The sequence below is a fragment of the Cupressus sempervirens genome, chromosome 1 (assembly GCF_028749045.1).
Source record: "Cupressus sempervirens isolate cs-2001-9-10 chromosome 1, ASM2874904v1, whole genome shotgun sequence".
In the NCBI taxonomy this organism is placed as follows: domain Eukaryota; kingdom Viridiplantae; phylum Streptophyta; class Pinopsida; order Cupressales; family Cupressaceae; genus Cupressus; species Cupressus sempervirens.
In genome coordinates this window covers 872,526,732-872,598,820 of record NC_143118.1, presented here as the reverse complement: position 1 = coordinate 872,598,820, position 72,089 = coordinate 872,526,732, and the positions used below count along the sequence as shown (strand labels likewise).

The window sequence follows — 72,089 nt, the reverse complement described above, 5'->3', positions numbered from 1 at the left end:
TTTTTATTAAATATTTTATTATTAATTATTATTGAATATGAATATTATAATGGTTAATAATTATTATTATTTTATTAGTAGATAAGGAATTATTGTATTAATTAATTTATTAATTTAAAATTATTTTATTAATAATAAATAATTATTATCTCTAATAATTTAATTGATTATATTTTAATTTAAACAATATTTAAATTAAGGATTCCTAATTTATTAAAATATATTTGGAAAGTAAATCGATAAGTGAAATTGGGAAAAGATTATTTTAGTAAAGTTGATAGTTAAATATCATATTTAATTAACTTTTAATAAGATTTTTTTGAATCTATTACTCTTGTGAACTCAAAAACATTAGCAAATCAACACTTTGGAAGAATAAGAACTGAAACCCTATATTGTAATCAAAAACTCTTTAAACTATCATGGAAACAAAAATTGAAACCCTAATTGTATATCAAACTTATGTGTTTTGAAAACTAGATGAACTATGAAAATACTTGTTTAAACTCTGAATGAGATGAATGTTGTACTTTGTGTGGGTTTTGGGTTGACTTAGTACTTTGACCAAATCAGGTTATTTACTAGAGGCTTGGGATTTTTATTCTATGATGATGTTATGTATATGATCTTTTATACTTGACCATCGTAAAGTGTCACATGTTGTCTATGATGAGTTTTGATCATTGTTTGTTAATGTTTTCTAGTTGGTTGTATAGAACTAAGGTGTATTGTGTGTGTTATTCATATAACCTTTGAGTCTTCAATCAATTATATTTTGATGATTTCTAGTTTCTTGTATAGAATTGAGGTGAATGGTGTGAATTTTCTAGTGTAACCTTTGAGTCTTTGATTAACTCTTTTTAGATTATTATATTATTGAAATCTGTAAATTTTGATCAGTGATGTTTTAGTGCTTTCTAGTTGCTTGTTTAAGAACTAATGTGTATTTTATGGTCATATGAGAGCTTCTACTTTTACTAAGCGTAAGGTAGGTTAACTTTATGTCATGTTGGGAAGTGGCTTGCAATGGAGGTTGGAGCCCTAAAGAGGCTTCCTGGGTAACTGATTATAGGTTTTTTTAATAAGTGATAACATTTCATTTAATAGGTTTCAAAATGAATTAAAATGAGTTAGTGTTTGTTCCACACCCATGCCTCGTGTACTAGTATAGGCTAGGATGGGAGTAGAGAGGATGCTTGGTTGCGACCTTCCTTTGTTAGTATGCATTGTCAGTACAAAAGGATACTAGTGTCACATAGAGTCACTAAGGGGCTAGAGTCTAGTGAGGCTACTAGGGTAACCTTAGAGTTGGCTCATATGATGACACCTTCCCACTTACATAGTAGATTTCCTACATGTCATTGTTGCCTCTGGGATTAGTGGATACTTGTGTCTTGGTACCCTTTGAGTTAGTTTATTTCCAAGTGTTTCCTTGACCTAGATGTTGGTTATGACTTGTGGTTTGATATTTGTAAGGGACTTCAGTTTATCTCTTCAACATGGTGGGAGTGAGCCATTTAGATTTCATGAGGTCGGGTGGTAGTGCATTTTCTCATACCACTAAGATCTGATAACTGGATGTCATTGCTAGATGTGTTTGTGCAAATGCTCCTTTCTATTTGATCTTGTATTTTTGTTGGATGGTTATACCATGTTGTATTGTATCTTGATTTTCAGAGATCTTATGAGATGATGTATTATATTCATGATGTATATTCTTTGAGCTTTTCATACCTTGTGATGTATACAGTGGATGATTAAGCATTTTTATTATTGCCAAGTGGCATCTTATATAATTGTATATTGTTTAACTAGATTTACACTTATGATTATTCTTTGATGTAATTTTTTTTTTTTTGGATTTAGTATTAATTAAGCTTAAATGTGATTGAATAGCATGGGACCCTTAAGTGATGTAATTTTTTTATGATGGTTTTATGTATGTGAGTTAATGCTTTCACTATATTATATCTATTGTTGTTTATTATCTATCAAACAAAAAATGTTTGACAAACTTAGTAAAACTTTAGGTTAATTTCTTTTGGGTTCCCTAGTAGAGCATTACATCTAGAGTATATTTTTTTCATGGATGTTATAGGAATTCTTAGAGATGTATGCTCTATAAGAACCAATTTATTAATGTTGTATTATTTGGTTTCTTTTTTCATGTGATATGGGAAAGACAAACAATCTCTATATACACATCATGTAGTGCCTCTCCCATTTGTTTTCTATAAGTCATCCTAATGGATGAAACCTTGATGACCTTTCTTAGTGAGTGATTATGATTGTGTCCATGAGTGGTCTACACCCTTGAGGTGATTAGATTTATGTTACTATATCAGTTACTTTGACTATGTTTATGGCTAATTTATTAGATTATGATTGATGTGCTATATGGTTCATTAAGGTTTGTACTAGTGGTTACCAAGATTGATGTGGTATCATGTGTTGTTCCATGATTATCCAAATATGTGTGCAGAGATTTCACTATGTACTATTATCTTACTACACTGGACTAGGTTCCTATAGCAGTGGTTAGTCATGTATATGGTTATGTTCTCTTATGTGTTTTAAAACCCTTTTCTTGTTGTTTAAACAACCATTATTAGATGCTTAAATAATTATAAATGGATTGTCCATGTTGGATTTCTTGGTTATGGGTTGCAGATATTTACCTTGTTATATTGTGATCCAAGAGATACTTGTTACTCATATTATGTTTTACATTTGAGATGACTTGAGGGTCAAATATTATACTTTGATTTTAGTATCATAGATGTTAGACTACTATGTTGTTCAATTGATCATAATTGCATGATAATGGCATTTTGAGATGATAGTATACTTTATGATGATATCTAGTTATCCAGTATTTGGACATATCTCTGATTATGTTATGTGATGGATTTAATGCTATGGTTATTTACTTCATTCTTGCTTCATTATGCTATATGTGAACATGAGTGATGTAAATGGATTATTTTGATACAATTAAATAAATGGTTAAATTAGGCATTTAATAAATGTATTGCTTTGGTTATATTATTATATGCAATTGTACTTGATTGTATATTTTAGTGCACATGATTTATATCCCTAATAATGGCACATGGCATTAGTGATTCATTTGTTCATATTTACCAATTTTGTCCTTGTATGGTCGACGTATCTTATTTAAATGTTTAAATTAGACCTTCTGGTGATTTGATAAATCTAGACTCATTTGCATTATTTGATTAGACTAGTAAGCATGTCTATGCATTTAGAGTTTTGCATTGTCATGAAAGTTGTTAAGGAAATTCTATGATTTTGGGTTTTTGAGCTTTATTTTAATTTCTAGAAGCTTTTCCATAGATGAATTCCTATTACTATGAATAGCATGTTTTCACTTGGGTCAATTTGAGATTTAACTAGTTATGGTTATTTGCCCTACTCCATTATTCACTCAAAAAGTGAATAAGTATCCAAAGAGAAATTTAATTCCTCACTTCTCACATTTGAATTAGAAAGTTTGAGAGTAAAACCCAAAATCCTCTCCATGAGGATTTAATATTCTATTCATTCTAGAAGCTGTAGGTGTGGGACCATCATGAGATTGGTTTCATTGGATCCAGCTTGGGGAAACCTTGGATTGCCTCAATTTTTGGATACTTCTACAAGACTTTTATTTTATGGTTCAGATTCCCATTTTGCCCCTTTTGGCTATGAGGTAGGACTCTCCTTTTTTTTTTTTTGGCTTCTTTTCTACTTCTATTTTTGGTAGTCATTTGTTAGGAGGATGAGAACTAGTGTTCCCCTCCGTTTCTGTATGCTAGCTCTACCTAGTTGGATGGGTATGAGCATCTTCATGTTTTTCAAGATGAGGGTTTGGGATTTTGCATTATTATGTTGGTCATTTTTGCATACAGACTCCAAACTAGATTTTATTTGATATTGTGGCTTTTGTGCCCTAAGACCAAATGAGTTTTTAATTTCAAAGTTTCAAATTTTTTGGGGCTTTTACCTCATTTTGTGTGGCACCCTGTTTTCTTAGGATTTCTTGGCATGATGTTGTTTTCCAACTTGGATCATCTATAGGATGCCAGTCATACCATTGTTGCACTTTTATGTTTGCATTGGGATGTGTGCCACATCTGTACTCTCAATGTTATGTTCAGTTGAATGATTTTTATACCTAATGTTATTGTTTCTTTGGACCTTTATTATTATTTAATGGACACTAGGATTCATGTAGAATCCATAGTCCCAGATTGAAGCTGGTTGAATGAGTTTATGATGTTTGGTCTTGTTGCATCATTGGGATTCATGTAGAATCCATACTTCTAGATTGAGGCTAGTTGAGTGAGTTCATGATGTATGGTTTTATAGTTCATGGGATTTGTGTAGAATCTATCATCTCAAGTTTTTTTTTAGTTGAGTGATATTTTTCTTGTGTTCTCATCTATTCCTTGTGTTATGATCTTTGTGATGTTGGTGCACCACACACAAGCATGTGCACATGCATTTGTCGAGTGACTTGCAAGGCCTAATCTTCTATGGTACTTCCGAGAGTTATGATCATTGGGCTTGGGTTGGAAATATGCATGCCTATGAGCACTCATCATTGGATGAGCATGAGTAGGGCAGGATAGCATATGGAGGGGGCTTCTATCTTGTAGCTTGGTGATCATGGCACCATAAGTTGGTAGAGGGAGTTTCAATCAAGTGATAACTAAATAAACTGTGTGAGTGGTAATAAAACTTAAGATATTAAAAAGGTTTAGCATGTGCTCCTTCTATTGGGAAGTCTGAGCTACCAACACTAGCTTGGGCTTGTTGATGCCAAATGAATCTCCATGGTGCCAACCCCTACATAGTATCCCATTGAGTGTTTGGCTAGGACTAGTTGTACTTGCATTGTTTCATGATCTTGGTTTCAATAATCATTACTGTCTAGCGTAAGTGTTATCCATGGACATATGTTTTATGTGTGTGTGTGGTTGGATCATTATCTCCATCAGCACAGTGAGAGTGGACCTATAGGTTTCATGTGGTTGGAAGGCATAGCTACCTTCACCACTACTAGGTACTAGTGTACAGAGATGGTCTATTGTCCTAGTGCGACCATTGTTGGATGTTTTTACTTGGTACTTTGGGTTCTAGAGTATGCTTTCTTGTGATTTATACTTTCATTAGAATTCTTGGATATTATGTTTAGATGATGTTAGTTTATTTGATGCATTCATGTATTATGATGTTTAGCATATGATTAGATGATGAGTTGGATTAGTTGGAATATCTAATGCTTTACTTTTTGCATGTTAGATTTTCTTGTTCTTATGATGTAGTATGTTTTAGTAGTGAGGTCCTCATAAGATAGCTCCAACAATCTAGTCGTTAGTTTGGGATGTTATGCATGGGGGATGGCTAGGACCTTCGAGGTCTCATGATGTTGTTATGGTTGGAAGGAACCACACACGAGTTTTAGCTGTGTTGATTCTTATATGTTCATGTTTATTTCATATGATGTTTGGTTTATGAACCATGTATGTACATTGCTATGTTTCTTTCTAGACATGTTCTTTCATATGTTATTATGGTTTAGATGGATAGATATTCCTCTTTCTTTTTTCATGGCATCTTATTGTTTATATGCTCAAGTGTTCATTCTTCAATCTACATGGATTTGGTACTCCCCAATGTGGAGGTTCTAACTTCTATTTTTCTCCCATGTTTTTCTTGGTGCATTTCTTGCTTTTTCCTAAATTACCATGCATCAACATTAGGTGATCATTTAAAGTATCACACACCCAAAGAAGAAGAGTCATGCAATACTAGAATGTATCGTACTCCTATAGAAAATCTATTGTGTGATACTTTGATGTATCACATGCTCATTTCAATAAGTTCATATGATACTTGTAAAGTATCATACACCTTGAGGAGAAGTGTCACACAAACCCTAATTGTATCGCACTCCTTCATTAGAAAGGTCGTATGATACTAGAAAGTATCACATAGTTTTGAATTAAAGTATCACCTAGGTCTTCAAGAAACTTGTCCAGGCATACAATGGGCACTTTTTGGCTTTATCAAAAAAAATTTGGAGGTTTTTTGGATACCCTTTACAATGTTTTTGAATACCTTGGAATTGTATTTTGAATTTAGAATGTTTTCAAATTCGAAATCATTTACATCCTTTTATTGTTAGTCATTTTGGTCAGTAGTGGTGTTTGGAGATCCATTGGTGTTTAGATGTTTGTTTAGTCTTCTATTGTGATCTTTTTGATCCTCATATATTTTATGTGATGTGTATCCATACTTGTTTTTTTTTTTTAATTATCTTGGCTTGAATTGAATCCTTTTTCCAAGTATCTCCGAGCAGGGCATTACACATCATTTATTTTCATAACTTTAAAATAATTAAGTAGAGAAGTAGACTTGTCAAACATCAAAATATTCAAATATTGGAACAAAAATAAGAATGTGGTTATTGAAAAAGTAGTAGACTCATCAAACATCAAAACTAATGAACCCATCTTCAATCTCTCTAGTTGTATTTAGGATAGTAAGAAAAATGTCAATGTATCATCAAATTTATGGTCTCATCATGATGCAAGACCATTATACAAATTTTCAAATCTAGATTTCACATTACCACATATAATACATGTAAGATTTGGCTAAAAATCCGACCCAAGGTACCTATGAATGAAAGAAATCAAATAGAGAAATTGGATATGAGAAAGAATAAATTGTATTCCACTCTAGAGAATGCAATGCTTACAATAAGCTTGAGAAGTAAGATTGAAAAGATAAATCCTATTGGAAATATGGCTAGATAGATGTATTGATGGTTGTGATTTTTGGAAACATGTATTTAGCATTTCATTTATGCATTTAGAGACAAAAAATTTTCTAAGTGTCAAATAGTTCGCAACAACGTAGAGAAAAAAATGTGATGTGTATGGATGACTCATTGAGAGTTAGCTCATGTGTAGTTAAGGAAAGCTCTATGACATTGTCATCATGACATGTATGAGTGTGCAAGTGTGTACAAATAGTATGATGTATTATATGGTCAAAATACCAATATGGCTATTTAACAAAGAAGAATAGAGCATTGTAGAGAATTGGACTATATGACATGAGGAATTATTTTGGTGACAAAATAATTACTAAGTCATGATGAGCTAACTATGTGGATATTATTCCATAAGTTATTTTATATTATGTCAAGCGTGTCAAGACATATATTATGTCAAGCATGTGAAGACATGAAGGATGACTAAGAAAATAATCATGAAGATGTGAGTTAAAAGTAAAGATCTTATCTTGTGAAGATAAGTGTGAGACATAAGTAAAAGATATGTGTGATATATGATAATCTATATGACATATGTATGATCTATGATTGATGTGAAGTTGATGATATGTGAACTACATCTAATATTTGATCAAAGCAAGTGTGAAGTACAATAGATACAAAGTATTGTATGTATATCTTTTGTTGTGAAGAACTAAATTGTATAATTGCATGTTAGGGTAGTGGACTCTTCTTGCATACATTTTATTTGTTCTACCAACTCTTTACTAGGGTTGAGGCTTCTAACAAGGCGTAGTCCTCAAGCAAGGACTCCAGACACTATATGTACTTCATAGACTCCTAACAGGGTCAATATCCTTAAAAGGATCCTATTGTTTAGTGAATCATCTAGTGGGTATCATCCCCACCAGGGTATTCCCTCTGACAAGGTTTCCCTAGTTAAAAAATAATGGTGTTATGAGTTCTCTATCTACATGGTTATATTTATTGTTCAACATTATTGATTTACTTTCATATGAAAGTTATAAAGTAATTAACAATATTTAGTTGTGGGAAAAAGTTTGTAGAATATTGATTCACCCCCCACTCCCCTCTCAGTATTATCTATTTCTAACAATTGGTATCATAATGTAGTTACTTAGAAGAATTTTAATAGCTTGAGTGAGATCCCTGAAGACATGAAAGAGATAAAGAAAAACCTTGAAGAATCCCTTGAGAAGATTGACTTTCTTACTAAAAGATAGGTATAAAGATGCAAAAAAAATTATTGGAAAGTTCACTATAAGATTGATGATCTAAAATATGGCAAGGAATCATTTGTGCAGACTAGTGACACTGATGAAGTAGGAAATCTCTAGAAAGAAAATAAGATTTTGAAACATGAACTGAAAATTATTGAACTTAAGTTGAGTCTCAAGAAAAATAGTGGCAAGAATGAACCTAAACTAAAAACTGAGAATGCAGACCTTAGATCCCTATTAAGTCAAGTTACATCTAAACTAGATACTATCAAGATTGAGCATGTAGAATTAGAAAAGTACAATGTCATTATGAAAGGATAATTGACACAAGCTAAGCAAAAGTTAGAGAAACTTTATTCCAGTAGTGAGAAGATAGATCAACAAATATTTCACCAAAGACCTTATGATAAGATAGGACTTGGATATCTAATTGGAGAGAAATTAGCAAAGAAACTTGAAATTAGAAGAGAACCAAATCTAGTTATTAAATCCCTTAAGGAATCTAATTTGAGTAAGGTGGAATAAATAATGTCTACAAGTATCAAAGAACCTAGAACTAATTGATTTGTCAATGAAACATGATGAGCCTAAGAAAACAGAGAAAGTTGATAAACATAAACAAGATGAACCACCCAAGCAAGTAAGACATAAATTTAGAGGTAGATTCTTCATATGTAATAAAGTTGGACACATGAAAAGAGATTGCACAGGTAAGTCTTTTAAACCTATTACTAATTTTTATTGTTATAATTATCATGGTTATGGCATAATGTAGTAGAATTTTTAGAAATACTAACCTTGTAGGTAATGAAAAAGGGAGATCACATAATAGATCTAATGAAGGAGAGAAATCTAATGGAGAGAAGAACCAGTTTGTATGTTACAAGTTTTACAATCCTAGACACATTATAAGGAATTGTAGAGAACTTGAGAATCAAAATGGAACTAATCAGAGAAGAAATGAACCTAAATGTCAGTTATGCAATAACTTTGGACATAAAACAAGATATTGTAGAATGGATAGAAGGAACTTTAATAGGAATATGAATAATAGAAGGAATAACAACAAAAATAAAAGAAGGAATGATAATGGCAGTTACAAAAATTAGAAGAAAGCAATTAAGGAACATGTTGATGAATTAAAAGAAGTATTTGTGACACATAAAGATCTAGAAAGCTCTTATACAGTTTTGGAGGAATGGTTTTTCGATGCACCTGATAAGAAATTAAAGTCACAGATTGTTTGTGACTCATCTTACTTGAATTAAGTAGTTTCTATAGAGGCAGTGCATCAATTGGCTATAACTAATGTTAGAGAGAGTTGGAAGTTGCACAGTTAGTAGGAGGTTAAGGACATAGAGAGAATGCTATGGTCAAGTGCACAAGTCTTGATATGATTGCAGTGAGTAGGAATTGAGGAATCAAGCTTACTAGTAAAAGGAGATAGTATTTGAATGTATGGTAGATACGCATTTAATGTGTAGTGTGAAAGATTGTGTGTACCATTTGTTCATGCAAAGTGTCTTGAGTGAATTGAAGAGTGATTTGATAGTGAATTAAAGTGTTAAGTGAAGGTTGTGAAGCAAAAAGTTGCAGAAGCCCTAAATCATGATTTTAAGGTATTTTATGAAGCTTGAATCCAATTTTTTAGTATTTATAGTTACAATTCAATGGCTATTTAGAATGAGTATGATGTGAATGATACACGACAGTATGTTTTCAGGAAGCATCTATTCGTGTCTCTATTGGATGACCCAATGGGCACATTTTTGCAAGTCCCAAAAAATGTGTTACATGTTGAGGATGTTAGAAGCTATATTCATTGTAAGATAGAGAGTTTTGGTGATGAAGATATTAATCTAGATTTGGAAAAAATGTGTAACAATGACTTGTCCTTGAAGGTTGAATATGTGCAACTAGATGAATTAAATCTAGTAAAGTATATGTTTTATACATAATTTGATAATCATGACTAGACTTGAATTATTATGAGTAGAGTACATAATGATTTTTTGTGGTTGGGTGATGCACAGATTGTTATTGACAATGACCTAATTTGTAAGGTTATATGATTGGGTAATGAAGGCTACAATCTTGTTAATGAGAAGAATGTTAGGAAGATGGTTGAAATAAACTTGAACACAAGGTTTGATGAAATAAACATGAAGGTAGACTCCATTCAAGACAAAGGAGTAAAGCTACTAACAAAAATTTTAGGGTACATGTTGAACCATGGATCAAGGGTTAACTCAATACCAGTTGGATTTTTACATGCAACTTATATAATGGAAGTGCAAGGTAGAAAATTTGATCTTTGTGAGATTATTAGATTGCAATTGTTGGATAACGTTGCAAAGGTGAAGAAATAAAGGAGTCCAATTTTTAGATTTGAGTCCCTACTAACTCATTTATTCTTTTATGCTATAAAGAAGGTTCTTGGTATGACAAGTTGGGATAGCAATGAGTACACAATTAAGATGGTGACTCAATGTTATAGATCAAAGTTAGAAAATGCTTGAGATAATAACATTGACAGGATGATGAACTTTTAGACTGAAATGAAATAGAGGTATAGGATACCTCCCTCCATGGTGGAGAAATATAAGGATGAAATATGCTTCATGGTGGAAACTAATAACACCTATATGGAAGCTATAGTACCAAGGGTAAAATTCATAGAATCTATGGGATATGAGATAAGCATAGATCTCATAGAAGGGTATGCATAGATCTTACTCTAATCAAAAAAGGACATATAGTACTCTAGATGGGGAACTTATGAGGAGAAAATGAGAGTAATTCAATTAGAACTACATAGCAAGAAGAGCAAGAAGAAAGTAGAGAAAGTTATTGATTCTATCCTTAAGGAATTATGAATGTCAAGAGAAGAGTTCAATGAGGTAGAAGGCCTTGCAATGGAGATAAGAGAAAGTAGACAATTTGAAGTGATTGCAACAACTCCTATTACTATAGCAAGATCTTTAGAAGGTGTGACACTAGCACAACCATGTGTGTAGGCCCCCATTGCACCTTATGTAGCAATTGAAAAAGTGAAACAAATAAAGACAAGAAGTGAGAAAAAAAGGAAGTAGCCAGAGGTGGAAGCACCTACAACGTAGAGAAAATCTGAGAGACTGGTCAAGGTGAAGCAAGAACCTGCACCTTCACCGAAGAAAAGGGTCAAGTAGACCACTAGTGGACTAGGAAAGAGGAGGAAAATGATGCAAGTAAGTGATTCAAAGAGTTTTGAGGATGAGGATAGAGATAGGCCAGTAGTATAAGATGCTTAGGAAAATAGAACTACAGCTAGAAAAAGAGCATGGAAACTAAAGGTAGACAGCTTTATAATGCAAATAATAAATGATGATAATTTTGTTCAATTGAATAAGTATTATAAGTTATATAGTAATATGGATAGAAGACGGTTAGAAAATGTCATAGTGAGAAATATGAAGTATGAGAAATTTGATAACATCTAGAATTAGATACCATAAAATTTGTATGATAGGATTATAAATAGGAAAAAGAGAGTATTGGAAGAAGATCTAAATATGAGGTTCTCTATGATAAATACTCTAAGGAGGACACAGACAAAATTTTGAAGGGTATTAAGCCCTTGCTAAGGAACAAAAAAAGAGCAATTCTTTTGATGGGAGGCAATTATGAGGATGTAAGGAAAGAAATAGAGGAAGCAATTGTAAAGTACATGACCACAATGCCAAAGGTGAATGTGTAGTCAAAGCCTAACAACTCAATCTATGTACAAGAAAGTACGCCTTCCAGTGAAAAGTAATAAGTAGAGGACATACAACATGCACTTTCATGACCACATGTTGTTATGGGTACTGAATCCATTCAAGTGGATAGTACATACATTTAGTTAATTTGAAGATGCTACTAAGATAATAAGTTTTCTCATAAGTTGAAATCAACTTGAAAGAAGAGGGAAACCAAGATTATGGATTCCAATAGGAGAGTTGCCTTAGTCTTAGTAGTCGAGATTTAGGAGCCTACAGATGGTCTAGATTCTAGTGAGAGGCATTTTAATGAGCTTGGCTACAAGTAAGAGATTCGAAGAGAAATAAAATTGTTCAAGACCTTTGCAATTTCATTTTCAATCATGATACTCTTCACAAGGATAAAACCACTCTTTGGGATGATTTTTTCATAAGCTTGACATGCAACTCTTGTTGGTACTGAATCCACCAAATTACTAGGAATTAAAGATTGAAAAAGTAAATCTTAACAAATAATAGTGAAAATTGATCCATTTCATAACAATAACTAATCGTGGGGGGGGGGGGGGGGGGGGGGAGGGGTTGGTTGAATTAGTTATCCATTTAAAACATTTATCAAGCTTAATTAATCTTAACCATTCAATCAAAGTAAACAAAAACCATAACAAGATGCACATACACAATTACACTAGATTTGTTAACTAGGGAAACCCTTGATCAAAGGGAAAACCTTGGTGGGAATGATACCGACAAAGATATATATATATATATATATATATTCCTTGTTAGAGGATCGACCCTGTTAGGAATCTATAAACACATTTAGTACATAAGAGTTCCTATTAGGAGACTTTGAATCCATGTTAGAAAATTTCAACCCTATTAGGAGTTGTGCCAACCTTGATAGGAGTTGTAGAAGGTAGAAGGACCCACTGTCCAAATAGCTTCTAGGGCAAGACCACTGAACTTCACTGTCCAACTAATCTCTCAACTATTCCTTACAAAATAATTATTCATATTATGCTTTAACCTCTTTCCTCTGTCTTATCAACCAAACCAATCATTGTCAAGCCTTTTAGACTAGGTCACAAACCTCAAATCTAGATATTAGACCTTGGATCTTAAAATAAAACATCACCAATGAAGTTTTCTCCAACTTTTATTTGCTCTACTTATCCTCACATATCAATTTGTTTCTCTTCTATTTTACTCTTTGCGCTTCATATAGTCATTCATACATAACAAAGGAAAATGTCCTTCCTTTATACCAAATCCATAAAACAATTCCCTAAGTTGGGTATTACACCTTCTCAATTAATTATTATAGTACCTCATTAAGAACATGTTATACTTAGTGATAGCATCAATATGTCACCTTGTAACTTGAAAAAAATTTCACACAAGTAATATTATGACAAGAAATATTAGCCATGTGATCTCCAACATGTCTTCTACATGCCTTTAGCCTTGCTTCTTAGAATAAAAAAAATCTGCTAGGAGATATAACAAGTTTACTAGAATATGCTTATGTAAACTCTATCTTAAAATAGTCTTCACCAAAACTTTCATAACTTCTTCTAGAATTCATATATTTTTCTCCCAAGGTTAGTTAAATATACTAGACACTTAGTAGTATTTCCCTTTAACCTCACTAGTGAAAATACTCAATGATCTTTCTATACCAACTTGATCTTTACCATTTTTTTTCTGTTAGATACCACAGAAAACTACTATGTTGACATCAATGACAAACATAGTCATGAATGTAACATATCATCATGATAATGATCTAATCATGTTTCTACAACACTCCCCATAGGAAGAACATCAACATTCATGCTTCCAACAATCTCCCCCTTTGGCATTAATGGCAACATAGATGAAAAACATTTAGTTCCAAGAATACCAACTGTTAAAGACTATTATCCTTTCTTTTCAAATCCACTTCATCAATCATTTTCCCCCATTGGTGTAACTTCTCTATGTATCAAAGTGTTTTTCACGATGTAATCTCTCCCCCATTGACATCAATATCAAAGGTTTCAACAACCATCTATCATTGCATCTTGTCAAACAATTATCTCTGACTTTCTCAAGTGTCAAAAACACTATTCAAAACAACATCTATCAAGAGTCATAGATGAATCTATCCATCATAGATACTCCCCCATACAGCAAGTATTAGTGTTCAATCTAGACAAACAATAGTGCATTGTATCACTAGACTAATGCACTCTTGCATCATCTACTTTAATGTAGGTAGGGGCATAACCACTAACATACCTCACATATACTCAAAAGTCTCTTTGGGAAGAGGCTTGGACAAAATATTTGTAATCTTCTCTTTGGTGCTTACATACTCCAATCTGATTTCCTTTTCTACAAATTTCTCTCTCAACATGTGATATTTGATAGAAATGTGCTTAGTCTTAGAATGCAACACTGGATTATTAGACATATTCATTGTGCTTATGTTATCACAATGTATGACAAAAGGTTCATTGAATTCTATCCTTATATCCTTCAGCATCTGCTTCATCCAAATAACTTGATTACAATTTTTTATTGTTGCAACATATTCAACCTCTACTATACTTTGTGAGATACAATCCTACTTGCTTAACCAAGAGACCAATCTTTCTTGAAGAAAAAATTCTCCGCCATTGGTGCTCTTACTATCATACATATTGCCTACCCAATCAACATCAGTATAAACATATAAAGTGAAATCATTAGATGTTTCATACCATAGTCTGAACTCTAGTGTTTCCTTCAGATATCTAAATATTATTTTAACTACTACATAATGTTCTTCTTTGGGATTAGCTTGAAATCTTGCAATAATTCCAACTACATTCACTATATCTGGCTTTGTGTGAGTCAGACATTGCAATCCTCCAATCATAGATATGTACTTCTTCTGCTCAATAGAAGGTGTCTCACCTTTTATAGATAACTTAAGTCCAATTATCATAGGTGTTCCAAATGGTTTGCATGCTTCCAAATCAAACCTTTTCAATAGAACTTTCAAATACTTAGTCTGAGAAATAAAGATTCCTTCTTTATCTTGGACAATCTATAATCCTCGAAGGTATTTCATTTTCCCTATCATGCTCATTTCAAATTCTTTCTTCATTTCTTCTAAAATCTTGTCACTTTAACTATCATCTCCTTAAAAATATGGTATCATCAAAAAATATTACCAAAATCATCAATCCATCATCTGTTTCTTTCCAATATAGATTACTATCTATCATACCTTTGCTAAATCCAAGTTTTGTCAAATTCTTGTCCAACATTGCATACCAAGTTTTGGGTGCTTATTTTAAGCCATACAATGCTTTCTTTAATTTGAATACCATGTCCTTGTCATATTAAAAGAAATCCTTTAAGCTATTCTATGTATACCTCTTCTTCAAGTTCTCCATTTAGAAATGCTAACTTGACATCTATTTGATACACTTTGAATTTATTATGTACTACATAGGCTAAGAATAACCTTACTACTTCAATTCTTGCCAAAAGAGCATAGGTTTTTTCATAGTCTATTCCTTCTTGTTGTGAGTAACCTTTACATACCAATCTTGCTTTATTCCTTACAACTTCACCTTATTCATTCATCTTGTTTTTGAATACCCATTTTGTTTCTATCACATTCTTGTCTTCTAGTCTAGGGACTGATTCCCATGTCTCATTCTACACTATTTGACCCTATTCTTCTTTCATAGCTTGTTGCCAATAGTCATCTTTGCATGCCTCATCTACATTATTTGGTTCTTGAGATATCAGACATATTTTTTTATTGATTCCACTTCTTATCATCACACCTTTATCTCTATTGTTGATGTTCTACTCTTGTGGATGATTCTTTGTCATATTCTTACTAGAAGTAGGAGTTGTTATCTCAACTCTTAGCTCAGTTCTAGGTTCCAAAATTTGCTCCTACCTTTGCTCAGCTTCAATCTACAAATCATTGTTAGTCTCAAAGAATACTTCATCATTCTATCTAATAATTTTAGAATTATCCTCTTCTTCACACTCATCAAAAATAGTTACCAAGGTTATCTCTTCTAATACTTCCTATTTCTGAGCCAATTTAAGCTTATTATCCTTATCATCATAATCATTCAAGAATATTTCCCTAGTTGCTTTAAATTATTCATCTTCATTAGAAAGTGAACTCTTTCTAATTTTCCTTACTCTCTTAGGGCATGTAGATGAAAAATGGTAAAACTCGTTACATGTCCAACAAGAAAAAAATTGCATATCTTCTTGTTCTCTTTTCATAAGTAGATGGATACCTTCCTTGATCTTCATGTATTCTTTGGATCTTGATCTCTCTATACTTGTGCCTCTACTCTTCTATATACAACAAAAGGATTCTAGATCTAAAGACTCACTGTTCTGATCACTGCACAAATTTGATAACTTTTGTGTCAAAATTTCCTCTATCTGACTTAGGACTATCTTTTCTCGCTATGATCCCCCAAAGTTGTTAAACTCTATCTTCAAGAACCTGATGCTCTGATACCAATTTTTAGAGATAATAGTCCACCAAGATAACTTCGGGGGGGGGGGGGGGTGGGTGGGTGGGTGGGGGGGTGAATCAATTATCCGATTAAAAAATTTATCAACCTCAATTAATCTTAACCATTCAATCAAAGTAAACAACAACCATAACAAGATGTGTACCAAATTTTTTAACAAGGAAAACCCTTGATCAGAGTGAAAACCCTAGAGGGAATGATTCCTACAAATATATATATATATATATATATATATTCCTTGTTAAAGGATGGATCATGTTAGGAGTCTATAAACAAATTTAGTACATAAGAGTCCCTATTAGGAGACTTTGAATCCCTATTAGAATATTCCAACCCTATTAGGAGTTGTGTAAACCTTGCTAGGATTTGTAAAAATTAGAAGGACCCACTGTCCAAATAGCTTCTGGGGCAAGACTACTGAACTTCACTATCCAACTGATCTCTCAACTATTCCTTGTAGAATAATTGTTTGTACTATGATTTAACCTCTTTTCTCTATCCTATTAACCATACCAATCACTATCAGACCTTGTAGACTAGGTTACAAACCTCAAATCTAGATATCAAAACCCAGATCTTAAAATAAAACCTTAGCAATGAAGTTTTCTCCAACTTCGCTCTGCTCTACTTATCCTCGAATATCAACTTGTTTCTCTTCTATTCCACTCTTTGTGCTTCATATCAATCATACATAACAAAGGAAAATATTCTTCCTTTATATTGAATCCATAAAAATTTCCCTGAGTCATCTATTACACCTTCTCAATTAATTATTATAGGACCTTATTAAGAACACCTTATACTTAGCGATAACATCAATCTATCACCTTGTAACTTGAATAACTTTTCATATGTGGAATATTATGATGAGGAAGCTTAGCCACATCATCTCTAACATGTTTTCTATACACCTTTAACCTTTCTTCTCAAAATAACAACTTTGCTAAGAGATATAACAAGTTTATCTTAAAATGCTTCTGTAAACTCTATATTAGAACAGTCTTCACCAACACTTGCATAACTTCTTCTAGAATTAATATATTTTTCTTATAAGGTTAGTTGCATATACTAGAAACTTAGGAGTATCTCCCTTTAACCTCACTGGTGAAAATACTCAATGATCTATCTATACCAATGTGATCTTTACCATTGTTCTTCTGTCCAATACCATAGAAAACTACTATGTTGACATCAATGAAAAACATAGTTGTGAATGTAACATATCATCATGATAATGATCTAATAATGTTTCTACAATAATCCCCCATAAGAATATCATCAACATTCATTCTTCCAATAGGTTCTATCTCTCTCCACAACTCAATACTCGTGTAGCTAGAGAGTATGATGGATTGATGGTCATCTATTCTTATCATCAAGTATATGCTTAAAAATTCTCTACTACATGAAACAAAATGCTAAGAGTAGAAATAGAATTTGAGTTAACCACTTTAATACTTGTGTGATTTTCCTTATATTCTAATTTTCTTTTGTAGATCTATAAGTTTACACCTCTTTAGGCTGGAAATTGTGATTTTTAAAGTCTTGAATTTTGTCCAAAATCTGATTTTCTTTTGTTCTTGTTCTAAAAATGCCTTCAAGTTCCTAAAAAATTCAAATTCCAAATGTCAAATTGACCAACTACAATCATGTCTACTCTTCTCTTTGATTATTTTATAGTTAGCTAGTTGTAATAAGATCTTTAAAAATTATTGTATACAAGGTTTGATGAATAGATGCCACAATCGTTTCTTCTCAACTTTGCACTGTCCTATACCTTGGCAATCAAAGACATCGATCAACATAATACTTTTTTTTAAATTCCATGTTTTTAACAATAATTTTCCATCTTTAGTTGGATCCACAAAGATACAATCACAAATGAGCATTTTAGGTAATTTTGCACATGACATAGATCCATCCACGAGAACAAGTTTTTTCAAGAAGTCAGAATTGTGGATATTGAGTTTTACATGAATATAAATTGTACAACCACTATGTCCTATAGCTAAAGTCTCAATAATTTTTTGTAATAAAGAACCATATCATAATGTTCCATTCCTAGAAGAACCATGTTTGACTCCACTTAGCAATTAGTAAGAGAATTCAATACATAAACATATTTCATATTGTGGTGCTCCTTTGCTTCTTCTACAACATGTTTCATGCCTATGGGCCTTTTTCTATTTTAGTTCCCTTGAGGTACTTTTGGAAATTGTAATTCTTTTTAATTCCAATTAATTGACTCACAAATTATGCCCCTTTTTTTATGGTAGTCTTGAGATCTTCCATTTGTCAATAATCAAAAAAATGTAGAGGAGTGCCTCCCTCTATAGTGACATGAGTATAAAACACACACACACACATGTTAGTGGAAAAAAGAAATAATTTTTATTTATAATTCAACTAGCCATCACAATTATGATAGACCCACCTTGAAAGTGACAGATAGTTCTGATTGCTATTCATCCCTTGCACAACACAAATGTTGCAATAGCATTGTAACTACAATGGAAATCTCCAACAAATAATCATCACTTATACAACGCAGCTATCACAATTGCAATGACTGAGTTAAAGTTTAAACCATCATACTTATAATGGCATATTGTTGCAATTGCAACATCATGAACATGAAATTTTGACCCTCCCTTCTTTGAAGTTATGATAGTTTTACCATCGCAATTACAACGGATTCCCTCATCGTAGCAATTTGCAATAGCAAAAGTATAATAGGAGCCAACAAGCAGATTTGTCCCTAGGGTAATGGTTGGAGCTCACAATTGTGATGGTTTTCCATCGCAAAATGACTCCAAATGTTGTAGTTTCCATTATGACTAAGTGTCAAAACATTCAATTATCGAGTAAACTAGTTTTGACAAAAAAAAAAAATTGTAATGGCACAAACACTTATGTAAACCATTTTGGCCAACTTATATGCAATATTTAAAGATTTTAGAGACAATCAAGGAGTAAATTATGTGTTTTTCCAGAAGGCATTATCCCAAGAAAGGAAGACTAACCATTTAGAAAAGAAAAAGGGATAAATGGAAAAATAATGAATTATGGATCATTGATTATAATCTAGATCTTTCTATGATTATCTATTTAAAGAGGGATCTAACCCTAAATCATTATGCTAAATGGAAGAGAGCATGAAGGTGTGGACAAGCTAAGGATAGAGTGAGGAAAGCTAAGTTTTTGATGTAGTGCAAGGTAGGAGAATCCCTAAAGGGGATGTCCTAGCCCCTAGCAAATAACCACATAGAAGAAACACAACAACAATGCAATATCTCCTAATGTAGTGCAAGGTAGAAGAATCCCAAAGGGAGATGTCCTTGCCCCTAGAAAATAACCATACAATGGAAACACAACAAAAATGCAAGATTTGATACCAAATCACAACTCTTTATTCATAAAATAATTGATTACATGCAATGTGCCAAGCTATAAGGCCTTCCAAATTATGACCAATTATAAAGTAAGTAATAGTTTTGCAAGATCCAATCCAAGCTATGGATATTCTAAATCCACACTCTAGTAGAAAACCACAAGGAAATCTCAACTTGTGCTCATAAGCCCACTAAGAAATCTTCTAGTTTACCAAGCCACAGATACTATCACTTCTTAGAATTCACTCCTACACTTCATCCTCTTCTCCAAGATGGATGATCTTCAATATGTCTTAAGACTCCACAAGACCCCTTACTTATACCCAACTAAGCCACGAGTCAACCTAGTAAGCTACAAATTAAATAAACCCTTACAATAAATACATGTTGAGCCACAAGTTGACCTCCAATAGATATTAAATACCAAAATTCCTTAGAAGGCTTACACCACGAATCAAATGCACATAGGAGAGAAAAACAAGACCCAAATAGGTCAACATAAACTCCTAGATCAATCCATGTCATGATCACACACTACATGCATTAAATGTACCAAAATGATCAAGAAAACCCATAGGAACTCCATACCACAAGCCACACTGTTGAGCATTAGCAAGACTACAAGCATTGTTGAGCTCCCACAAGCATTGTCAAGTTCCAAACGTGTCAAGAAACCAATACATGTTGAGCACAATAGTGAGTATTGGGGAATAGTAGATGTCAAGCCCCTTGAGAGACTGAGCCCTTGAATGACTGAGCACCTTAGCTAACACTACATCCAATAATGATTGAGCACTAATCCTTTGGTGACTTGGTCCACGACTCCTAGCCAAAATTCCTCCAACATTCAAGATTGCTAACAACCCTAGGATGCTCCTACATCAGACACCCCAAGTTCAAAAAGATGTTCTCAATAGCTAAAAGAACATCTTTTGGGATTCAACACATAAATCCAAAATGGGTTCTTCAGATGCATATCCTCCAAGTCTTGAACTTGTACACTTTTTCCCTTTTGCCACTTCTACTTCTTTACATCCATCCTTGGTGTTTCACAGGTCTTCTTTCCATAATGATCCATAACTCTCTAAGAATCCTTCAAATCAACTTGGTCACCAATACTTGATTTCTTCTACTGGTCTCTTCATTATGTAGAGGAATCAGGGAATGCTTCATGCCACCTTTCACAATTGTAAACACATTCTTGACATAATCATGCACATCCCTACAATCATATTACCAAGGTCTACTAAGAAACACATGACAATTGTTCATGTCCACAATATCACACAACATTTGATCCTTATACTACCCAATCTAGAAATCGAGAAGGCACTACTCCCTCACTTCCAAAGCATACTCACCTTGTAACCAACCAATCCTATAGGGATAAGGATGTCTCATTCTCCTCAAACTAATTTTTTAAATCATCTCCTCAACAAAAAGGTTATTAGTAGTTCCACCATCCACAGTCACCTTACAAACTTTACCACCAGCCTTGCAACAAGTCTTCAATTACTCCTCTAACAAGAGTCTAGTGTCCTCTGACCAACTAGTACTCATTGAGCCAACAAATTTTTTCCTTGCTCAAGTTTACTATTATGGTTCTCAACTTTATTCACAACAACAACTCTCCTAGGACATTCAAAAGATCTATGTACTACTTCATCACATTTTTAGCAAGTACCTCTAAACTCACCTCCACATGTCCTTCTCTTCTGATCAATAGGTTTTGGTTCATCTTCTGTACTTGGTTTTGCCTTTTATGAGCTTTCTTACTTCTCCTTCCCTCTAGAATTACCTTGACTTTTTGTCTTCAACTTATCTTCTACCTTAAGGGCATACTAGTGAGTATCCTCTATCGAATCAATCTTCAACATGCCAACCTCATCCTAAATATTGATTCTCAAACCATTAATTTACTAAGCTACCTTCTCCTTTGACAATTCTCTATGCCCAAATTGAATAGTCAACTTGTAGAACTCCTTGGTATAATCTTTCATAGTCATATCTTTCTATTTTAAATTATGCAACCTTTTGAACAACTCAAGTTCATAATTAGTAGGAATGAACTTAGCCTTCAACTTAGTTACCATCAACCTCCATCTAGTGATCTTCATTTCACCTTCCTTTTCTTTGCCTCTTTGTAGTTCTTTCCAACAAAGAGAAACATGTCCTTTCAACTTAGTTTGTGCCAACCTTACTTTGAGTGGATCTCCAATATCCTCAAGCTCAAAGTTGCCTTCCAATTCACCAATCCAATCAATCAAGTCTTCAGGAGTCAAAGTACTTGAGAAATTAGAAACCTCCATCTTATGCTTCAACTTCAACTGAGATCTAGGTCTAGCAAACTAACTACCCCAAGTTCCAATAGGTCTTTCCACATGATTAGTTTTTTCCTCACCACTTTATCTAGCAACTTCAAAATCTAAAAAATTCTTAATAAACATCTTTAGTACCCATATGATGAGGTACACCACCTATAGCACTCACAATATTAGCAATCATGTCACTCTTCATCAATGTTATCTCAAATCTAAAACTAGCTTTAACCTTTTCTATTTCATATCTAAAATCTACTGTAACCTTCTCTAAGATCCTTTCTTCCACAACTTCAGTAAGATCATAGATTTCCCCAGGGTCCAATGTTCTTGGAGGCATCTTCCAAGATCCTTTGTAAACCTAAATAAATAAATCCACAAATCTAGAAAATCAATTAGCTCCATAACATCAACCTTAACTTCTAGCCTTCACCCAAGTCTTGGTGCAAACTACCTCAACTTCGATGGTCTATCTACAAGCCCAAGAAAAACTTTTCTCTGATACAACCTAATTTAGTGCAAGGTGGAATAATCCCCAAACGGGATGTCCTAGCCCCAAGAAAATAACCACACAATGGAAACACAACAACAATGCAACATCTCCTAATTCAGTGCAAGGTAGGAGAATCCCTAAAGGAGATTTCCTATCCCCTAGAAAATAATCACATAATGAAAACAAAAGAACAATGTAAGATCTAACACCAAATCACAACTCTTTTTTAATACAATAACTACTTACATGCAATGTGTTAGGTTGTAAGGCCTTCCTAGTTATGGTCAATTACAAAGAAAGTAATAGTTCTACAAGATCCCTCAAGATCCAATCCAAATTCTACCTAGTCTAGATCCACAGTCTAATAGAAAACCCCAAGGAAATCTCAACTTATTCTCACAAGCCCACCAAGTAACTTCCTAATTTACCAAGCCACAACCACTAGCTCTTCTTATAATTTCTTGATACCCTTCATCCTCTTCTCCAAGCTAGATGATCTACAATCTATGTTAAGATTCCATAAGACTCCTTACTTATGCCCAACTAAGCCACAAGTCAACCTAGTAAGGTACAAATTAAAAACCCCTTACACTAAATACATGTTGAGCCACAAGTCGGTCTCTAATAGATATTAAATACAAAAATGCCTTAGAAGGCTTACAACACAAATCAAATGCACAGAGGAGAGACAACTAAGACCCAAATAGGTCAACACAGACTCCCAAACTGACCCACATCGTGATCATACACTACATGCATTAAATGCACTGAAATGATAAAAAAACCCCTCAAGAACTCTATCTCACAAGCCACACTGTTGAGCATCAGCAAGGCCACAAGCACTGCTAAGCTTCCACAAGCATTGTCAAGTTCCAAAGGTGTTGAACAACCAATACACATTGAGCACAATAGTGACTGCCTAGGAATAATAGATGTTAATCCCCTTAAGTGATCGAGCCCTTTAATGACTGAGAACCTTGGCCAACACTAGATCCAATAATAACCAAGCACCATTTCTTTGGTGACCTAACCCATAACTCCTAGACAAAATTACTCCAATATGTAGGATTGCTAATAACCCTAGGATATTCCTGCATCAATTTGATAACGAGATTAGATAGAGAAACCTAATAGTGAAGGGTAGAACATGGCAGATTAGTTTTGAACATTGAAGAGAGGAGTTCCATAAATAACTTAGATAGAGAAAACTAAAGGATCAGGTGCTAAGACATTCTAACAAGTGAATCAAGGCAAATATCGTAATAGAGTGGTTTTAATAGACCTTGTTTAAATCTTCTAAGAAAGTTCTTACTTTATTGTGAGTTTTAATCCTTTAATCAAGGTAGACTCAAAAATCTTATATTTATTTTAATTGAGAAGACCCCTCATAGGGTAGATCATTAGAAGTGATCAAAATTGTAGCCCTATTAAGAAAACTTTGTTGTTGTGGTAGTAAAGATTTGTGGGTTTCATTCCTACCCTAGTTTTACCTTCACCTTGGAGGGTTTTTGGGTTACCAAAATCTTTGTGTTATTTCTTTATATTTTCATATATTTTATGCTTAGATAGATTTCATTTCAACATTAAACTCTGTGATTATCTGGTATGAGGTCTAAGATATGAGATGGATTGTGAGTGAATGCAGTTAATTTGATATGTTACTTGAGCAGTAAAAAGTTTATAGATCTTGATTCACCCCACACACCCCCCACCCCGCCCCGCCTCCCCCTCAGTATTTTTTTCCCAATAAGACTTCCAACAGGTACTTCCCCCAAATATGCTAAAAATATCAATTAAAACCACTAAAAAGTGGAGTATCCCACTCACTTTATTTGATCCAATGAAGGGTCACAATTTTTTATTCACCCAAAGGGTGAAGAGCATACTCCCCTACCAACAAAGGACCCCTACTCATGAGTTTTATGTGCCTAATGAAAATAAATAATTAATCTAATGTCATACTTGATAATGAAAGAAGACACACAAAAACTTGTTTGTTTGTTTTGCTTGGGCAACCCTACAAACACATTAGTAGCCATTTTATCTTTGACAAGTGTTCTTTTCTTATGTTTTGGCAAGCAAGTGTGAAAATCCTACAAAACATAAAGGTTAGGGGATAAAAAAAAATTAAGACATCCAATACAAAGTGGTTAGTTGCCTCAAAAATCCAAGTTGTTTTCAATCAAGTGTATGCCAAAAAAGTGCAAACTAATTACAAATGATCTATTTTGTACTTTTTTCTTTTGACCTAGTCAACAAGATTTGATTTGTTTGTTATTACTTTAGATCCACAAACAAAAATAAAAAGAAGAGACCCTTTCTAAAAACAAGAGCTTTCTAAAAATGCAAGAAATTTAGCAATATCTCTTAATTTGTGTCCTAGAGACCTATTTTCCCAAATTAAACCATTTTTTTTCAACTCAAATTATTGTGTCATAATATGAACTGCAAATTCAAAATACAAAGAATTAACCCCCTATATAATTTAGAGACCTTTCCAAAAATGTAGATTTTTCTAAAAAATCATTGATTTGCGACCATAAATGTTTTGTTTAATAAAAAATAAAGAAGAACTTATGGGCATATGCACCGAGTTGTGGTGCCAAAAAGGTGACAAGCCTTTTTTTTTTTCATTTTTCAATAGCGCACACGTGCTATTATGCGTACGCACTATGGTTTGGGTTACCCAAACCATAGTGCGTACGCACAATAGCACGTACGCGCTATTAAAAAGAAATTTTTTTTATAAATGATGGGCTGCACACCCGCGGCCCATCATATTAACAGTGATTTTTACTGTTTATAAGGGCAGCGCACACGCGAGTTGGAAAACAATTCATTTTCAACATCCCTTGCCAATATGCCTCCTCGCCGACAAAATCCAAGATCACCAGCACGCCGACGCCGACACCGTATGTAATCTAAACTTGACTTTGCATTATTTTATATGTTTTTCATATTGTTTTATAGGGTTTTTACAATTTTTATTTAGATTTGTTTATTCATTTGGATTTCAATTGATTCTTTATCAGGAAATGTCCATAATCAACCGGAAAATCCACAAAACCCTCAAGAACCTGAAGAACCTCAAAACCAAAATCCACAAAACCCTCCTGAAGAACAACAAATTCCACAACCCGAACCAATTCCAAGACCTACACCAGGCACACAAGAAAATATATTAAATGAAATTGAGATAGGCAAAATTGAATTAGAAGGACTCATTGGTCGGTTGAAACAAGCTGGACAAACCAATCCAATAAGGGCTCAATTGGCATCATCCCTCGAATCCATTAAGACCCAGATAGCCTCAGTTACTGGTCAGTTAGATGTTTGGCGGGTTAAGAGGGAAGAACAAAAAAGATTTTATGCAAATAAATTGTCATATGAAGATGTTAAAAAAAAAGAAATACCAAAAGGTTCAATATGTGCATTATTTAGAAAACCCGGTGAGCAAAATACTGTTATAGAGGGTACTAAATGGTTCCCCATCCATTGGTGTATACATGATGCTATGAGAAATCATTTTTGGGATAGATGGTGGATGGTTTTTGATGCCCCTCCTTGCAACAATCATGAGGTCCCAATGTATTTTTTGAAGAAATTGTATTGTGAGTTTGTCCTTGGGGAGATCCCCAATTATTTTGATCTATTAGACTCCCAGGGTAGAGGTGGGGGGTCATCATTCGAGAGGTCGGGAGCACGTCGTGACCCTAATGTAGTTAGGGCACCTCTGGTCAAGCCACAGCGTGAGCATGTGACTATTCCTTCAGTTGTGAAGGAACATGTAGAGGCCAACACTCTAGGGACCATTAATGCTTTGACGTAGACCCTCATCCATTCCACGGGCCCTTTAGTTGAGGGGGAGCCTTCTGTGCATCATGGTCACATGTGCACTTCATGCGGATCCCTATGCACATTTGGCACTCATGCTGGAGATGCTGCGGATGATGGGCTCGTCACTGATCAGTTCTTGAACGAAACATTTGGCATTGACACACAGGTAAATTACAATTATAATTTACTAATTTGATCACATTTCATATGTATAGTGAATGATTAATTAATTAGCATCTATTGACATTGTTCAAAATTCAGGGTCAGAGTGTTGCCGAGATTAGCAGCGATGCTCCGGCCCCATTTTTTGTCCCCTCCACGAGTCCAGAGGTATTTATTGATTTAATCATTTAAATTAATACATAAATTTATTAAGTTATCATATTAAGGATTGACAAAAAAAATTATGCATGTGCATCAGTTCTCCACAGGACCCTCAACCTTTAGTATGGACTCAGAGCATAGACATCGTACGAGCTTCGTACAGGTACAGTTGTTTCATGTTAATTTAATTCATTTGATTATATTTGTTTCATGTTTCATGTTACATGTAACGTGTATTGTATGACATGTAGCTCATGACGTCGGACACACCTCCTCATCTCCGACAGTCTGTTGATCATGGAGTGGCCGTAGCTATGGCTAGCTCACAGCCATTGACTGAGGTATGAAAGAATTTTCTCTGTTTTAGTTGTTGTTTATAATAGTTAGTCTCAAAATTTCTAATGTTATTTATAAGTGATTATATTTATTGAATTTTTGTAGGGTCTCATCATTACTGATCATCCACGAGCCTTCGAGGTGGACGTACAGAGTGACTATTTGATGGCGGTAAGAAAATAATTGATTTTGTGTGTACATATATTTGATTTCAACGTATAATAAATACTGATTCATATCTACTTTGTTTGTATCAGCTCGAGTTGGAGAAGAGCCTCAACAAGCGGATGAGCGAGCGTGTCAGGAGGACCCTATCATCTCCACCATCTCCCTCGACACGACGATAGAAGACGTCGAGAGATTTGTTTCCTTCCCCTCTTGGGAAGGAAAAGATATAGTTGATCTAGACATATATATATATATATATATATAGGCATCAGTGGACATATTCGATACACATTTGATGTATATGACATTTTATATTTGATGTATGACATTATTCGACTTATGACATTATTGGTTAATATATGATATGTTTGTTCATATGCGACATTATTGGTTATCATAATATATTATGTGTTTGTTAATGTACATGACATTATTGGTTATCATTTTATATTATATGTTTGTTCATGTATGACATTAAATAAGATATGTTCGTGTATGACATTAAATTAGATATGTACATGTATGACATTAAATTAGATATGTTTATGTATGACATTAAATTCAATACCTAATATGTTCGAAACTTTGATAGAATATTGAGTAACAATAAAATTTATCACTGTTTAAGCATAAGTTAATCATTTGCAATATGTCATCGTCATATGATTTATGATCTTGTTCATGCTTAAAGTTTTCCTTCTCTATCATTTGTTTATCAAGTTTAATTCAATACCTAATTAGTTTGAATTTTTGATACAATATTGATTAGCAATAAACTTTATCAGTCAAGATCGATTAGGACCTCCTGGCAATAAACTTTATTAGGCAATATTCGTGGACCTCCAGGCAATTGGTCACCTAAATGAGAACCTTGAGATTTATTAGGAACTCCATGAAAGAAATCAGTAGCTTGAGAAGCTCTCCATTTGTTAAGCTTCAATACATAACCACCATTCTTTATCATCAATTAAAAAATGTCAGAGATAGTAGAGAAAAGATGGATTATTTGCAAAAAAAGTCATTTTAAATATCATAAATGTAACATAATCACTGATAGTTTTCTGTGCTTTCATACATTAATGATTGTAACATAATCACCAGTTGATTGGAATGCGTTGTTATTATTCTATAGTAACTAGATTAAGGTAAAAATAAAAGTTTAATAAATAGTTGTTATTATTCTTACATTGTTGGAAACAGGGGCAGCGTGAAGGATCTCTGATATTTTCCAAAATGGTGTTCCCAAATGCACACAATGCCACCAAAGACTCCAAACTTGGATTTACCTTCACCAATTGTTTCCTCCACCTCTACACACCTTAAACAACTTCAACCAATATGTTTCCAAGGTTTCCAAACCCACAAATCTTTAGTAGATACAAAAAAAGAGGAAGAGGGATTCTTTTTTTAGTTTTGTAATAATGGTAGAGGGAAAATTATAAACATTTTTTTCATTTTTAGATTGGGCTTTCTGCGTGAATAAGAACGATAGTTTGTGAATTGTTATCTTTTATCAGAGAGGAGATGCAATATATTTCAAATCTTTGTATTTAAATATATTCATTTGAGATGTGTTGTTCTTTCTACCAGTTTGGTTATCTCTGATAAACTTTATAGAGTAAATTGTGTTTGTGCATATAAGGAAAACTTTTAGTTTCACGTATCACACAATCTAAAATAAATCATTTTGATCTTTCCCCTTGATTTGCTGATTGTGAATATTTAATTTAGAATCTTTGAGTTCTTAGTTTGTATTTTCTTATTTGTAAATTCTCTCATGTACCTCATGTCTATGGATAGATGATAGCTTGCCTTCTGTGCCTTCCGATTAAAGGCATACCATCAATGTTATTCATTGAATATCCTTTGAGGGAGCTGTAACTTTATATGCAAGATATATCATTATTGGAAATCATAAGAAAAGACTCAATAACAACACATTGCTTAAGTTTCTTCAAAAATATACCAAGCCCAAAGAGCCATTTTGCATTATAAACTTATGGTTGCAACATTTTGGCATCATTTGGAATGAGCTAGTTTGTATTGCCAACACCAGGATCCACCATCTCAAAAAAATTAGTTACGCCTTTGACAAGAGAATGTTTGGGGAAAGACGTGTTTAGAGTGTTATCTTTGTAGTCTAAATATAGGCTCACTAAAATTTCATCTACAATGAATACACTTCCAAGTTCTTCTTCAAAGATAAATATCTCCAACACCAAATAAGTACTAAGCACTTCATCCTCGTATTCCACTTGGAATAATTCCATTAATCTTGTTATGGGATGGCATAAAAATGTATAAACCTTCTTCATATTTCTTTTGAATGTCTTCATGATCCTCCAATGCTTCTAGTAGCAACCTTTCTTCTTGATGTGGTGTATAATCAAATGAGAAAGCCTCATATTCTATCTGTCTGTTAGGGTGAGGAATATCTTTTATCTTCTCTCCATCAATCCCTTCTTGCTTGTGTTGATCTATCAAGTTTCTTGGATTAACATCAATGGTTGGAATGATATTAGAAGCTTCAAATATAAAATAATCAAATTCTAGAAAAGGGGCATCCATTGACAAACTTTCATTAATTTTATTATCAACAAGTTCCTTCTCAATAGGAGGAACAGCTAAGAAAGTCACCAAATCAGTTGGCTAAGAGATGTGTTCATTGTCATATTCAACATGCAAATGATAAGCTCCTGCACTATTAGAAAATCTCCCTTCAACAACATGAGATATTTGAAAGTCTCTTTGATTGAAAATCATTAAATTTTTATAATGAAAAAGAAAGGGGGATGAAGGTTTTTCTTCTTTCTTTTCAACCTTATTTTGTAAAGGCATCTTTTTGGGATAAAGATTATGATAATTTTCAGATTGTGTTGCCTTCACATAGCTTGAATTTTTATATTTCATTCTCTCTGCCACCTCCTACTCTCTCTCACAATCTCTCCCATCCCCTACTCTCTGTTACACACACTCCCATCTGCCCCTCTCTCCCATCCGCTACTCTCTCTCTCTCTCTTGGGCTACTCTCTCTCTCCCCTCTCCCATCCCTTACTCTCTAGATCGCTCACACGCACTCCCATCTCTCTCTCTTCTCCTCTCCCACTCCCTCTCCCACCACCTACTATCTCTCTCTCAAGTTCTCTCTCTCCCTCTCTACTCTCTCTCTCTCTCTCTCCCATCCCCTACTCTTACTCTCTCTCTCTCTCTCTCTCTCTCCAATCCCCAACTCTCTCTCACACTCTCTCCCATCCCCTACTCTCTTTGACACTCTCTCTCATCCTTTCACTCTGTCTCTCTCATCCCCTACTCTCTCTCTCTCCGCCACCTCCTACTCTCTCACACACTCTTTCCCATCCTTTCACTCTGTCTCTCCCATCTTGTAGTCTCTCTTTGCCACCCCCTACTCTCTCTCACACTCTCACACTCTCTCCTATCCCCTACTCTCTCTCTTTCACAGACACACACACACACACACACACACACTCACATCCCCCCTCTCTCTTCTCTCCCATCCCCTACTCTCTAGATTTTTCACACGCACTCCCATCCCCCTCTCTCTATCTCCCTCTCCCTACTCTCTCACACTCTCTCCCATCCCCTACTCTCTCTCTCTCTCTCTCTCTCTCTCTCTCTCTCTCTCTCCCATCCCATTCTCTCTCTCTGCCACCTCCTACTCTCTCTCACACTCTCTCCCATCCCCTACTCTCTCTTACACACACTCCCATCCGCCCCTCTCTCCCATCTGCTACTCTCTCTCTCTCTTGGGCTACTCTCTCTCTCTCCCCTCTCCCATCCCCTAAACTCTCTCTTTTGCAGATACACACTCCCACCCCCCTTTCTCTCTCCCCTCTCCCATCCCTTACTCTCTAGATCTCTCACACGCACTCTCATCCCTCTCTTTCCTCCTCTCCCACTCCCTCTCCCAGGTCACCTACTATCTGTCTCTCTCAAGTTCTCTCTCTCCCTCTCTACTCTCTCTCTCCCATCCCCTACTCTTACTCTCTCTCTCCCATTCCCAACTCTCTCTCACACTCTCTCCCATCCCCTACTCTCTCTCACACTCTCTCCCATCCTTTCACTCTGTCTCTCCCATCCCGTACTCTCTCTCTGCCACCCCCTACTCTCTCTCACACTCTCACACTCTCTCCCATCCCCTACTCTCTCTCTTTCACAGACACACACACTCTTATCCCCCCACTCTCTTCTCTTCTCTCCCATCCCCTACTCTCTACATCTGTCACGCACACTCCCATCCCCCCTATCTCTCTCCCTCTCCCTCTCCTACTGCCTACTAGATCTCTCTCTCTCAAGTTCTCTCTCTCCCTCTCTACTCTCTCTCTCTCTCTCCCATCCCATCCCTTACTCTCACTCTCTCTCTCTCCCATCCCCTACTCTCTCTCATACTCCCATCCTCTAATCTCACTCTCTCTCTCTCCCATCCCGTACGAGCTCTCTCCGACACCACCTACTCTCTCTCACACTCTCACACTCTCTCCCATCCCCTACTCTGTCTCTCTTACACACATTCCCATTCCCCCTCTCTCCCTCTCCCTCTCCCACTCCCTCTCCCACTGCCTACTTTCTCTCCCCCATCCCCTATTCTCTCTCTCCCCTCTCCCATCCCCTACTCTCTCTCTTTCATAGACACACACTCCCATCCCCCCTCTCTCTCTCTCTCCTCTCCCATCCCCTACTCTCTAGATTTGTCACACACACTCCCATCCCCCCTCTCTCTCCCTCTCCCACTCCCTCTTGCACCACCTACTATCTCTCTCTCTCAAGTACTCTCTTTCCCTCTTTACTTTCTCTCTCCCATCCCCTACTCTAACTCTCTCTCTTCCATCCCCTACTCTCTCTCACACTCTCTCCCATCCCCTACTCTCTCTCTCTCTCTCACCCCCATCCTGTACAAGCTCTCTCTACCACCCCCTACTCTCTCTCAAACTCTCACACTCTCTCCCATCCCCTACTCTATCTCTCTTATACACATTCCCATTCCCCCCCCCCTCTCTCTCTCTCACACTCCCTCTCCCATTGCCTACTCTCTCCCATCCCCAACTCTATCTCTCTTACACACTTCCATTCCCCCTCTCTCTCTCTCCCTCCCACTCCCTCTCCCATCACCTACTATCTCTCTCTCTCTCTCACTCTCTCCCTCTCTCTCCCATCCCCTACTCTCACTCTCTCTCTCTACCACCCCTACTCTCTCTCACACTCTCACACTCTCTCCCATCCCCTACTTTCTCTCTTACACACACTTCCATCCCCCCTCTCTCTCCCTCTCCCACTCCCTCTGCCATTGCCTAATCTCTTTCTCTTCCATCCACCCTCTCTCTCCCTCTCCCACTCCCTCTGCCATTGCCTACTCTCTTTCTATCCCATTCCCTACTCTCTCTATCTCTCTCTCCCCTCTCTCATTCCCTACTCTCTCTCTTTCACACACACCCATCCCCCCTCTCTCCTCTCCCATCCTCTACTTTTTCTCTCACTCGCTCTCCCTCTCCCACTGCCTACTCTCACTCTCTCTCTCTCACTCTCACTCTCTCCCTCTCTACTCTCTCTCTGCTACCCCCTACCCTCTCTCACATTTTCACACTCTCTCTCTTTCTCTCTTACACACATTTCCATCCCCCCTCTCTCTCTCCCTCTCCCACTCCCTCTCCCATCGCCTACTCTCTCTTCCATCCCCTACTCTCTCTCAAGCTACTCTATCTTCCCCCTCTCCCATTCCCTACTCTCTCTCTTTCACACACATGCACTCCCATCCTCCTCTCTCTCGCTCTTCCTCTCCCACTCCGTCTCCCACCACCTACTCTCTCTCTCCCCCATCCCCTACTCTCAATCTCTCTCTCCCAACTTGTACTCTCTCTCACACTTCCTCTCTCTCCCATCCCCTACTTTCAATCTCTCTCCCCCATCCCGTACTCTCTCACACACTTCCTCTCTCTTGCATCCTGTATTCTCTTTGCCACCCCTACTCTCTCACATTTCGTCTATCTCCCATCCTATACTCTCTTTGCCACCCCTACTCTTTCTCACTTCCTCTCTCCCCTCTCCCATCCCCTACTTTCTCTCTATCTCTCTCACACACACAAATAGCCATTCCCTCGCCCCACCCCTCCTAGCTCTCTCTTGGTTTTGGTTTGCAATTTAGGTCTCAATAGTGCATGCGCACTATAACGCGTGCGCACTACTTCGAATTCAAAAGTGTTTTAATAGCACGTGCGCGCTATAGGGCGCACGCGCTATTCAAAGCTTTGCATTAAAACCAAGCCTAAGGCTTGGTTTTTCCTTGGAGATCCAACCCAAAGGTTTGGAGTTTATAAACAGGTCTGAGACATGTTTTCCAGCAAACATACAAAAAATGATTGATTTTTCTTGTGTGCTCCCCTTCAAGATTCCTCATTGTTGGGTATTGATAAGATCAGGTTACATAACATTATAGGTCTTTGTGTTAGCTATCTAACCATATAATTTATTTTTAATTTGAACTATTTTAAGTCTTTCATCTATAATTTCTTTTGAATGTATGTTATTTTTTTGTCAAAAACCACCATGTACTAATTGGGCTGTAGATTTTAGCTCATTCATCGAATTTTGTAACAACTTAGTTTTTTAGAAACTAGACTCCATTCTACACACTTTGAAAAAAAGAAGTTTTGATTTTAGATTAGTTTTCAATCATATCTAGGGGGAGCACACAGATATTTCACGTTTTTGGAATGGGTCTAATTAAAAAATTCATTAAAAAAAAAATACACATTATAAAATTACCCGAAAAATTTGGGATAAACTACATAGTGTTAGGTAACTTTTGACTGGAGCGATTAAAGAATTTTAAAAAAAAAGTTAAAATTTTAGGGGGGCCACACTTTGTACTATGTTATGTTTTTTTGGAATAAATAGTACCACTTTTTGTGGCCCCCTTTTTTGAGGACCTAAAACTAAACCATTTTGAAAAAAAATTAGTAGTTTAGAAACTAGATTCAAAGGACTACGACTTTTGTTTTTGTCATATCTTAAAATTTTGAGCGTAACTATCTTCAAATTCTTGTTGAAGTCTAGAATTTGCTGATTTCAGGAAAAAGGTGTCCACTTATACCCCCCTTTTGGCACCACAACTTGGTGCACTTACCCTTATAACTGACACAAATCAATTCTAAACAATCTAAAAATTTGACTAAGACATTGTGGATTCATCTAAAACCTACAAACAAACATTACGATCCAAAATCCAAGTGGTTTAGGAGATATGATAAATCTTTAAAAACCTAGGGTTTTGGTTTTCAAAACAATTTGCATAAGTGTTACCCTTAAAACTAAAGTGAGAACCCTACAAAACCACTTAATTAGATTCAATAAGTTGCTGTAAAAAACTAGAAATAAGAATGCAACTAAAATGCAATCAATAAAATAGAGCTAGAAACTTAGTTCTAGCCCAATGGTGGGTGTAAAAAATGTGTACAAAAATGTGTCACACTTCTATGAACCTTTATACTTGAGAATACCAATGAAATAGAGCATCTCAAGAGACAACTTATAGCTCTTTATCTATGATGTACAAAGGATATGAGATGGTGGCTCTCAAATGAACCAAGCTATGCAACCCTTGTAAGGTACACCATAGAACAAGACATTCAAAGATGAGAACAAGAGTGCTAGCATCTAAGAATCATAATTAATGCAATGCAAATGCAAGATCTAAACAAAATGAAATGCAAGAGCTAACAAAAGTAACTGCGTTAAAGCATAAATGAAACTAATCTAAAAAATATGTCATCTTGCAAGTAGTGTGAGAGCTAAGCTAGAATTCCAAAACACAAGAATGCTCCAAGTCTCCAAAAGCACCTAGAAATCTTGCTACATAATGTTAACATGAGAGACCTAAGATTAAGAGAATGAGTGAGCCTTGCTTTTAAAGATAAATGAACACTAGGGATTAAGACACAAGCGAGGCATAATCAAGGGAGGAGAATGCATCTTGGGTGATCCATGTGCACAAGCATCTCAACCAATCACAATCATAAGTTGACTTTTGAGAGGGAAAGAAATGTGTGGAGGAGAGTTAAAGTGATTTTAAAAATAGAAAATTCCTCTTACATATAAAGTTGTGCATCCATGTGTAGACAACAATGCATTTTTCTCTTATTTTTAAAACATGAACAATGCTTTATGTGTACACACTTAGGATAAGTGGAAAGTGGGGCTTTTTATTTAATTAAAAGGGAGAATGTTCTTTTAATTAAATAAGAGACTTAGGATAAAGTGGTCAAACCATAGGTTATAATAAAATAAATATATTTTTGATGATATGATCAAAGATAAGAAATGGATAAATTATGAAAAATTGCTAGAAAGGGGGCTTATAGTCTAGATGACCATTTTTGGGTGATTACAACACACACACACACGCGCGCGTGTCTATCAACTAACACATATGGGTCCACTCATATTTTTTACTTTTTCCTTAGGAAAGGATGGCCACTTAAACCCCATGTCCATTTTATGTCCATCATTGACTACACACATGCCTTCTTTGATGCATTGTCCAACATTACAAATCCCTAAGAAGCCAAGATTTGGGCATTATTTAATTATGCAAACATTATAGATCTTTGTATGTGTATATCATTTTTTAGCACAACCTCCATAAAGTACAAATAACTAATTTCCTATATATATATATATATATATATATATATATATCGTAGAAAAATGAAATAAATAAAACATAAATACTCATTCGACAACATAAAGAAACCTGAAGACCAATGTGAAAATTATTGAAAATTATTTTAATTAAACCTGAGATAACATTAAGATAATCATTTTATAAACCAATGAAACCCTCAACAATATTGAAATGTCATTGGAATAATGAAACTAACTAGACTACACAAAATAATGAAATCATTGAAGGGAAATGTTGAATGTCATTTGAAAAAAATGATGGAAAAAAAAAACAAAATGCAAGTACAAAGAACCAAATTTTATCATTTTAGTATAGTCATTAATACCATGAGATAATATTTTAATAACGAAATGAAACCCTTGATGCTATAGATATAATCATTTTTGAGAAAAATGATACTCTCTATGACATGTAGATAATCATTTCATATATTTTGTATATATATGATTGTATATCTATAATGTGAATATGTATGTATGTGTTTGCATTATGTATCCATCTCAAAGTAGGTGATAGATGAGATATAGAGACATTTTTACTATAATTTATTTGTTTAGTTTGAAAGCTTGACATGAATTATAAGGTACATGTGACACATGCAACTAATATATGACCATAAAATGAAGGAGGCTGTAGTTTATGTATTTAGACCTTGATAATACATTTAAACTTAATCAAAAATTGTAAATTTTTTATTACACTGACCAAAAATATTATATTACTATATGTTCTTGACCTTGACAATAAAGAAACTTGAATTAGAGATTACATTGTTTAGAAATAGTACATTCATAGATTTATGTGCTTAATGAGAACAATAGATTTATGTGCTCACGTTGACTTTGGAGACAATATATTTATACATGCAAAATTAGCAATAGTACTGACTTGAACAAAGACCCTTTACTATCCTTTATTTAGGAATATGTAGAAAATCTGTTATTTAGCTCTAAATTGTGCAAAGAATACTCATGGAAAAAAGAAGAAGAAGAAGGATGAAATAGTAATGAAAATGAACTTCAAAATTATCTTTATAAATTCATTAGAATGTGTAAGGTGAACACATTCATTTGGGTAGATGAATTTCAAATTTGAAAATTAGCAAGAATCATTTGGTTATCTCATAGTTGAATTCAGAAGCTTGGCTCTCCTATTTCTTTGGACAATCAATCATTTCATACTTGTATATGTAATTCATTTACAATTTCATTAGGTTTGGATTTATAATTTTTTGTTTTTGTGTCTATTGGAAGTTTTACACTAGTTGTTGAAATGCACACACTATTTTTAGACGAGGTTGATGCATGTAGAGGTGCAAAAAAGTTTGAGAGAAAGTGCATTTGATAGTCAAATCACTTTTATTTTTTACATCAACTTACTTGACAAGTCCCTTGCTTATAACTAAGGTGTTAAGGCCACATCACCATGTGATATCATAATAGCATACTTGTTGTCAAGGTGTTCAAACCAATCTCAGAAAAAGTGAGACCAATTGTAGTGCATATTAGGGACCCACATACTTGTGCAATTACATCACATGATTGGTTGTCTTTTAGAATAAGTGATACTTTATTCAATTATAGGTAGTCATCATTAACAAAAATAATCAAAACTATTGATACAATATTGTGAAAATATCGTCGAAAGCGCATTTGTACTTTTGAACCACTTGCCTAAAGTTGTGTGTATATATATGTATGTATGTATATATGTATATTATTTAAAATGATTAACGAAGTTTTTATGTTGATTACATATGAATACCACTAGAAACTCTTTTTTAATATGATCACCTACACATGAATGATGAACATGTATTGGAATCAAATAAATATTTTTTTGAATAAATTAAAGTATCTAATGACATATATATAATAATTATTTGTTTGGAGAATTATTGAACTCGACACCACTCTCCTATACTTTCCCCTAACTAGTATTGATATCTTAAATAAATCTATCTAAAAAAATGCAGATAGATATCCACTACAAAATAATTATAATATAATTGACTACATTTAAAATTATTTATATTTCTTTTATCTACATGTGTTTAGCTTTTTGCTAACTCAAGCTTTTTATTTAAATTTTCTTAAAAATGGATGATTTATATTTCCAAATATAATAATTTATATGGATATTTTATGTGATATTTATTAATTTTTAAAAAAAGTATTATTCTATTTATAAAAAAATTTAAACTTTTAATATGTAGATAGTTGTCAAATTTAACCTAAAAGTTCACACCATCTCACTCATTCTGCCATTGTAATGCCTGTAGACATTAATTATCCTCTAATAAACAATCTTCTTCTCTGCAGTCTACTGCACAACCCTAGGACAACCCCCAAATTTCTCGGTTTCTCTTTACAGTACGCTTGTCAATTTTTTTTCGTTTTTATTGCCTTGAATGTCTTATCTGCTTGTTTGTTTCTTTTAGTAAAATATTGAGCTGCCATGCTGTTCTCAAAAGTAAAAATAATAAATCTGCCCACATTAATAGACTGCTAATAATGGCGAGCTAGCTTATCGGAACTGTAGCTTACAACTTTGGGAAGGTTCTGTGCTCCCACGTGCATCAGGGCATCAAAATTAATGAAGTTAATGACGTGAAAGCTTGATCTTTGACCGTCCAAATCAGTCCAATAGCCCATGAGAAGGAAATGTTTGGCTTTTCATCGCATGATTGACATCGAAATGTAGAGCTTGGGAAAATTTGTGGGTATAGTTCTTCCAGCACAGCTCTGCATTTCAATCCAGTAAGTCTCTATGATAATCTCATTGACATGCTAAATTGTCAATGTAAATACCTACTTTGAAGCAAAAAAATGTCTACTCTGTTACAGGAACAAGTTATCTTTGAATGCACTGAATACTGTTGTCCATGGTAATATTATATCTAAAAATGTGTAAATATATGAAGCACAATGTCAAACATATACTATATCCAAATATTCTATGATATTATGAGTAGTACGAGGACTTTCAGTGACTCAAAAAAATCCGTGACGTACATGCAAAGCTTCTTTAAATGAAAGCAACCAATGTGTATGAAGAAGGCTCCCCCTTCATCTTGGCATGACCACCTTTATAAGGGCAGCATGCAATTTGACTTTCAGGATTCCTAACGTATCTCTATCATAATATGCATGTGCAGTTTGTGATCTGTTTTGATTTAAAAATTCAAATTAAAAATACCCAAGATTAGTCCCAGTGATTTGAAAAAGCCTTTGATGTTATATTAGTGGTTTCAGTATAGAAAGATGATGTCCTAATATAAAAATGCCTATATGTGAACAAAGAACACTTTCAACTATTATTTTTTCCAACTGCATGCACTATGTATATATACGTGAGTAATTAGTTTGTACAGATAGCCATATTCATTAGCTTCGCAGCTATGGACAAGAAAGCCCTGGGCTTCATTGTAGTTTTTGTTTTCGTTCCATCTTTGACAGAAGTCTTGGGTACTAAGCAGGTAAGTAAGAAGAGCTTGGATTTGTTTCTCTTATGAAAAATGCTATTAGTTTTGGGTATTTTATTGCTGAAAATGTTGGTGGTGCTTTTAGTTTTGTACATTGAAGTCCAAGAGCAGCAATTTATTGATTTCAGTGGTCTACATGACTGGTGCAGTTCTGGGTTAAGAGACTCCTTTTAGTTAGATCTGGAAATGAAAGTTAATTTTAGAATTTTTATGGACGTACATTGTTGTTGAATAATTGGAAATACCGCGAGAAGCATAAATTTTCTGGTGTTGTGATTGATTATGTTGTATGGGCATTGATGTAAGTGGGATGGCATATATTCTCTGCTGTTTTGAAGGGCCATGTATCATTTGGATTATAATAAATGCCCAGGAGAAGGGCGAAAATTGAATCTTCATGAATATGAATGCTTATGCTGTATACAGATTGATTCGAAGTTCAATATATATGAATATGAATGCTTGTGCTGTATTTGTATTTGGAACGGAATAAACTGGAAAAACAAATATTTAAACATTCATGACTATTGATTTGGTGTTTATATTGAATGAAAGCATTTGAATTTGCAACTTTCTGATACTAGTTTTTCAAATTTTGAGTGGTGGCAGTCCTATGTGGTTTACTTGGGAGGGCATGATGAAGATTGCTTAGAGCCTGAAATGGTTACTGATTCTCATCACGAACTACTTGCAACAGTATTGGGAAGGTAATCATGACCCCCATAGCTCAAGCTTCTTATTATTTACCATGATTAATGTTTCTAATGAAATGTAGAAACCAAACTCCAAATCCTCCTCTGAATTTTTATTTTCTTTGGTGAATAAAGAAGATTGAGGAAATATTTTACCCTGTTCTTGTAAGAGTTAATTGAGACCCGAGAATACTTCTATAGATGGAATTATAGATGTAAATTACTCTTTAGAATCCTCCTTTTTCATTAGAGGATACTGGAACTACCTGTACTGATGGAAATATAGAATTCCCAATCAATTTTTTGGACTCTGATATGATTGGCATTTCATTTTCTTTGTTACAGCAAGGAAAAAGCCAAGGATTCAATCTTTTACTCATACACTAGAAGTGTGAATGGGTTTGCTGCTCATTTAGAACAAGAACATGCTGCTGCTATTTCAAGTAATTCACTATCCAGTCTACCACTTCGCTTCCTTGAATATTGAATGACATAATCATTGAGGGTTGCTTGAAGGGTTTTGAAAAAGTATAGATTTATGCTTTGAGACTCACTAACCTTCTCCTTGAGGAAAGCCCTCCATTTTTAGTTTCCTAACAGAATTAATGATGATGCCAGAACTCCCAGGAGTACTATCAGTATTTGTTAACAGGAAAAGAAAGTTACACACAACCCACTCATGGGAATTCCTCGGACTGGAAGGTGGAGATCCGGAAGCAGAGACTGATGAAATCGAATCTCACTCACTCTGGAGTAAAACAGCATTTGGAGAAGATGTCATTATTGGTAACTTGGACACAGGTAGACTGCTCCTCTTCTTATCCTTAGCCTTAGGCTTAGGAACATATTGTCATGGGGCTGGATTTAGCTCATGCCCAGCTTGAGCCTTCTCCCTTAGAATTCCAACCACACATGGCATTGACGATCTCTACTGGCAACTCCCATTGTGGTCAAGCCGATTTTTGTTCACCCAGACCACGCCTTACCCCCAATCTTCATCAAGTGTCCACACACTCAACTGCATTAACGTACACCCCTGCCAACTAGAAGTGCATTTCGAACCTCCATGGCACTAACTGCTTTTCTGCATCATGCACGCATCCTCGAGCACAAAGCTCTACTCCTGTTCAACCCATGCTGAACCCCTGTCTTAGCCCCTTATGTCTTCAGCATTCCAATTCATTACATTACTTACAAATGATACATTTAATGCATAAAATACAAGAGTGTTTCTGTCTAATGATTAATAAAATATAACCAGTTTCTTGTGTGGGTTTTGTGCATTCTGAGATTGATTGCTGTTTGTTCCTTATTGGTGCTGTATGTTGTTTGTGTGTTATGTTTTTACTCCTTTCTCTGTTTCTTGCTCTGCTATTTTTCCTAACACATATGGGTAATGGTTCATCAAAACTTTCAATTATGAATCGATAATAACAGCTGAATTGATTTTAGGTGTGTGGCCTGAAGCTGCAAGCTTCCACGAGACAGGTTTTGGACCAATCCCTTCCAGATGGAGAGGAAGCTGTCAAAATGGCACCAAATTCAGTGCAGTTAATTGCAACCGGTACTCTGATTGACACCCATCATAGAAATTAGGAAAATGTACCGTTTGCAAGCTGCATTTATGATATTACATGTTTGAAGTTTCACTTAAGGGCTTACAGTAAAGGATAATGTACATTTTCTGTTCTTGAGCGTTTACTGTTTGGGTTTGTGTTGTGCCTGATGAATAAGAGGATTAATTGGACAAAACAAAGATTATAATTTCAGACTAGCCTTCAGTTTGTCAAATGGACAACACTTATGTAAGTCCTGGTTGTCAACCCAATTCTATGGAACCATAATAATTTCCTTGAATGTATTCATAGGTATTTAGTCTCTGGTAAATTCATGCTCGGAAAACATTTCTCTTGTTTGGTGAGGTTATTAAGTCTTTTATAGGGGTGAGTTTAAACAATGTTGCATTATCCAAGATGTCATTTGTGTTGAGTATTGTTTTGGTGTATCCTACTAATGAAAATCAGTAGCAGTATTCTTTTGTTTAGTTCTATGGATAAAAATACCAATTTAGTTTTCATGGAGCTTACTGTAGTTCCTTGGCTCTATAAACAGCTCTCCAAATCCATCTTTCATGGTGTTTGCTGCTTGGTTTTTATGTACTACTGGATTAAAAAATGGAAATAAAGACGTGCTTTTTGTTCACATGATACCAATTTTAAAACATTGTCATGCGCATTCCTCTAAGAAGTAAAAGAGCACTGCAACTTTTCCTCTTACCCATTGTTTTGTGTAATTTGTTCTTACATATTTGTTTTCTTTTGCTAGTTTTTGGTGTACCTTCTAGAAGAAGCAATCCTTTGTTACATGAGTCACCAGTGTAGGAATTGAGAACTAATCCTCAAGCTGTTGTTGCACTCCAGGAAACTAATTGGTGCAAGATACTTCATCAAGGGGTATATGGCAGCTGCAAACAATTCTCTAAGTTTCACTAAAACAGGAGATTTTCTTTCAGCCCGAGACAAAGATGGGCATGGGACTCATACTCTGTCTACAGCGGGTGGGAATTTTGTGAAGAATGCAAATATTTATGGATATGCACAAGGGACTGCAAAGGGAGGTGCTCCCAATGCCAGGGTTGCAGCCTACAAGGTTTGTTGGCCTAATAAAAGGTCAGATGCAAGCGCGTGTTATGATGCAGATATACTTGCAGGATTTGATGCAGGGATTTATGAAGGAGTAGATGTGTTCTCCGTTTCCCTTGGATCTTCTCCTCCTCTTGTAGATTATTTTCAAGATGGTATTTCCATCGGAGCCTTCCATGCTGTCCAAAGAGGAAAAGTGGTAATATGCTCTGCAGGAAATGATGGTCCAACACCAGGGACAGTGTCAAATGTGGCTCCATGGATTATTACTGTAGGAGCAAGTAGCATTGATAGAGAGTTACTTTCTGTTGCTTTCCTTGGAAATAATAGGGCTTACAAGGTGAGGGCTGGAAACCAGTTTTTAACTTTTTAAAAAAAAATTAAAGGCAAAGTTCTTTCTAGTTTTTAAGGGGCTTTCTAATGAATGGATCATAAGGCACAACACTTGGTGAAGGTTTTGCAAATGGGGTTGCAAGTAGAGTGAGTTTAACCATGGAGGAAACTCTGTAGTTAAGCATGTTCGAGCTGGAGTAGTACTGGGATGGGTGATCTCCCAGGAAGTCTTGGTGCTTCACCTCTGTGAGCATCACCAAGATCCAATGAGTGTTAAGTGTTCCATTCATTCTCATGAGAGATGCATTTTTTGAAGCACTACTCATGAAATATGAGTCAATGACTTTGACTCAAAAAACTACACAGTTAAATCCTATCATAATAATGAGGGCAATGTTCTTGCCAGCACTATATCTTAATCTAACTGTTGAAAATGGTTTGTGAAAGCAGTGAACTCTAATTTTGACACTTGCCTATGATTATAGGGACAAAGTCTCTCTGAGTCCACCCTAAAGAAGAGAATGTATCCCCTAGTATCATCAGTGGATGTCACAGCACCAACTGCAAATAAAACTGCTGGGTATGCCACATATATACTATATTTTATGATCTTCATAAGAACAAGAAGTATTTGTATCATCAAGAACTATTTGCAATAGTTCAAACTATGATGATGAATATTTTGAACACTAAATGGTAACATAATTAACATTGCAGAAAACTCTGTTTCCAAGGAGCTCTAGACCCACAAAAAGTTAAAGGCAAGATAGTTGCTTGCCTTCGTGGTGTGAATGCTAGAGTTGCAAAAGGTGATGCAGTTCGAAGGGCAGGAGGAGCCGGCATGATTCTTTGCAATGCACCTGAAAATGGCAATGAAGTTGCTGCAGACTCTCATGTTATTCCTGCAACACAATTGAATGCAGTTGATGGAGCAGCAGTCCTTGAGTATATCAACTCAACAATGTAGGTCCTGAAAGCAATGATTTTACTTCTTACTTCCTTCGAATTTAACACCATACAAAAGGGTACTTTAGGATGTGAACATATTGAAATGTAACCACAAAATTGTTCTGATGCAGATACCCTGTTGCTTACATTGCTCCTCCAACAACTGTACTGCACACAAAGCCAGCTCCTTTAGTGACATCCTTCTCTTCCAAAGGACCGAACTCTCTTTCTCCTGACATACTCAAGGTTTAAAGCAATTCCCAACATTGTGATACTCTTCATTCTTATAGCGGAAGCAGCTATCCTCCATACAAAATGCACCATTGACCAAATTGCAGAAAATTTGAAAACACAATGGTTTTACTGAAATTTTTGGCATTCGTTCTTCATTATCTGCATATTTTGTGGTCGAAAACATTAAAAAAATAAAATGGAAAAAAACACTGTATTTTCGTGAATCTGAAAAAAACAAGTTACTTTATTTTTTGTCTTTGTGCATTTTGTATGGAGCTTAGGGAGCACCATTCTTATATTACAAAACTCTTGATATTCTTAAAAAATGATCTGGATAATGTACACTCTGTCCAATGCAGCCTGATATCACAGCTCCAGGTTTGAACATCCTTGCAGCGTTTTCAAAAGCAGCATCACCAACTGGAGTCGCCTTTGATGATAGGCATGTCGCCTTCAATGTACTTTCAGGTACATCTATGTCATGTCCACATGTTGCTGGTGTTGCAGCCTTAATAAAAGCAGCTCATCCTCATTGGAGTGCTGCAGCCATTAAGTCAGCCATTATGACTACAGGTATGTCAGCTTCAAACTTTTTGGTAGTGGCTATCCAGCCATGAAAAACGTTTTTGTTATATTGCCTTTTGACAACTTCAAAAAAAAACTGCCCCCTTTTAGTAGAGTTGACGTTTTTTGTGCCTGTATAACCGCTGCTAAACTCTTCTCCATCATCATTAATGGAGTGCAGCAGCAACCTATTAAGCTATTGTTTTTTTCTCACTAGTGGATATCCATGTTCTTTAATCATCTGACTTTTTTCCATCATTTTTACTCTTTTGGGAATAAAGCCAGCAGAATGGACAACACTAAGAAGGCAATTAAGGAGGCTTCAATGGAAAAAGCCAGTCCATTTGACTATGGTGGAGGCCATGTCGCTCCAAACAGAGCTTTAAATCCTGGCTTGATATATGATATAGCTGTTCAAGACTACTATATATTCCTCTGCAGTTTGGGCTACAATTCAACCCAGATGAAGATCATAACAGGGAAGCACTTCATCTGTCCATCTCAAAAAGAGGCCATATATAACCTCAACTATCCATCCATAACTGTCTCACAGCTGAAAGGACCTATGTTTGTGAAAAGAAGTGTGACATATGTATCGAAGGGACCAGCAGCGTTTGAAGCAGAAATAAAGTCCCCTCATGGAGTGGTGATTGCAGTGAAACCCAACAAACTTGAGTTTTCAGACTACGGAGAGAAGAAAACATTCAATGTAGTGATGAAACCAGGGAGTAGTTTTAAAAAGGAATACGTTTTTGGGTCTTTGATATGGAAATCTACTAACCATGTTGTTAGAAGTCCCCTCGTTGTAAAGGTAGCAAGTGCTGGAAAAGAAACAAATTAAGCAGCTTTGTCAATGGCTTTTTTTGTATGAATTTGAAAGATTGTTAGTGAGCCTACTAGGAATCAAGTATTGTGCAAGGCTTCCACATCTTAAGGGATGAAGTTATCCTCCATTAAGAAAAGAGGGTAAAGCAGCTATCCCATAACCATGTAAAAAAATATTATAATTTATAATAGTTTAATGAGTTATAGACAATTGTGATGACTTAATTAATATGATAGAAATTCAAACTATTTGTAAAATTTCTTTTGTTGTGAAGGATTCCAATCCTCTTGATGCCATTAGTATGCAAATGTAACTAATTTAAGTTCAATGTTTTGTTGAATTAGTTTGTCTTAATACCAATTTATTAAAAAACTTGCGTGGGATAGCACCACATGTAAATAATTAATGTGAGAAGAGATTATGTGAAATTAAATAGAGTACTCAAATTGTTCAGTAGTAGGAATTATTCAAATAGAAGGAAGAGATGAGGTTTCTATAAATAGAATTCTCCCAAACCATTTTTTTCCATCCCTTTTTAGAATCATATCAAATAAGAGAAATGAGAAGATTCAATCATAGAAATTTGTCACTACTAAGTCATCCAAAAACATCCATGTCATTAGGTTGGGAAGCAATAAATTGGCCATATCTCTACTACAACCAACCACATCCTCTATTCCAAGGAGAGCCTTATGGGCCACATGAGCCATGATAATGATTTTTAAAATTTTCATTCTAGTTGTGGCCACATCTATACTCTTGTGGAGAGAAAGGACCCCAATCAAAGGGGGAAGGTGGCACCCAAGCAACATTACAAGGAAACGTAGCTCAATACACAATAAGAGTCTGCAAATTGGTAGCTGCGAGGGTAATTTTATTATCTTGCACATAAACTTGTAGTAAAATCTTCGAAAAATCATGATTACCAAATGCAATGAAAATTAAGAATTCATTATACTAGAGGCAATGCTAAGTTTTTACTCTTCTATAAATCTAATTTAGAATTTTCATTCTAAAAGCATGCAAATTTTGTATGAATTAAGCCAATATTTTTAGCTAATCACTTAGAAGAACTATGTGCCAAGAAAGGAGTGAAGGTACAAAATGTTTAAATAAATAAAAATAATAATATCTTAGAACCTTGATCATATGAGAAAAACTAGAAAATATGCTTAAGAATCACTAGATGACCATAAAAATGATGATAAGGATCAACAAACATCAAAGTGAGCCAAAGAATATCCAATCATGAGATATTGACAAAGAAGAAACCAAAAATAATGAGCAACTTTGGGTTCTAAAATGACCCACTAAACTACACAAAATCTTCATTACTAATTAGCAATGGTTGAAAAAAAGATCCCATCTATTGTTGAAATACTATATCCTTCATTGATATACAAAGAGAGCTATGGATAGCCTTTAAAAGAATTTTAATTGATGAAAGAGGTTATCAACATATCATTTTCAATCCTATTATAGGTGTTGGGTGTGTCTAATTCCATTTTTGTGAAGCGTCTCATGAGAAAATCAGCTCCATAATGGTCTCAAAGGAATTATGATCTTAGTTGAACTCTGCCTTGAATTTGACCTTGAAATCACACAAACACATCTAGCATCTAATGACTCCCAAGAAGAAATTTGAAGTGCAATGAATCTCTATATGAAAAAATTCAAGGCACAAGTTAAGTGAACTTTAGCTAAAGGTTTGTCCCAGCAAGTGATCATAAGAGACTACCATAGAGATTGCTAATGATAAAAATCTCAATCCTAGATTTCCCCTCACTGTAGAGCAACTAAAGTTTGTTGACCTCCTACTATTGGAAACAATTTTAAACTCATTTCTTCACAATGAGTATTGTATGAAAGGAAACTCTTTCCAAGGTTATCTACCATTAAGAACCCTAAAGGAAACATAGTTCCTTGGCAAAATTCTGCAAGCTTCATCCCCTTCATGGCTTTGATTATTCACTTAGCACATAATAGCATCCCTTAGCAATGAGTATCTATGAGACCATACCCTCCAAATGGATGAGGAGAGCAATAAGTTTCCTAGGAACCTTGTAGAAGCTCGTTCCTTGCTTCGAAGAGGATATTAGAAATTCTATTAAGCTATTTTCAAGTATCAAATAGGAAGCCTTAAAAGGAGCGCAACAAGGAGAATAATAAACACTTGTGGCCACAAGAAACTTTGAGAAAACCTTCAACTTTCCAAAAAGAGGGAGAGGCTTGGTTATCCACTTATAGGGCTTATTCTCAAAACAAGCAATAATAAATCTTGGAAAATTAAAGGGGGAGGATATTGAGAAGCAAAAGGGAAGTAAATGAGTTGAGTATCTTGTCATGATCAATTAGTTTCCAGCGAAAAGTATCAAGACACATAGGTTTAAGTAGGAAAGATTGAAAATAAATTAGGTATTTTTCTATTATATGCTTGAACTTGAAGCAATATAGAAGGCTTTAATGTAATGTGGGTCTTAATTTTGCAATAAGAGGGAGAGGCTTGGTTATTCATGAATAGCACTTATTCTCAACATGAAAAAAAAATCCTGCCAAAGAGAAGAAGACAGAGATTGAGAAGCACACGGGATGCCAAGAAAGTGTAATACTTCGCTATGATCAATATGATTCCAAATAAAAGTATCAAGTCACTTAGGCTTAGGTAGTAAACATTAAAAATAAAACTAGGTCTTTTGATATTGACAGTTTGAATTTGAGGTAATATAAAATATTTCAGGTATTGCAATTCTTGGCTAATGTTATACCTCTTCTTTCAATAGATTCTACATAATCAGGATTAACATATCTACGAACAAAGTTGATCAATATTAGAAAGTGGGGTGCTATTAATAGATGTTTAGGTAACAACATTAACAAGTAGGAAAATTCTTTCATGACTCATGTACTTAAAGGGTAGAACAAATTAGATAGTTCCTTTGAATATAAATGAAGAGCTCAAAGTTATATATATTGTAAGAAAACTTGCAGCAAAGAATATAATTGTTTCCACATAACCCATAATAGATCTAAAATAAATATGCAATTAAAATCCACATGCAAGAGAATAGACAACATACCCACAAAAATGTGACACAAGATATACCCTGGGAGACCCTCATTGAGGGAAAAAACCTAGCCTCCAAAAGCATCCATCATCATGTATTATTCAACAAAAATATCATTGCAATACAACCATGAAAGCCTTCAAAGCCATAGCCACAACCAAGAAATCCATGCGAACAAGCATGAATCCACACATCCCATGCCATGCTTCCAACCTTCACAAATGCTCCCTTGGCTAACCTGTCAAGCCTTGTCCTCCTTGACTCTTGCCTTTTTGCCTTCTTATCTTCTTACACCAATAACTACCCTTGTGGTTGCTTATATAGTAGCAAGTCCCACAAAACCACAATGTGGTATTACATAAACCATGTGCTACCTAACCCATTGACCCTGCATTTAATATTAGAAATGTAATTTCTTTTTCCCAATATTAAATAATTACATCAAATATTATCACAATGTTACAATACAACTCATCAAGTATATCTCATGGGAATCTTTACATGTTGCACGTCCATCTAGGTGCAACATTACATAGTAAAATAAAATAATACAATATAACAATATTATGCAATGTGTGCAATGCTCATTATCTCAACAATCTCCCACTTGTATACATTGCATAGGGTCAATTTGCAGCCACATAAATGAATAAGGGAACAATCCCTCCCAATGCATCCACAATCATGGATCAGAGTACACAAAGTGCTCCATACTAGTACCCGCAACAAAATCAAAGTATCCAGTATCTCAAACATGAATGATCTCACCTCCTATTATGCCACTGCCACTAGGCATACATAGAAGCCATGCAAAGAGAAAGCCACCCAACTTGTTGCATTAGAAGATCATAAAATCCTATACCAACTGAAATGTCAAGCACAAAAAACCTGATCCAAAGATAATCACATGTATCCATAGTTGTCAAAATATCCATAGTTGAAATAGTACCCACAGCAAGTGCCAAACCCATCCAAGTATCCATACCTCCAAAGGTATACTAAGTGAATCTCAAATCATCAATGTATCCAATCTGTAACCTACAATCACAAGCCTCAAGAGCAATACCTATCACATTTATACCATGAAGCTCCCATTGCAAAAGATAATGTCAAATATATAACCAATCCACTCACAACATCTCAAAGAAGTGAATCCATGTAGTCTCAAGGACATCCATGACACATAAACCAATAACCTGCAAGAATAACTCTAATGACAAGTCTCCAACACTCTCCCAAGTTCTCCACAATCAATAGAGAAAAGAGATAAAAGAATAACCATGTCATCTCTCACATGACATACATGAGCACAAACCAATGATCACAATCTCTAACCAATCTCAAATCCAATGTAAGTGAAACCAAACATCTAGGAAGATAACCAAGACCAAAGAGAAACCATGTAAATCATAACTTGTATCCTATCCTTCTAAACACACCTATAGATGTAAACTATGCAAGTATGATCTCCTCCATAAAACCCCAACTGAGAAGCCTCAAAAAAATCCAAACCATACATATAACTAATCATAGATTTAAGCCTCTCACAAGAAGATCAAACTCATAAACCATTCCTAATCCAAGGAATATGCCTAATATAAAACAATCTCCCAAACTCAACCATCATAAAAACATATGCAAATGGAGAGAACCAATGCTAAACCATCTCTCAAATGAACTCTCCAGAACTAACTCATGTACCATAGCTCAAGATCCATATCCATGAAAGACAAGCATAAACACAATGCACTTGAGAGAAATAATGAGCTATACCTCTCAAGTAGCAAATCACCAAGTATACCAAGAGTGGGGAATGAGAATGCCCATCAAGATATCCAAGTCTCCAACCAAAACTCATCTAAGAACAATCTCCTCTCAAGTCCATATCAGGTGAATGCCCCTCGGACTTCCTGTTGAAACTGATGGTCTGATTTTTTGCAAAAAATAAAGAGTCAGAATAAATTTGTATCCTACAGGTTAGGGTTTGGTTTGTGCAAGCTTTATAAAGAGAAACCTAGGTGAAACCCTATTAAATATTATTACACCCCAAGAAAAGTTGTTAAGTCATAGGTTACCTTTTAAAAAGGGAGGGCTTGGCGAGCGATTCAATTTTCAAAGTGGAATATTCTTTCAAGAGATCGTTTTAAAATGTTTTCCTTTTAGTCTTCTCTTCTCAAAATTTTTTCCTACCCTCAGATCTCTTCTAGATCTATGATGGTCATCGTATCACATAGTGAAGTTGCAAGTTTTTTTACCATAAGTGACATGGCGACCATCACAAAACATAAAGATGGTGACAAAAATAGAAAAATGTGTGCCATTTTTCATTATTTTAAAGTTCTCGATGGACAGACTAATGTTAGAGATATCAGTATGGGAGAAAGGGGCTAGTTATTTTCTATCACCAATTTTGGCAAAGAATCTTGGACGCCACCATGTCATGAAAATCAATAAATTTTGTCTATAGCGACATAGGGCCTTGCTTGAAAATAAAAGTGTGAGGTCAACAAGTGCATGGGCACTGTAAAGTTTTTCTATTCTTTAATGAGGTTGTATTCTTATGATGCTTTGTTAGAAGTATTGATTGTAGTAATAATGGTGGAGACATGTGATATTTCTTAGCACTGAAGTTTCTTAATGCCTTAAGGAGGTCATTATGTCGCAACAAGAAAATCAAGCAATCCTACTGGTAGCAACTTAGCACCTTGCCGAAAAAGATAAAAAGCAACAACAATTATATTGAACAGCAGGTCCCAGAAGTTTTCCAATCAACACATAATATTTGTGACACATTTGCAATAATTCAAAACAAGTTTTTTTTTCTTGTGCCAAATTTTTAAAAGAATGCAGTGGTCCCTATGTCGCAACCAAAAAAAAAAGGATTTACATTGGTAGCGATATAGCCCCTTACTAAAAAAGTCAATACGTGGAAAGACTCGATTTTATCATGTTCTAAAAGGCTTCCAAGAAGCTTAGAGTTATTAAGAACTTGTGCTTGGTGACTAAAATGCAAAGAAATTCCAGTAATCCCAGTGTGTCACAGATTTACAATTTTAGAATGGTGCAAAGAAAGTAAGTTTCTTAATCCATTATATACTAAGCTTTCTAATATTCTGCAATTTTAATCACCATGACTACAAAAAAGGTTTTCTTAGGTTAGGTTGATTATTTATCTAGAAACATACAAGATAACCTCCTTGAATTGTTACCTGAGTCCACAAATAAATTTGCTCAAGTGAAGAAATTAACCACTCTAAACCCTAGACTCAAAATCACTGATGGATTGTATGATAAGGGAATCTAGGTTAGGGATGCTAAGACTTCTTAAATAGGGCTTGTTCTTTTCAAAAAATGGTTCTTACAAAGGAAACTATTTGCCCCTCATGGGAACATCTGGAACTTTGACCTAGGAAAACTAGTGGTCCCTAGTGTTTTCATGGATTATGACCTATTAGAGGTCATTGCTAAAAGTTATGATAGCAATCAGAGTAGTGAGAAGGTTGGATGGCGAATGTCTCATAACCATAAGCCCTAAGGAGATTCAAGAAGTTTTTAGTCTTGAGGAACTGTTAGATTATCATATCCCTATTAACCTACAAGAATTAGAAAAACAATATATATCTAAAAGGGATAAGATCAGATAGTGTGCATTGAGGGCACACATAAGCACAATTGGGAACTTACTAGTGATCACAAAATCCACCAGGGAACCTTTTGAAAAGGAATATTTCACTTCTCAGGCTATGGAGATATATAGGAATCTATGTAGGGTTTTCAGTGAGGATGAGCAAAATATCATGCCTATAAGTTCTATGTATATGCTAGCTCAAATTTCCTCTTTTGGTGTTGATATTATTTTTTATTTTGTCTCATATTTAGTAGAAGAACTCCATATAGGCTTGGTTAGAATTGCTAAAGGCAAGGTAGAAATAACTTTTGGTCACTATTCATTGTTGATGCACATGTTCTTGTTTAAAGGTGTGACATATTTTGGGAAAGAAATGGATTTGAATAGAGAAAAGGAGGGAGAAGCTTTACCAGTTCAGTTATGGAGTGCAGATATGACCTAGGATGTAGAAAATGCTAGTTTTGTCAAGTTTGATAGGTACTTTACCTCAAGGCCAAGGTGCCTTTTATTAAGTGACAATCGCAGAGTTCCTAAGAAATTAATATATCTCATCAGGCCCATGGATAACCCCTCTCATTTGAAAGTATCACATAACTGGGGAGATATTATACCCTACTATGTTTCAACTGTGTTTAGAGTTTATGGTTTCAAAGGGACTCCTCATGTATTGCCCTACCAGGTGCCTCTAAAAGTGAGGATAGCTAAGATACTATGGCAGCTGGAAGCATTGGAGGAAAATTATTTGGTAAAAAGACAAAGTGGCTCAATTTTCCCAACTTGTATTGTAGTCCACCAGTTTGTAATCACAAAGGGTGGTTGGTTGTCTTTATACAAATTACTAGGCCACTATAAGATGGATGTATCTCATCCCCTTTTTTGTGATAATAAGGGATTCTATGATCTGGTTTTTAGACATAGGGCTAAGCTTGGTTCTATAAAGCATGACCCTTATTACCCTGAGGACATAATGAGGAATGAGTTCTCCTTGTAGGAGCAAGAGATCAAGAAAGAAAAGTGGAGAGTCTTTTCAAGAGTTTTGGAATTCATTCATTGTTTTGACAAAGATTACGAGCCTCTTGGTAATGTAATAATAGAGGTAGATAAAATAAATGAACTCATGATAAGTTTTCTTGAGATAATGGAGACAATGAATGAGAAGAAACAATTCTTCATTAACACCTATCCTGATAAAGCCAAGGAGGTTATGAGAAGGTTGGTATTCACTCCCAATGTTGGAGTAGGACAATTGATTGTCCAAAAAAGGTCTAGCTATAATATAATCCAAAATAAGAAGACCACTATAGATAAAGGTAAACAAATAATAGGATCCACTAGTGTTGTCTTGGAAGAAAGACCTAATGAGCCCTCTCCTAAGAGGCAAAGAATAATGAAAGAACAAGGTCCTCACATTGAGGAATATTCACCTACCCAATCTCCTTTATGGATTGGAGAGGAGCAACTCACTAGAGAGAAAGTTGAACAATTGGGATCCAGGGGGAGTATTTAGTATTTATTACCCAGGTAGAGCTAGATGAGGGAAACCTCCAAGAGCCTCTAATGGCAAGACTTGATTTGAAAGTGGTAGATTATAGAGGAAAGGAATTAGATCCTATAATTGAATAGGTTGGTCATGAATTTTTGTTTGATGATAGTTTTGTCAGAACAAGAGCCTTCTACCAATTTGCATGGAGAGAAAATATGGGAAATATGAGGAAAAATATAATAAGTTAAGAACAAAGCATCCAGAAATGGAGGAGGCAACCATACAAAATCAAGTAAAAGAAGAAATGATGCAAGAATTCCAAAATATAACCCCTAAAGAGGGGAGACAGATGGTAAACACATCTAATATTCTACTGCTACCTGATTGGGATATAACCGATGCTCTAGTTTTTAATTTTGTTTCAAATAAATTAAACATACAAAACTAAAATAAGAAAGAAATAAAAGGTGCCACCTTTAGTTAAGACCAGGCTGCCTAAGTTATTTGGTCATTAAGGAAAGGATCTAGGACTATCTCATCATAGCCATATGACACTAGATTAGTGGGGAATATCATTGTAAAGAGAGTGGCAGATACTACCCATGTGGAGTCTGCACATTTGAATACTGGAACATCTCACTTAGCTTTGGCCATTACAAAATGAGATGAGAAGGAAAGGCCAGAATTAGAGGCTAAGTATGAGAAGGTTTTGGAGGCTTACAATAAAGAAGTTAAAAAAAGAATTGAACTTAAAAATAAAATGAGGGGACAGTCTTCCAGACCAAAGATTACATACCCTTGCCCACTAGTGCAGTCTTTTAAATCCACTCCCCTTATTGAGATTCCTAATACACCACAGAGGCCACAGTACTATACTGCTAAAGATTTTGAGGAAGTGAAAAGTAAACTATGGGCATTACATGTAGAGTTGAATTTACAATATGAAGATAAAATGAGAAAGGCTCTCATGTATTTGGTTGGCAAAATTGAATGGCCATTGTTCTATGATCAGTTAGCATGGGTAATAAACATATGGGAGGAGATAAAAGCAAATGATGAGACTTTGAAATCCATTACCAATAAGGGGAGCAAGAGAAGAAAAGAGGTTACATTTATATGTTATTCTATCATAAGATCTTCACATGATCAGATTGAAATAACTTATGATCTTGTTAATGATCTCCTAGAATTTGATGATAAGAGAATTGAGCTACAAAGAAGAATTGTTAGCTATTTGGATAAGTAAAAAAGTAAGAAATTTGATTTATTCTCACTTGCTTTGGATAAGAAGAATAAATTGAAAAATAAAGATGAATGTGCCAAAGAGTTAGATGATTTATTTTGTTTAAGAATGAATAAAGTTATCAATGAAATAGGATGTGCATGGTTAGCAACCACAATAGAAGAAATGGTAAAGGTCCTATTATTCTTTAATTCTTTAAAACAAGATTTTGTTAATATTGATAAAGAGGCTGAATATGTGATCAAGAAGCAAAATGATATTTTGCAATTTAATTGGCCAAATGACACACTTTTTGACAAATGGATAGAAAATATTGCTTCTGATGAGCAATGGGAAGAAGTTGAGAATGATGATGATGAGTTGGATCAAAATGAAATACGAATCATTGATGCACCTTTAGAAGATCAGAGGAGAAAAGAAGACAAAGAAGGACAACCATCTCAGGTAGAAAGTACCATGGGCCAGATGGAAGATGTGGAAGAAATAAAACCAAAAATATCTAACACCTTAATAGTACATGAAGATACAAGTGGAAGTGCCAAAGTAGAAGTAAATTTGAAGGAATAAGAGCATGACACATCATGGGAAAACTTGATAGCTACATATGCTAAGAATTGAGAATAGAAAAAGGCCCATCATGGAATTTGTAGCTTTTGAAAATGTAATAGAAGTGGAAGCTATCAAAAAAGAATACTATGTAAAGGTTTTTTTTGTTACACATGATTTTGTCTTTTTGTGACAGCTTTAAAATGTAAATATCTTTTGTTAAAGGATAGCTATCAGTTCTCAATGCCTAAAGCTTATTGCATCTCATAGTATGTAAGTGAGATTCTAGGGCTAGAGAAAGGGTTCAAATAGTTGTATCATTTTTAGCTTATGTTAAGTCTTCCTTTTAAATCTGTTCAATCCAATGTCTTGGTGTGAATACTTTATGATGTATTTTCTCTACAGGTTAATGAGAATGCATCAATTTGATAGGATTTAGATGTTTTGTCTTGAATTATTCTGAGTCTTGTTCAATTGTATACAATTATTTTGAAATTGAAATTAATACAAAGATGAACTATTACCACATCTTTTCTAGCTGAATCTTGTCTCCATTTCTTTTACCTGGTTATTTTGAAGTTGTATAAGCAAAGCTTGTCCAATAGAATCAAATTGTATATCAATTCACCATTACTATTAGTTCAATGAATTAAATAAATGCTTTAGTGGTATTGATAGGGTTCCCATGGTAATAGGAAGGATGTCTAAAAGTATGATTTTTAGTAAGAATTGTTGATAATGTTGATTGTAAAGCAATCAATCAGATCTAGGAATTGAATGGACTCTGAATCCCAATGTATAAGGCACTGATCTATTAAATTCAATATGTATGTGAAGAAATCATAAAAAAGCATCAAACTCCAACTCAAAATCAATTTTTACTTCATTGTTTGAAAGATCTCAATTATGGTTAGCACTTTTTTGCATTTGACCTCTAAGCCTTATTTTGCTACTATAGCTAGAAATATTTGCAAATCTAAGAAGAATTTTGACCAAATCTGCTTATAAGGGATGTATATTATCTTAAAGTGTCATGGAATGAACAAAATATGTATATGTCAGAGATAGGAGATGAGAATCAGAATGAAACTAAGAGATTCTTATTTAGTAGCATTCATTTGAGCCATCCCTTAGGTATACCCACCTTGGTTCTGCAAAGCCTAAAGAGTAGGAAATTTGTTTGTATTTCATTGCAGTTGGGTCTAGATAAGGAACATATTCAATTGTTTATAGGAAGTAGTTGATCCTTAGATTATTTGTGCTTTCATTATCTTGGTATTGAGTATCTTGTTACTTAATAGTTGAAAAACACCAACAAAATGGAAACTCTGCTAGGGAATTGCTTAACACACTATGTGTGTAAAGTGTACAACAATTTCTTTGGCCCTATTGTGTACATATGTGTTAGATTATTTTGCAGTACTATTTATGGTTGTAGTGGGCTTGTTTCAGTGACAACCCTTGAGAATTTAAAAAGTGAGAGAAACAACCCTAGTGCCACAGATGTACAGTGACCCACACAGCCTTTATGAAGTGTCTTAACAAATAACCAAGAGTTGTAGTCATGCTTTTATGTGATTGGTCCCTTATTATTATAATGTATTTTGGTATTTTCTTATAATTTTTCCTTTGAAGTCAAAAGCTATCTTACTATCATATTTTCCCTAAAATAGGTGGCAACTTAGTCAAGGTTTTGAAGCTAGTGCATATGTAACAAGGAATCCTCTTTAATGGTTGATAAAAGGAAGAATACAAGATCTTACACATGGGAAAATCCTAATGTACCCTTATATACTGATTTGCCCCAAGTTGGTAGGAAAAATCAAGGCAAAAAGAAGGTAGATCTGAATCCCACCTAGAAACCTAGAAGTAATACATCAGTATATCCTCAATACTAGCTAGTCATAGGAAGGGAATCTTCTTCATTAAGTTCTAAGTCTAAAAATACAATATTTTTTGGGGGGGAATATTTAGTACTCCATTGCAATAAGACCAAGTTTACCATGATAAGAATGTTTCCTCAATAGGAGATACTTTTCATATATCAGATATGAACCATAGGCTAGGATATGGGAATGCCATGAAAGATCCTAGAATAGTTCCATATATTGAACCTAATCTTATAGACCTTGTTGATCCTGTTGATTCAGAGGCAACTTCTGCAAATTCTAAGAAAGTATGTTCAAAAATAGAAGTTTTGAAGAAATGAGTCACAGAAGAGGAGGCCAAATGTATCTGTTTGGAGAAGGAAAGAGAGGAAGCCACCTTGAATGCCATTATTGAAAGAGATAACCTGCTAAGAAGGATGGTTTCCTTGAAAGAACAAAAATATTTTGGGCCCTATTTTATCAAGATTTTGGGCTAACATGTAATTATTAATTATAACCCTAAAGAAACAAAAATACTTGTATAAAAGAGCTTAGGGTTAGGGATTGTTTCATAGTTGTGATGCAAAATAGGTTCTTGTGGCAATATTGAACTATAAGGGGTTATAGATTGTAATTAGGTTATAAGCACTGGATTGTAATAATATAGGACTTGGTGTTTGATGGACATAGCCTAGGGATTGGGTGAACCACATTAAATCTTGGTGTCTTGTGTTCTTTTTGTGTGATCTATTATTTTTTATTATTGGTTATAATTGCATGTAATTGTTATTTCCATTTGTGGTTTAATCCTAACAAGTGGTATTAGAGCGAGGTTGTTTTTTTAGTTATCCTATGTAGGAAAATCTCATGGTTGAGTGGGAGTGATGGAAGATGAAGGTAAGCTGAGGGTTGACAGGTTTAATGGGTAGAACTTCTAGTTATGGAAGGTGCAAATGGAAGATTATCTTTATCAGAAGGATTTATGGAAGCCGTTAGAAGGTAAAGCCAAGAATCAGGGATCTATGTCAAATGATGAAATGAATCTTTTGGATAGAAAGGAACTTGGAAGTATTTGATTATGCTGGGAACGAATAGTGGCATTTAATATTACACACGTGAAGACAATAAAAGAGTTGATGAAAACCCTAGTGACATTGTATGAAAAGCCCTCCACTTCAAACAAGGTATTTCTCATGAAGTGTTTATTTAATATGAAAATGGCAGAAGGTGGATCTATTGCAGATCATTTAAATGAGTTTAATACTATTACTAGTCAGTTATCTTCTGTGGGTATCAATTTTGAGGAGGAAATTAGGGCTCTCTTGATTTTGTGTTCTTTGCCTGAAAACTAGAATGGCTATGAGTAATTCTTTTCATGGATCTAGTACCCTAAAATATGATGATGTGATTAGTTTTATTTTGAGTGAGGAAACTCATAGGAAATCCTAAAGTAGAACTACATCAAGAAGTGCTTTGAATACACAAAGCAGGGGCAGAATGACTAATAGAGGAAGTAATTCCAGAAATCATGGGAAATCAAGAGGAAAGTCAAAGGGGAGGAGGTCTCAATTGAGAGGACCAAACGATTGCTAGTACTATGGGAAACCAAGTCATAAAAAGAAAGATTGCTGGAATCAAAAGAAAAATGAAGGAGATAAACTAGATGGAGACAAGGAGGAAAATGTGGAAGTAAAAAATCTAAAGAGGATGCTTTGCTTTTTTCTTTAGGAACTGCTGACAATTCATGGGTTTTAGATTTTGGTGCTTCATTTCATGCTACACCTCATAGAGGTTATTTTACTGATTATGTCCAAGGGGATTTTGGGCTTTTTTATTTGGGGGATAATGAACCCTATTAGATTGTTGGAAAGGAAAAAATTAAGATTAAGTTTTAGAATGAGAATCATTGGCTACTACATGAGGTAAAACATGTTCCAAGGTTGAGTAGGAATTTAATTTCAGTAGGGAAACTCGGTGATGAGGATTGTGTAGTTACTTTTAATGATAAAAATTGGAAGGTTTCAAAAGGTTCCCTTGTAGAAGAAAAAGGTGTGAAAGTAGGCACCTTATATCTTTATATAGGTCATATTGTTCCTCTACTTTAATTGTTTTAGAGAAAAATGAATGTTCAAGAACAATTGCTATAGTTGAGCAGGGAGAACAAATAGTTGGTGTAGATTTTGATACAACATTGTGGCACAACAGAATTGGGCATGTGAGTGAGAAAGGTATGAAAGTACTTCACTCAAAGAATGTTTTACTAGGTCTAAATGCATTAATATGGATTTCTGTGAAAGTTGTGTGTATGGAAAACAAAAGAGAGTGAGTTTTGTAAAGACTGGGAAGGAAAACAAGAAGGAGAAATTAGAGCTTGTGCATATAGATGTATGGGGACCAGCTCAGGTATCTTCCTTTGGTGGCTCTTATTATTATGTTACATTTATTGATGATGCAACTAGAAAAGTATGAGTTTATTTCCTTAGACAAAAATATGATGTATTTCAAACTTTTAAGAAATAGAAACGCTTGGTTGAAAATGAGACTGGTAAGAAATTAAAATGTCTCAGATCTGATAATGGTGGTGAGTATTGCAGTCATGAATTTGAAGAATATTCTTCCACTAATGATATTCATAGATGGAAAACTATTGCAAGGACTCCACAAGAAAATGGAGTGGCTAAACACATGAACAAGACTATAATGGAGCATGCAAGGAGCATGAGGTTGCATGCTGGGTTGCCCTTACATACTACTATATATTTGATTAATAGAGGTCCCTCTACTCCTTTGGGTTGTAGTATTCTAGAGGAAACATGGACTGGTAAGAAAGTGAGTTATTCTTTTCTCAAAACCTTCGGCTGTGAAGCATTAGCTCACATAGATTCTGAAAATAGAACAAAGCTAGAAGCTAAGTCAAAAAAATGTGTATTTGTTGGATATGACATTAATGAATTTGGTTATAGGCTTTGGAATTTTAAAAATCATAAAATTTTAAAGAAGCAAGGATGTCATATTCAATGAGAAAGTGTTGTACAAATATTTGTTGCAGCAACATGAGAAGAAAGAAGATGATTATGTAGTGCTAGATGATCCCCCAAAAGCTAATGTTCTAGTCATTCCTCATGATGTGCAACAACCACAAAAATAAATACCACACACATCGGTGAATGTTAGATGGTCAACAAGGAAATTTGGACCTCCAGAAAGATTCTCTCCCCCTTTGTATTCAATTTTACTTACTGATGCTGGTGAACTTGAATGATATGATGAAGTGGTGTAGGTGGATACTAAGATTCAATGGGAGTCTGCAATGCAAGAAGAAATGGACTCTTTGCTGAAAAATAACACTTGGGATTTATGCAAACTGCCTATAGGTAAAAAGGCTTTAAAAAATAAGTGGGTTTATAGGTTAAAAGAAGAGGAAGGAGGTAAGAAAAGATTTAAACCCAGGCTAGTTGTGAAAAGATTTGCACAGAAAAAGGGCATTGATTTTGATGAGATATTTTCTCTTGTTGTTAAGATGACTTCTATCCATGCTATTTTAAGTTTTGTGTCTACTAAAGATTTGCATTTAGATAATCTTGATGTTAAAACAACCTTCCTTCATGGTGATTCAGATGAAGAGATATATATGGCTCAACCACAAGGATTTGGAGTCAAAGGTAAGGAAAACTTAGTGTGTAAATTGAAGAAAAGTTCATTTTGCTTGAAGCAAGCACCTTGGAAATGGTATTTGAAATTTGAGAATTTTATGCATGAGCATGGATACAATAGGTGTCATTCAAATCATTTTTTTTATTTTAAGAGGTTGGATGATGACAACTACTTTATTTTATGTTTATATGTTGATGATATGCTTATAGTTGGGTTTAAGATGGATCACATTAAGGGGCTAAAATGCTAATTAGCACATGCATTTTCTATGAAGGATTTGAGGTAGCAAAAAAAATCCTTGGTATGAAGATTTGTAGAGATAGGAAGAACAAAACATTGAAGCTATCTTAGGTTAATTATATGGAAAAGGGGTTGCAATGTTTCTCTATGGAGAATGCTAAAGCTATCAACACACCTTTACCTGGTCATTTGAAGTTGACTAAGGAGATGTGTCCTAAGACATAGGAAGATGAGGATAAGATGTCCAAGGTACCCTATGCTTCAGCTATAGGAAGCTTGATGTATGCTATGGTATGTAGTTGGCCAGATATTGCACATGCAGTGGGTGTCATTAGCAGAAATATGAGTCATCCAAGAATTGAGCATTGGAATGCCATCAAATGGATTCTCGGATATTTGAGAGGAACATATAATGAGTGTTTACACTTTTGGGGCTCTACTACTGATTTATAGAGCTATGTTGACTCAAATTTGGTAGGGGATATTGATAGCAGGTAGAGTACTACAGGTTATGTCTTTACTATTGGTGGGGTAGCCATGAGCTAGGTTTCTAGGTTACAAAAGGTTAATGCTTTATCCACTATAAAGGCAACATATGTAGCTGCTACAAAGGTAGCCAAGGAGATGATATGGCTTTAGTTCTTCTTGGAAGAATTGGGAGACCCTTAGAAAGATAATTATTTGTTTAGAGATAATCAAAGTGCCATTCATCTTGCAAAGAATTTAGCTCTGCATTCAAAGACAAAACACATATAGTTGTGGTACCATTTCATTTGGTCAATTTTGGAGGATTGACAATTAAAGCTGGAGAAGATACATACAAATGAAAATCCAATAGATATGTTGACAAAGGTAGTAACAAGGGAGAAGTTGAACTCCTCTTTAGCTTCGGTTGGTCTTCTAGACTGAACATGAATAAAAGAGTAGCAGAGTCCAAGGTGGTTTGATCTAGTGGGAGCCTCATAGAGTAGCAACATAGCTACATGATTAGTCTCCAAATGGGAAATTGTTGTTTAGTGTGGAGCCTAATTAGTCTCCAAGTGGGATATTGTTAGATTGTGGTGACTAATTAGGAAAGTACTGTACATACTTCATAGATTCTTTGAAAATTTTGAGCCCTATTTTATCAAGATTTTGGGCCGATATGTAATTATTAATTATAACCCTAAAGAAGTAAAAATACTTGTATAAAAGATCTTAGGGTTAAGGATTTTTTCATAGTTGTGATACAAAATTGGTTCTTGTGGTGGTATTGAGTTGTAAGGGGTTATGGATTGTAATCAAGTTATAATCATTGGATTGTAATAATATTGGACTTACTGTTTGATGGATGTCGCCCAAGGATTGGGTGAACCACATTAAGTCTTGGTGGTCTTGTGTTCTTTTCTGTGTGATCTATTATTTTTTGTTATTGGTTATATTTTCATTTAATTGTTATTTCTATTTGTGGTTTAATCCTAACAAGAAGAAGTTGGAAGAAAGGACCTTAGTTCTTCATGCTGATGTGTTTGGGGATGTAGATAGTTTAAGATCTAAGGTTCTAAAAAAAGAAATAATCGTGAGCCAAAGGCAAGAACTTGTCATTTCTCAAGTCCAAGCATACAAGCCTATCTAAGAAGATCCTGAGAACCTACTGTGAAACCCACAGATAAAGGAAAGGGAAAAGCTATAGGATATCAAATACATAAACCCAAAGCTACATTAAGAAAATTTGTAAATCCTCCCATGTCTAAACTGGACCTTGATCTTGAAAAGGCTAGAAAAGAGAAAGAGGATCTAGCAAAAGAACTTGAGAAAGTTGATAATGAAGCTCAAGCAACATAAACTAGGAGAAAGATTCAGCTCATTAAGTCTAACTCTGCTTTAGCTTCCTAGCCCAACTTGTCTATTCAAACTACAATTTCTATGCCTACTTGTGGACTAGTAATATCTAGTCAAGCTATGTCTTAGTCTACCCTTGTCTCTTCATCCACTACAAGTATCCCAATCCCTACTATCCAAATAAAACAATCTCAAGCCAATATTGCTCAAAATTTGGCCAAAATAGCAAGCACATCAAATGCTACTAGTTTTTAGAAGAAGCCTATATATATGGAAAAATTTAGACAAATTTCATTCCTAGGGATTCCTGGTTTCCCTCATCCCATATCTTTTGATCTAAGAGATAAAATTGTTAAGTTCTCTAGAAACAATGTTGTCACTGGAGAGGAACACTTGAGAGTTTTTATATACATGTTGAATGACTTTGAAGTTGAGGATGAAGATGTGGTGATGAAACTATTTGTGCATTCATTAATAAAAGATGCTAGGGATTGGTTTAGGAGATTGCTAGATAATTGCATTAGTTCTTGAAGTGATATGGAGAGATTGTTCAAAGAAAAATATGGTGACAATACTGACGTTGGTTTCATGTTGAATGATTTCAATAATGTTAAGAAAAACCCTAATGAATCTATACTTTATTTCAATGTAAGGTTTCAAAAGGGAATGAATAAGTTTTTCTAGGTTATGAGATTGAATGAGGATGTTTGTCTTACAATATATTTTAATGCTTTTGATAGCAAGATAGCTAATCAGTTGAGGGATAAGGAACCTAAGACTTTGAGGGATGCTTTTAGAATTTTAGTAAATATTGAAAATAATAGAAAAGCATTTGGTAAGCTTGGGAGGAGAGATGATCCAAAGCTATTCAATCCCAATAATAACAACAAAAGGGAAGTTGATAAAACTCCTGCAGGTAAGAAACTTGAAGAATCCTTAATAGGTCAAGTACTGGATTTATTAAAAAAGATGAACCCGTCAACTTTTAGCTCAAAAAAACCCATTGTTGGTGAGAAGGCCTTGTCAAATAATAACCATTTCAATAGATAGCCAAGAATGCATAATTACCCCTACACCACTCAATGGAAGGATGGTAAACCAATTCCTAACCAAACCCAGAATGTAAAAGATAAGGGTACACTAGATCCTCTATAGAGAAGTTCTATTAATATGAATGATGAGGTACCATGGTGCATCATATGTTAGTCACCCCACTCTGTAGATTATTGTGCAGTTGCTCAGTCATTTTCTTTAGATCAAAGTACACAACATGAATAAGAAGAAGAAAAGAGCCATGATGATGTGAGTTATAATATGGTAGGTATGTTTGATGATTGTGTAGATTCTAATTTAGAGGAACATGAGGATGATATTACTAGTCAAAGAATTGCTTACTAGCTACATCATCAACAAGTATTCTCAGATGATGAAAATTATGATAAAGACAAGGTGTGTAATGTATCCTCAAATGTTGATAATGTAAACTTGAGAATGCCTTAAAAGGAGGAAATTGAAAAAATCACTATAGAAATGATTTCTCAAGTGCACAGTAACTATAACCTAATGAATAGGACAATTGGAAACTATGCTAGAAAATCTTCTAATATATTCATCAAGGATATTACTCACAAGGTGAAGGATGAGAGCAAGAAGACTCATAACGAGACAACAAAGACCAAAGATAGTAAAGTCAAGAAGTGGGAGCCTGAAAAGAAACTTCAATGTCAAACAAGTGATATCCCTAAATCAGTGGTGCAAGAAAAGAATTTAGGATCTGATTTAGCCAAGTAGGTTGTAGTGCTAGCTACTCAAAGGACTTCAACTTTAGGTATGCTTGTAAAGCCTACTGTATCTGAGCCTATTGATATGATATCCATGTTGTCACAAATTACTATCAAAGTACCTTTGTCTAAATTATTTAGAATTGATGAGCACAAGAGCAAGGCCTTGTCATGGTTGGGTGGGATAGGAAATAATGGCAGTGTGGTTGAACCAAACACCACTTAGTAATCCCCAACAATGGTAGAAGATAATGGTATTATATCTCAAATCCCACACTTTTTTTTGGTTGATTCATTAGTAGCCTACATAGAAGATATTGACCCATTTTTTCTCAGTTTGATTATAAAAGAAAAAACCCTAAATAACTACATGATAGATTCATAAGAATATAACACTATCATGCCTTTTAAATTCATCAAAACTTTAGGTGTAAAGGTAGATACTAAACAAGGTAGATGTAGAGGTATGGATGCTAGAGGAGTCCTTGTTATAGGTACTATCAGTGCACTACCATTCAAGTTAGCTACATACCCTAAAGCAGAATTGACCATGTTAGTCCTTGTGGTTGACATTCCTCTACATTATGGCATGTTACTTTCTAGGAAATGGAGTGGTGCTATGAGAGGTAGTCTATAATGTGACTTGTCTTATGCATCTTTCCATATATGTGATAAGGCAGTTAGGGTAGATAGAGAGCCAAGGGTAAATAAAATTCTAGGAGAAGACATTCATAAGGAGTCAACTTTCTTTTTGGAGGACACTGGTGTAAATGCTTTTAGGGCATAATTGATCATTCAAGAAGTAGAAAAGTTGCCTACTGTGATTCAACATGAGGTGGAATGCTATATGGATTCACCAATTTTGTGGACTGTGTAGTTTTTGTTTCTCTTGAGAAGAATACCTTTACATATTCATTTACTCTAAAATTTTCTTGTACCAACAATATAGAAGAGTATGAAGCCCTATTGTTAGGACTGAAAATTGCCACCCATCATGGAATCAAGAAGTTGCATGTCATAGGTGATTCTAAATTGGTCATTTCATAGATAAAGGGAACTTATGCTTCAAAAAATAAAAGGTTGAAATAATATAGAAATGCAGTCTAGGATTAGATAGGGTTTTTTGATGCATTTGGTATTTCACGGAGAGACATAAGTCAAAATAAAATGGTAGATTTACTAGAAAATGTAGCAATCAAACCTAAGGAAATATCATTTGCTGGAAACTCACAAATGGAAGTTCAAAATAGACCTTTAATACCTAACAATATTGAAAATTGGAAAGTTTTTGAAGATGACAAGGATATTTTAAACTTCATGCTAAGTGAGGACAAATACCATGGTCAAGAAATGGATTGTAGTGATTTAATTAAAATAGTTGATGGTAAGGAAACTATTTTTGGCCAGGAGATTATGCAGTTGAAAGCCAACAAGGTACCTAAGGGGTTAGTTGTTTTGGAGAATATTTTTGATAATCAAGATAGAGTAAAACTGGAACTAGGGACCTTAAGCCTTAAGAATTAGAAGAAGTAAATCTTGGTACTGTTGAGGCTCCCAAGAAAGTTTATATTGGCCAAGATTTGCTTGTTGAAATTAGAAAACCACTGATTGATTTGCTGAGGAAGTATAGACATGTTTTTGCATGGTCATATGAGGACCTTAAGGCTTATAGGGAAGATTTATTTCAACATGTTATACCATTAAAAGATACTTTGAAACCTTTCAAATAGAAGCAAAGACCAGTAAATCCCACCCTAGCCCCCAAAATGCAAGAAGAGTTGATGAAGATAAGGGATGGAGGGATAATTAAACCTATTAGGCATTCTACTTGGGTCTCAAATCTGGTGCTCGTTAGAAAAAAGAATGGAGACATCAGACTATGTGTAGATTTTAGAAACCTAAACATTGCTTTTCTAAAGGATAACTGTGGGTTGCCAAACATGGAGGCCATGTTGCAACAAGTAATTGGATTTGAGTTGATGTCTATGATGGATGGATTCTCAGGGCACAATCAAGTCCTTGTGAAAAAAATGAACAATTAAAGACAACCTTTACAACTCCATGGGGAACTTATGTGTATGTGAGAATGCCCTTTGGGTTGATTAATGCTGGTGTAAATTTTTAGAGGACTATGGATGTAGCTTTCCATGATTACATCAATAAGTTTATGGTAGTATACCAAGATGACCTTATAGCTTATTTCAAGAAGGCTGAAGACCATTGTAGACACCTAGAGAAGATTTTTATCAAATCCTTAGAATATGGGGTGTCTTTAAAACCAAATAAATGCACATTTGGGGTAACAAAGGGTAGAATAATGGGACATATATTATCAAAATATGGTGTAAAGATAGATCCTAAGAGAGTGGCAGCCTTTGATAAGGTGCCTAAGCCAAAAAAATGTGAAGGGAATACAATCTTTCTTTGGGAAAGTTAATTTTTTGAGGAGGTTTGTTACAAACTTTGCTGAAGTTAGTAGACCTATTTCAAAAATGCTTAAGAAAGGAGCTACCATGAACTAGAATTTGTGAACCTTCATAGGCATTTCAAGATATTAAAATTTCCATAAAGAATGATCCATTGCTTAGGACTCCAGATTACACAAAACCAATTCACATATTCTCTTTTGCATCTTTCCATACTGTAGCTGCAGTTTTGTTGCAGAAGAATGAGGAAGGATATGAGCAACCTATTGCCTTCTTTAGTAAATCACTACAATCTACTAAACTAAAATATGAGATAAATGAGAAGTAATCATATGCTTTGGTGAAGGTTGTTAAGGCTTTTAGGTGTCATTTGGTAGGTGCCATTGTTATTGCATTTGTACCCAATGCAGCTATCAAGGAAATATTTTCTTAGCAAGAGGTATCAGGAAAGAGATGTAGATGGATCAACAAGATCCAAGAATTTAATATTGAAATTTAGATCACAAAATTGTAAGTGGTCAAGGATTAGCTAAGCTTATGGCTCAATCAAACTTAGATGCTAATCAAATCAATATAGTAACATATGACTTAAGATTAGGTGTATGCAATATGAGTCATTGTGAATGGTACACTAATGTCATTTATTATCTGAAACATATGGAAGCTCCTTCCCATTTGACTAAGAATGAAAAAATAAGCACCAAGTTATAAGCCATTAGATATATTATTGTCTAGAATGATTTATGGTGGAGAAACTTTGAAGGAGTGCTACTAAGATGTGTTGATCAAGAAAAATCAAAAGAAATATTGAAGTAAATGCATTCTAGAGTCTGTGGAGGACATTATATGGCCAAGACCACTGCACAAAAAGTAATGAGATTTGGATTCTAGTGGCCTTTCCTCTTCAAAGATGCTTAGTTGATGATTAGAAAGTGTGATGCCTATTAGAGGCTTGTAGGTAAGTTGAAATTTTTGAGAAACACCCCATTAAAGCCAATGGAAGTTCAAGCACCATCCCAACAATGGGGAATGGATTTTATAGGTGAGATTTCTCCCAAATCTAGCACTAGTTACTCATGTATATTAGTTTCTATTGATTACTTCACAAAATAGGTAGAGGCAATTCCTGCAAGAAATGCAACTAGCAAAGTTGTCAACATTTTTTTTTCTTAATAATATCATTTCAAGGTTTGGTTGTCCTCAAAGGATTGTGACAAATAATGCAATGTGTTTTAGATCCGAGGAATTCATCAAATTTTGTGATAAGTATGGGATTACAAGATCAGTATCTTCTCCATATCATCCACAAGGGAATGGACAATTTGAGTCCACAAATAAAAGTTTGTTAAAAGTAATAAAGATGACACTGGATGATGATAAGAAAGCCTGGGATTCTAAATTATAGTTAGCAATATGGGCTGATAGGGTGACTATGAAAAAGGCTATATGAGTTACACCCTTCGATATTGTCTATGGGATCTAGACAAGAATGCCACAAAACAATTTAATGGGATTGTATAATTATATTCAAGTGTATAATGATGAAATCACTAATGATATGCAAGAAAGAATGGATGAATTAGTAGGACTAGATAAAACCAAAAAAGAAGCATCTTCCAAAATTAGAAGTTGCAACTAGAGGTTAAGACACTTTATGATAGAAGAATAGCGAGTAAGAAATTTGAACTTGAAGATCTAGTCCTCAAGTGGAATGCTAGGATTGAGGATAAGGGGAAACATGGAAAATTTGATCCTATATGGCTAGGCCCTTATTTAATTGATGCTTTGTGGGGAGAGGATTCTTATTTGCTAAAGGATCTATCAGGTAACATTCTTGAGCTGCTAGTTCATGGGCAGTTCTTGAAGAGGTATCTTTGCTAAAATACTTGTTTTATCCATGAACAATAGTTTTAGGGTTTTTATACATTTGTATATCCTTTTTGTCTTTATGTATAGCTCTTATGTATAGTGCTTTTCTGATGTGGTTACTCTCTTAGAAGTTGTCATTCTTGGTCAAGTATGTAGTCTGCTCTACCAAAGATTCTAGATTCTTGCATAGACATAGGTAGTCTATCATCCTTAGATAGAGCCATTGGTGATCTAATTTTTTACAAAAAATAAAGAGTCAGAATAAATTTTTATCCTGTAGGTTAGGGTTTGGTTTGTACAAGCTTTATAAAGAGAAACCTAGGTGAAACACTATTAAATATTTTTATGCCCCAAGAAAAGTTGTTAAGTCATATGTTATCTTTGAAAAAAGGGGGGCTTGGTAGGTGAATCAATTTTCAAAGTGGAATATTCTTTTGAGAGATCATTTTAAAATTCTTTTCTTTTAGTCTTCTCTTCCTGAAAATTTTTCCTACTGTCAAATTTCTTCTAGATCTATGATGGTTGTCATGTTGCATAGAAAAGTTGCAAGTTTTTTACCATAAGAGACATGGCGACCATCGCAAAACATAAAGACAGTGATAGAAATAGAAAAAAAGTGCCAATTTTTCATTATTTTAAAGTTCTCAACGGACAAAATGATGTCAGTATTAGAAAAAGGGGCTATTTGTTTTCTGTCACCAATTTTGGCAAAGAATCCAAAAGGTCACCATGTCACGACCAAAAAATCAATGAATTCTACCGATAGCGACATAGCGCCTTACCTGAAAATAAAAGTGTGAGGTAAACAAGTGCATAGGTGCTGTAAAGTTTTTCTATTCTTTAATGAGGTCACATTCTTATGATGCTTTGTCAGAAGCATTGATTACAATAATAATGGAAAAGATGTGATATTTCTCGGCATCAAAGTTTCTTAATGCCTTAAGGAGGTCGCTATGTCATGACCAAAAAATGAAGCAATCCTACCAGTAGCGGCATAGCACCTTGGCAAAAAAGATGAAAAGTGGCAACAATTATATTGAATGGTGGGTCCCAGAAGTTTTTTAATTAGCACATAATCATTGTGACACATTAGAAATAATTCAAAACACGTGTGTTTTTCTTGTGCCAGATTTTTAAAAGAATGCAGTAGTCGCTATGTCGCAACCAGAAAACAAGGATTTACACTTGTAGCAACATAGCGCCTTACTAGAAAAGTCAATACATAGGACTCAATTTTATCATATTCTGAAAGGGATTAAAATATCATATATGAATTTCCAGTATGTCAAAGTATTTCCAAATCACATATGACATGGAAAAGCACTCAAGAAAAGGGTAGACGAAGATTTGGGATTGTCAGATCAAAGCTTCATCAATGACTATCGCTAAGTCGCCATCTAGAGTTGCACAATGTTTATTCCATGTGACATGGTGACCAAGGGAAGGAATGCATGGGCCCACCATAGTTAAAATAAGAGAATAATGGTTTCCACACCATTAGATCAAATTCGTATCAATGGTAGGCACTAAGTTGTTATGAAGAATTGCAAGTTTTTTAATGCTAGTGACATAGTGACCAAAGGAAGAGATGGAAGGACCCACCACAGTCACGTTAAAACAGTGATCAAATGCACATCATCAGATTAAAATGAATTGATGGTGGCTATTATGTTGCATATAGAAATTGCTCACTATTTATGCATGGTGAGATAGCAAGAAGGCGATACGTGTCCATAAGTGCTAGTGGGTCTAGCCCAAGCTGCCAACAATAAAAAAAATTCTTATGCAGAGAAACTTTATTGGATTGACTTCCATCTTGCGAAGTAGAAGATGAGTCATCTTTTGTTTTTATTCTTGGATTGTTAATTTTTTTGAAAATTAACAGCATATTTTTAAAAAGTAGAAGGTGGTGCCACTTTGTTCTCCTTATAGCTCATTTATGAAAATTGAAAGCTCCTTGTGCAAACCAGGAACATAGTTTATTGTAGAAATCTTGCTTTTTCCTTCATACATGAATAAATCTTTAGGCTTCCAAAGAGCTCAGAGTTATTGAGAACTTGTGCTTAGTGACTAAAACATGAAGAAATTCTAGTAATCATGGTGTGTCATAGATTTATAGTTTTAGAATAGTGTAGAGAAAGTAAGTTTCTTAGTTCATTATATACTAAGCTTTCTAGTATTATGCAATTTTAATCACCATGCCTCCAAAGAAGATTTTCTCAAGTTAGGTTTATTATTTGTCTAGAAACATACATGATGACCTCCTTGAATTGTTACCTGAGTCCATAAATGAATCTGCACAAGTGAAGAAATTATCCACTATAAACCCTAGACTCAAAATCATTGATGGATTGTATGATAAGGGAAATTAGGTTAGGGATGTGAATACTTCTCAAACAAGCCTTGTTCTTTTCAGAAAATGGTTCTCAGAAAGGAAACTATTTTCCCCTCATGGTAAAATCTAGAACTTTGACTTGGGAAAATTAGTGGTCCCTAGTGTTTTTATGGATTATAACCTATTAGAGGTTGTTGGAGTTGAGGAAAGCCAACTTCAAAGATGCCCAAGATCACCTGTATGCGAGAACCTGTCAAAGAGAAGCCAAGAAAAGAGAATGGAGCAAGGGAAAAACCCTAAATGGACATGAGAGACCACATATGAAAACACAAGAAGAATATGTATTTACAATATACAATATGTGATATGATTGTGTGATGAAAATACAATGAGAGAGCCTGCTTATAAAGAGCTCATGGAAGCTTGTAGAACAAGCTAGAAGGTGGTAGAAGATAAGGATGACAACTCAACACTCATCCACAAAAGGTGGAACATGCTAGAAGGGAACAAA

General features: G+C 34.8%; 2 protein-coding genes across 2 annotated transcripts; both read left to right on the top strand.

Moving 5' to 3' along the window:
* The first annotated feature begins 26,375 nt into the window (after window positions 1–26,375).
* On the top strand, window positions 26,376–27,044 carry LOC149580604 (uncharacterized). Its single transcript, XM_089805148.1, has 4 exons — window positions 26,376–26,539; window positions 26,635–26,703; window positions 26,795–26,860; window positions 26,949–27,044. Exons 1-4 carry the CDS (start codon window positions 26,426–26,428, stop codon window positions 27,042–27,044), a joined length of 345 nt encoding a protein of 114 aa, XP_089661274.1. The 5' UTR covers window positions 26,376–26,425.
* Window positions 27,045–39,149: 12,105 nt separating this feature from the next.
* LOC149580603 (subtilisin-like protease SBT5.3) lies at window positions 39,150–45,829 on the top strand. The gene is made up of 11 exons (XM_089792195.1): window positions 39,150–39,374; window positions 39,990–40,087; window positions 40,418–40,515; window positions 40,691–40,873; window positions 41,525–41,636; window positions 42,493–43,054; window positions 43,533–43,627; window positions 43,765–44,010; window positions 44,127–44,241; window positions 44,589–44,802; window positions 45,075–45,829. The coding sequence occupies exons 1-11, from the start codon at window positions 39,297–39,299 to the stop codon at window positions 45,632–45,634; spliced, it is 2,361 nt and encodes a 786-aa protein (XP_089648321.1). The 5' UTR covers window positions 39,150–39,296; the 3' UTR covers window positions 45,635–45,829.
* The last annotated feature ends 26,260 nt before the right edge of the window (window positions 45,830–72,089 follow it).

Bases quoted from the DNA above. Each gene is read 5' to 3' on its own strand.
- LOC149580604 (XM_089805148.1), top strand. From the start codon at position 26,426: ATGTGCACTTCATGCGGATCCCTATGCACATTTGGCACTCATGCTGGA. The intron at 26,540-26,634 runs GTAAATTACAAT...TTCAAAATTCAG, and splicing joins CATTTGGCATTGACACACAG to GGTCAGAGTGTTGCCGAGAT. The intron at 26,704-26,794 runs GTATTTATTGAT...CATGTGCATCAG, and splicing joins TCCCCTCCACGAGTCCAGAG to TTCTCCACAGGACCCTCAAC.
- LOC149580603 (XM_089792195.1), top strand. From the start codon at position 39,297: ATGGACAAGAAAGCCCTGGGCTTCATTGTAGTTTTTGTTTTCGTTCCA. The intron at 40,088-40,417 runs GTAATCATGACC...TCTTTGTTACAG, and splicing joins CTTGCAACAGTATTGGGAAG to CAAGGAAAAAGCCAAGGATT. The intron at 40,516-40,690 runs GTAATTCACTAT...TGATGATGCCAG, and splicing joins ACATGCTGCTGCTATTTCAA to AACTCCCAGGAGTACTATCA.